Consider the following 72,089-nt stretch of genomic DNA (forward strand, 5'->3'; position numbering starts at 1 on the left):
GAAATCAGCACCTGAAATAGGTTGAGCAATGTTGGTTAATTTGTAAGTCCACTTGCAGTTCTCAAAGAGGCAATTAGCCTCAAACGTATTGTGACCATATGCACATATGACGGACTTGCTAACTGCCATTAAATTGGCCTTAGTGTGACAGTGTGCTGATCTCTGATCCAATTTGATTAATAACACTAGCCCTGAATAGTGGTTGGTAATGAACAGCCTTTGTAATGTAGTGCCTTGTAGTCATTCGGTAGTCAGCAGCTTTGGAGGCACGCCGATAGAAGCGTTAGTCTGAGCAGTCCTATACTGTCTTTTGACGCAGGGTACTAACTGTTCTAAAACAGTAGGTGCTGTAAATGGGTGTCAAACTGTTGCACCTGAGCCAAATCATCTCTCGGCATTGAGGTGCAAACATAATTTCTTGCACTTCATTGCCAGTTGACCAAAATGTCTGTGGAACAGTAAACATTTGTCTGAGTGGTCTCATGGCTATGAAACCACTGTGGGCATGTGCAAGGGGCTCGTTTGTGCTCAGCTGTCATGATCAATAGTTGCAACATTTACGACTGCTTAGTTAGCCGCTTGACAGTGGCATGGGGAGTTCACAGGTCCTCGAGAACACTCTGTGACTTTCAGGCAGATTTGGCATCGTAGCGAGGCAGCAGCATGTTGGGCTGGTCACTCTTCCTTCATAGTGAATGGAAATTATCACAGTGGCCACTGTGACATATGTTTTGGGCAAGGTGTGTGCTTTATTGGCAACTAATACAATGGTTGCCCTTCCTGAGCAATTAAAATTAACCTCATTTTGGTAGCAATTGTTGTCGACAAATGTGTAACAGTAAAGCATCCAAACTGATAATCATTCCATGCAGATGTCTCCAGAATTGAGACAGAATCATGTCATAATGCCTCTCATGGTACAGGACTTGTGTGAGCCTTTGACCCATCGATTTTGTGCAATGTGAAATAAGCACCATCATGAGGGCATTGTAGGCTTGGTGCAGGGAGCATCATAATATAATGTCCAACACTACTGAAGTAACACGTTGATCAAGATTACTGGTCACCAAAGTGAACTATTTAAAAGAGTCACTAATTTGCTGTTACTTGAAAATGCTCTCCATTTACTGCAACTAAGTTTTCAATCGATTAGTTGCAAACAGTGGGGCCTGAATTTGCAAATACAGTGTGGGAGGACTGGAAAAGCTGACAAGTGGATATTTCTGTTGATCTCACATGTGGTACCAGTGAACGTGAAATGACTGGAAATATGTTCACTCTGAATTTGATGTCTTACGACAGTGCTGTAATTATGTGTGAAGCAATGTTATGTGATTATATCACTGTGTCCAATTTCATGACCAATGTGTTTGAAACCATGATGTTCCAAAGTGGATCGGTGTGTGGCACGGAGTCTAGTGGTTGAAATACAGGAGGCGGGCAATGTAGAATCTGTATCTCATTTTTAATGACCTGGACGGTACCACTGATGGAATGTAGAAGGTTACGTGTGGTATGCCTGACGGTACTTATCTATGCCAACTGCAGCAGATAACCTATCCATGAGAGCAGAATTGCTTCTTTGGGTTCACAAATTATGGAAGAACACTATCTCCTACAAATAAAATACATTCATGGACTAACAGTGTAATACACTGAGGTGTCAAAAGTTATGGGTTGCCTCCTGATATCATGTTGGACGTGCTTTTACCCAGAGTAGTGTAGCAACATGACGTGGCATGGACTCAATACATTGTTGGAAGACCCCTGCAGAAATATCGTCCCATGCTGTCTCTGTAAGTGTGAATGTTCCTGGTACACGAGATTGTGCATGAACTGACTTCTCAATTATGTCCCATAAATGTTTGAAAGGATTCACGTTGGGTGATCCTGGTGCCTAAATCATACACTTGAATCGTTCAGAAAGTAATTCAAACCGAGTGCGAACAATTGTGGCCCGGTGACCAGGTACACTGTCATCTATAAAAATTCCACCATTGTTTCAAACATGAATAGCTGCAAATGGTCTCCAAGTAGCTGAACATAAACATTTCCATTTAATGATTGGTCCAGTTGGACCAGAGGAGCAAGTCCATTCTATGTAAACACAGCCCACACAATTATGGAGCGACCAATAGCTTGCACTGTGCTTGAAATTTGCTACTATCGAAACACTCTTCACACTGCGGATCTCAGAATACTGAATTCCCTAATGATTTTTGAAGTGGAAAGTCCCGCACATCTAGCAGCAACTACCATTCCATGTTCAAAGTCTGTTAATTCGCCTCATATGGCTGTAATCAGGTTGGAAACATTTCACATGAATCACTCAAATACAAATGACTGGTCTGCTAATGCATTGTCCTTTTATACACTGTAAACATGATATTACCCCCATGTGCACATTGCTGTTCTATGACTGTTTTTCACCTCAGTGTAAACCACACTTTATTGTGCACAGATACATAAGACACATGTGTACACATTAGCAAACAAACCAGAACAGGAAGCATCAAAGAACATGAGAAATTAGAGAGAAACTGCACTTGTCACATATCAATTAGTTGATTACATCACTCCCACAACCGCATTTTGTCAATTCCCAATGTAAAAGTAGTTATCAAAATTATTCACGGAACCATTGACTGCATGTGAATGATTTGGTGTAGATAAAAATAAATGAATACCTTATCCCCATTCAGTATTTCAATTTTGTGGGCAAATAATGTAGAATAAGTGATAAAGTCTGCTCTGATATGACACTTGTGGCAAAATTACTACATGGACTAGAGAATGTTTACAAGACTTGGCAATGTCAACACAGCACTAGGACTACTACCTACAAAGTTCTGTGACTATAATGAAATGGAATTAGATTACATTAGATTTAGTTTTTGTGCCAGAGACCCAAAAATGAGATGATTCTCACGGGTGTGAAACAAGTCAGAAAGTGTAACATAAAAAAAACATAAAACATCTGAATATAATAATCGCTACCCTGATCAATTATCAGCAGACTGTCAAAATAGGTAAATGCATTTCAGCAAACTAGACCACCTAATATTTACAGAATTAATACTCTGTCAGGATGAAACACAGCTATGCACTTTTAATAAATTTATCATTCATAAAATACCTAATCTTGTCAGTTGTGACCTATTGGTGCAAACTAAAATTTCTCCTTAAGATGGTCTAACAGTCGCTGTTAAGATATTTATTTGTAGAGTAGAAGGAGTTGCCTACCAGAAAGTCTTTCAAACTCTGTTTAAACTGTGCTTTATCTGAAGCCAAGTTTTTAATGGTTGCTGGTGATTTATTGAAAATGTGTGTTCCTGGATATTGGACCCCTTTCTGATCCAAGGTAAGTGATTTTAGGTTTTTATGTAGATTGTTCTTATTTCTAGTACTGATACTATGTATTGAGCAATTGGGTGGAAATGGAGATATATTACTTGCAACAAATTACATTAAGAATAAATATACTGAGAAGCAATGGTTAGGATACAAAGTTCCTTGAACAGGTTTCTACATGATTTTCTTGAATTTACACAACAAATGAGTCTTGTTAAATGCTTTTTCTTGCTAAAAACTTTTGCTCGGCTTCGTCAGTTACTCCAGAATATGATCCCATATGACATTACAGAAAGAAAATAAGAAAAGTATGCAAGTTCTTATTATATATACTACACGTGACATCATTCTGACTGCAAATCCCATCCCAACTGAATTTATTATCGAGTTATAATCCCAGAAATTTAACACTGTCAACCTCTTTGATCTGCATGTCTTCATGTGCTATATACATGCTAGAAGGAAATCTCTTACAGGTTCTGATGTGTCTTTACAAAGTTTAATGTCAGTGAATTAGTTTTAAATCATTTATTAATGTCAGTGAAAACTTGATTAGCAGCCATTTCTAAATCTGTACTTGACTTCCTACTTATTGTAATGTCTGTACCATCTGCAACAAAACAAACTTAGCATCTGGCAATGTAATGGGCAAGAAGTCATTAATGCACACAAGAAAAAGCAACAGACCCAAGATGGAACCTCCAGGAACACTACACGTAATTAATTCCCAGTCAGATGAAGACTGACTGCTTAATGCTCGGGTATTTCACAATGACACCCTTTGTTTCCTGTTAGTTAAATAAGACTCAAACCATTTTGCAGCACTACTGTTGACACCATAATATTCTAATTTACTTAAGAGAATGCTGTGATTCACACAGTAAAAGGCTTTTGAGAGGTCACAGAAAATGTGACTAACCTCTAATTTGTTATCTAGTTCATTAAGTACATTCTCACTATGCATGTAAATAGCTTTCTCTCTATCAAAAAGTTTTTAGAAACCCAAACTATGACTAGGACAATATATTATTTGCAGTCATATACTTAAGGAGACACTTGAATACAACCTTTTCAAATATTTTTGAAAAAGTTGGCGAAAGTGAAATTAGGTGATAGTTTGATGGAATCTCTTTATCCCCCTTCTTGTAAAGAGGCTCAACTTCGGCATATTTTAGCCAGTCTGCAAATGTTCTGCTGATAAGAGATTGATTACACAAATAGCTTCAGACAGAATTCACCTTGCATGAGCACTCTTTGATTAACTTTGTTGATATAATTTACCATATCCACTAGAATACTTAGATGTTAAGGATTTTATAATGAATGCTACTTCTTTGGGAGATGTGTCATTCCATTTTACTGCAGTTATTTGTAAAGACTGGTCTCAGATACTCCACTGCACTGTTTACTGAACTTGAAAAGCCCAAGCAGTCAGTAATAGAAACAAAGTACTTGTTTAAGAGGTTTGCAACATTACATGCATTTGTCACCAAAGTCTCATATATTTTTAGAGCTATCTGTTCCTCTTCCTTTTTGGCCCTACCTGTCCCTGTCTGCACAAACAAGGCAAAAAACACAAGATTATTGTTTCGCATGTATAACTTGCTCTACTCTGTATCTGCTCCACAGGATGATTTGCCCTGCAAAAAGTTTTAAGTTTGTTTATTTACCTGGCAGCTGCAGTTAAATGTTTTGCAGTACCATAGTGAATTCACAAGTAAGATATCTTCTTTGATACAACAAATATGTACACAACTAAACATATCTGTAACTGTAGGCCCACTTCCCACTCTCTTCACTTGCATGTATCAGCCTGAATGCCTTACACCTCGTATATATGGCGTGTGACGAAGGCCTCCCGTCGGGGAGACTGCTCGCCTGGTGCAAGTCTTTTGATTTGACCGCCACTTTGGCGACTTGCGCGTCGATGGGGGAAATGGTGATGACTAGGACTACACAACACCCAATCCCTGAGCGGAGAAAATCTTCGACCCAGCCGGGAATTGAACCCGGGCCCGTAGGATTGACAGTCCGTCACGCTGACCACTCAGCTACTGGTGGCCAACACATGCATGTAATCAACCTTAATGTATCGACATCTACACATAAACAAGTCATTACAAGCAAGAGGCACACAGAATTGTCGTTATCCTGAACAAGTGACTTAAAACATGTTGTACAATTATTTATCATTTCTTTGAGGTCACATGAAGACTTGAATTCAGACACTCAGTTTGAATACCTATGGTTTAATATACAGCACTTTTAAACTGCGCATATGCTAGACATTGTCTACAATCTAAACCCATAGGATGTACTCCCCCAGATGATGAGAGAGAGAGAGAGAGAGAGAGAATTTTAATTCTCTACTAGTAAAGTTAATAACAATGTTACTTTCGGGGTAATCAGTGCATGCTTCAGCAAGTGGAAGGCAAGGTTGGTCATAACATTAGCAGATCAACAGTAAGCTCAATTATAAATTAGAAATTCAACTTTTATTCAGATGAGGGCAGTCTAAGGGATCACTGTAATTTTTGCCAGATTTACTACTAGTCATACTTTGAATTCTTTCTCTATCATGTCAGAAAATGCAGCTGAGACAAAATACATTACAAAGAGGTTATAAATCATGTTCTAAATACATACTCGTACTGGACTATGTGGTAATCTGTATGACTGTGAACTTTACCCAAAAATATTATTATTCCATTACTAGAAATTTAAAGCCCCATAATGAAATTTAATTCACAATTTCTATTGACTGTTTTGATGAGATGAAATTTTCTTTCTAGATTAGATTAAGTTTTTGTTCCACAGACCCAAAAATGACATGACTCTCATGGGCATGGAACATGTCAGAAAGTATAACATAAAAAATATAGAACACATGAATACAACACTCACTTCCCCAATCATTTGGCAGGAGATTGTCACAATATGTGAACATATTACAATAAATTGGAACTGCTAATATTTACAGAATTAATACACTATCAGAATGAAACCTAGTTATAAGTATTTGATAAATTTATCATCATACCTAATCTTAACTGTTGAGACCAAGTGCTGTCAAAACAGAAATTTTTACATTAGCTGGTCTAACTGTCCCTGTTAGGATATTCGTCTGAAGAGTAGATGAGTTTCCTACCAAAAAGTCTTTCAGACTCTGTTTAAGCTGTAATTTATCTGACGCCAAGTTTTTAATGGTTGCTGGCAGTTAACTGAATCTGTGTGTTCCTGAATATTGGGCGCCTTTTTGGACCAAGGTACGTGATGTTAGGTTTTTATATAGATTGTTCTTATCACTAGTATCGATACTATATATTGAGCTATTGGTTGTAAATAGGCACATTATTTTCAACAAATTTTATTGAGGACTAAATATACTGACAAGCAGTGGTTAGAATATCCTATTCCTTGTGTCCACTACTACAATAACTTTGTCTAGACTTCGAAGCTGAACACGCTATCCTTTCGTACTGACAAGCCTTTTGGCGCTATTACACTGACAGATAATAGCACGAATTGGCACAAGCGCGGAGGGTGTGCAAGTTATCCATTTAAACTGTTATATTTTGCTGTTATAAGAATAGCGATAACCAAGAAAAATTTTATTCAATAGAAACGGTTAAGCTCAGAAGTATTTGCATTTTGGTTGAAGAGATTTGGGAAGCTCCAACATTCCTGCTTGTTACACTCGTTGAAATTGTGTGGGTTAATCAATATTATTATTATCATCGTCGTCATTACGGCTAAGGTATTAAGCTCTACAGGATCTCTCCAACTATTTTATGTCGATTCTTTTATGGCTTCTGCGCTTCGCCAACCCTCCTCCTTTCTCCAGGCTTGGGACTGGCAACAGCAACTGCAGAGCTACTTGATTCGCTCCAACAGTAACTGCAGGCGGAGTTAAAGTGGTTTCCCACACCAACATTTCAATTTCTACGTTCACACTACAAACAAATTTATGATAGGTGCTACTGCTTTTGACTCTGCTGGACTTCAATTTTCTCTATCAATTGCAGCATTTTTTTTTTTTTTTTTTTTTTTTCTTTATTTTTTTTTTTTTTTTTTTTTTTTTTCTTTATTGTATTTCAATTCCCCATCGGGGCGGGGTGGCAGCAGCATATGCGCTGCTCTTCAGCCAAAAGACATAGAACAAAACAATAGAAGACATTTAAAAACAGCAAAGGAGAGAAGAAGGCGAACATAGATATAAAAAAGGGAGAACATCATGGAAGGCAATATACAAAAAAACGGGGTGACTGTAAAATGGAGATAAAAAACTGTTTAAAAGTAGCACACACAAAAAGCCACACACTGCGACGATTAAAAGAACACAAGGCACAGTATGACTGGAGCTTAAAGGTGTTGACGGGTGGCAGAGCACACAACGTAACACTGATGGTGAACCTCAAGGCAGTACACAATTAAAATCACACCTCTTGACGCACACGAGAAACAGCACGAAACACAACACTGACGCGGCACACTGATGATGATCAATACAGAGGATCTGCCAGGTTCAAGGAGATGAGGGAGACCTGAAGAAGGGAGGGAGGGGAAGAGATGGGGAAGGGGAATGGGGGGCGCTCAGAAGAGGGCCAGGTAGGGAGGGATGTGGGAAGGAGAGAGGCAAGTAGGGGGTGCAGGGTCTCAGGGGAGGGGGGGATGGAGCAAAATCCGCTCTGGGAGAAGGAGGAAAGAGGAGAAGGGGGCCCTGGGGAAGGGGGGGGGGGAACAAGGCCGGGTTATAGTTGGAAGGAAGGGTATATGTCACGGCGAAGTTTGTGGAGAGGAACTGATGCCACCACCGAAGGGCAGCAGGAGTGCGGCTATGGATGTTGAGGTCGGCGGCAATCACATAGGTGGAGAAGGTGTGGTCAATGTGTGAGATGAAGTCATAAGGAAGAGGAGCAGTGGAGCGGACATAGATGGTGGCACAGGTAATGGTGAGGGAGGGGAAGAAGACGCTAAGGATAAGGTGTTCAGTGGGGTCATTGAGGAGACGTTGTGGCTGGACGGGGATATGCTTAAGGTGGCCAATCGCGACTCCACCCTGCGCACGAGGACCAGGAGCATCAGTGCGGTGGAGGATATAGGGGGAGGTGCGGATAGAATGGTGGGGTTGGAGAAAGGTTTCGTTCAAGAGGAAGGTGTCGACCTGGTGGTGGGAGAGGGTGTGCATGAGGAGGTATTTGTTGGAGCGGAAGGAGCGAATGTTCTGGAAGAGGATGCGAGACTCGTGCCGCGCCATGACGGGAAGGAGGGGGGGAAGAGAGGGAAGGGAAGAGACTTAAACTAGGGTGTCAAGGCGGGTGAATGTGAAGTGGGCTTGGTTGTGAGAGTAAGTGGCGAAGGTGTTCAGGTGGAAAACAGAGCGAGCAGCAAGGGATATTTGTTGGAAGGTGTGCGGGCGCTGAAAAGGGTGAATGTTTTGGAGTACAACGTTAATGAACCGGATTATGTCCTCGGCCGTGGGGGGCGGACGGAGGGAATTGTTATGATGGACAGGAGGATCGACGGGACGAAGTGGGACTGTAAGTTCAGGGGTGGCTGGAGGGGGTTTAGCTTTACACTTGTGGGAGTATGTGGGATGGGGGCCATTGCAGGTATTACAGGAAGGAGGAGCAGCGAGGTTGGGGCAGTTGTTGAGAAAGTGGGAGGCCTTGCAATGGGGACAGGTGGGGGGGGTTTTTGCAGTTGGGAGTCAGGTGGTCATTGTACATCAGGCACCATTGGCAAAGGTAGGATTGGGGAGGGGATTTGGAGGATTCAACAGGGTGGCGACGGTGGTATATCACGGCACCCTGGGTGAGGAGATGGTCTATGGACCGGGCGGACTCTGAGAATACCCGCATGAGGTAGGTGGGACCAGAGGCATTGTGGATACAGCGGGCAGAGCGGATTTCCAAGTCCGGGTGGGAGTTCAGTTCCACCAACACTTCATCCTCTGTGATCACCGGGCTGAGCTTGGTGATCACAGCGGTGTAGGTGGGGGGGCGACGGGGAGGCTGGGGCTGACGAGGAGTGGAAGCGGAAAGGAAGGTGTCAGAGAGGCGTAGGGGCCAAACATAACTCGTGGGAGTTTTCGCAGGAGGTCTGTGTGAAATGATGGGGACGGGGACTTGATAAGGACTGAGTCCCTGCGGGGAATGAGTTGGGAGATGGGAGCACCAGGTAAGTGCTTTCGTATTTCCTTGGTGAGGGTACGAGATTCGAGGAACTTAGGATTGGGAGTTGACAGGACAAAGGTGTGGAGGGTGGGGGCCAAGGTAGGGGTGGCAGGAGGAGGGGTGGTGTCCATGGTGACGGCAGGGGGAGGGGGAGGTGGCGTTGATTTTTTGTGGGAAGTGGTGGGAGCAGAGTCGGTAAGGACGCGCTTTTGGGGTTTTTTGGAGACTGGAGGCTGGGAGGAGGGGAGAGGGATGTGGAGGAGAGGGAGGTGGCGGGTGGCAGATCCCTGTGGCGTAGTGGAGGCACCGGGAGAAGCAGCTGGTTCAGTGGTGGCGATGGTGGCTCGGCGCAACATGATGCGTGCGGGAGATGCAGAAGACGACGCGACGGGGTCGGTGAGAGAGGGGAAGATAACCACCTGAGGGGCGGCAGCAGAGGCGGCAACAGAGGCGTACGTGAGGGCGGGGGTAGTAGTGGGAGCTGTTGAGGGTGTGGAGGCTGGAGGAAGGGTGTAGAGGTGTGCGTATACAGCAGGGGAGGAGATAGGGGGGTGGGTATGTGGAGGAAGGGAAGGGGAGGTGGAAGGAGGGAGGCCAGAGGCGGCACTCCAGGAAGTGACTGTGGGAGAGGGGGAGGGGGAGGTGTAGATGACGGTTGAGGTGGGAGTACTCATTGCAGACGAACGGCGACGGACAGACGGACGTGCAGCAGGCGGCGTCGGCGTCGGCGATGGGCTGCGGCGAACAGCAGGCGGCGTCGGCGGCAAACAGACAGACGAACAGCAGGCGGCGGCGGCGGCGGCGGTTGCGACGACGGCGATGGACAGCCAGCAGGCGGACGGACGGACGGACGAACGAACGAATAGCGACAGCAGCGGGCGGGCAGATAGACAGACAGACACACACAATCTTCGAAGACGGAGATTCCACCCTGAGAGTAGCCCAGGCTTTGCAATCTGACGCTTTCGAAGGAGGGGATCCAACCCTCTAGAAGCAATCGCAGCACCGAAGATTCGCTATTTATAGGCTACAAGATTGACGCCCACAACTATCGATAGTTAACGAGTGTCAAACCATTGCAAAGAAATTTATTACACTTGTATTTCCATGGACCTAGCTTTCATTGAATTAGTCAATTTACTTTGTTTTGCAATACTTGTAAATATGTAATAAAGCGATACAAGTACAGTGTTTGGCGGTGAATCACACAAGACTTAATAACAGCGAAACAAGGGGAAGTGATATAGTTCTCAGAAGTTGCCACTTCCCATTTGGAGGCGTTGTGAGTATTAACTTTGAAAACGAAATTTTTGGCGAGCGGGAAGATCTGTATTTGTTATTGTTTTGGTCAAGATAGTAGGTGCTTCGTGGAACTGTAGTGGTAACTCAGCCATAGGCTTCTTGCTCTTCCGATTTATAAGAAACGGAAAGCAGAACGCAAAATGTGTTGCAAAATTGATGGAGAGAGAATAGGAAACGTAATTTACATTGACATTCTGGGAGGCAAGTGAGTTGATCAGTTAAAATGATTGTGGTTAGCATATCGTATTTTCCCGTAGAATATAAATGTAGAGGATTTATCTAATACTGTGTCGTATGTGCTCAAGCTGCAAGTACAGCGTTGTACTGAGAACGTTATAAACTGCAGATTTAGTTTCATAGTTGTAAGTGTATATTAAAGAGTACAAAGGTATGTAGTATGCAACTTAGTACTGTTTATATGGTTGATGGAAGGCTTCTTGAAAGTTAACTCTCATTTAAACATTTTGAGTTGTTAAGTAGTAAAGTTCTTGAACTTTATTTTCAGTAACTGAAGTGTTTAACGATGAAACTTGCTAAAAGCAGAAGGTGACATGCAGCTAAACAGTAGAGAGTGTGAGAAATTTTTTCATTTGCAAATCAAGATACTGAGTAGCAGGTAAGGGTTTATGCGGCTTACATTCACAAAATCAGCATCTTCAAAATTCGCTGTTTATTATTAATCTTAAGTACCAGTGGGGAGTAAATGGTTTAGGGTGTAAGTATATGAATTTCAGTGTTAGAATAGACAATTTTTAAATCTTAGCTGCGCTGATTAAAAAGAATATGCTATAGTACAGATTGAATAAAATTGTGCTGTCAGTCTTGTTTGTGGGCCAGTACAGTGAGAAAGATTTCTAAGTGCAAAGCAGGCAGTGCTGACGTTTTTTGGGTTGTACCAAAAAGATGCACACACTGAACAAATGTTCCAACAGTAATTAAGCTTCTTTCTAGATAATTTAGTCCTGTTTCCTTGCCAATTGGCAGTCATTGCCTTATCAATATTTGTGAGGTGGAAAGCAAAAAGGGACCTCTTGTCGAAAATTTTGGAATTTGAGTTTTTGTAGTTTTTACATTCAGCATTGCATTCTGAACAACTTGTAAAAAAAATTTATTTCTATCTCTAAATTTGAGGAAGTTATGGCAGGTTGAATATTTATGACCTAAAAGAGGTGTTTTGAGATATGGGCTTTTAAAGTTTCACTTTATTATCATTGCTTGACTTTACATATTTAAGAAACAAATTCTGCAAATATAATACACTTAAAATGTCCTTTGTCAAGTGGTTTGGAGTTTTTTAAATTAACACTTCACAATAAGTGGATTACTCCCTGAGACCTATATCACATCAGAGTGTAAATACATGTGAAACCAAATAAATTGGCCCCTTGTTGAGAAATATATAACAAGCCCCGTGCTTATTTTTTTGGCATAATATTTATATTTTTACACTATGTTATGGCATCTTTTGGATCAAATTTTGATCCTGGAGCAATTAAAGGCACTAGAACCACAAGAAATTGGAAGTCACAAATCCTCCAAAATAGATTACTGAGATCCCATATTTTGTAGTTGCCAAACGACTTGATTTTCTGTTCATAAAAAAAAGTCTGAATGGGGTTAAAGGCACTTTAACAAGAGCGTTTTCACCTCTTCTTTTTTTTTACTGGAATATTTGTTTGTTCAGGTTCTTCATCAGGATCTTTACTGTCGCTGACTTGAGTTTCTGGTTCACATTCTGAGCCTACTTCAAGACACATAATGTCTTTGTAGTTCTCTTTGCAATAGGTCCTGATGTTTTTAAAAGGGTACTGTTTTCATTGTCTTGTCATGCCTGGAGGAATTACTGCAGCAGGAAACCCAATGGGTTCATTGTCATTGGGGAAGATGCAATACACAAATTCATTTCCATCAATGTACTCTACCTTTGGAGCTAACGTTGAACTCAAAGTGGTTGTATTTAGTTATGTGAGGTACTTTGTTAGCATTACTATCCTTCAAGAAATTTAGCCAGTCCTATGTATTCACAGCAACTTCACCTATTTCATTTCCAACAGCAACAGTTGAGTTAACATGTGTTGTAGATGTAGATTTCTCAATGCAGTCGGCGAACTCTTGTATGGAAGAGATATAGGTGACCCTAAATCTTTTCTTTAAAAGTCCAGATGCACAGTCACATGCAAATTTTGTGTGACCTACTGGCATGAATGACAAAACAGTTCTCTTATTTTTGTTATTACTGATTCTCCGAGCAAGATATCATAATAAGATGTTGTTCTTGTTCTGACCTACACAATTGTCAGCATGAATGAACATTGTCTTCTCCATGACTGTAGTTTTACCGAGTAGTTGTGGAAAATACTGGCAACAACATTGGATCCCTTTGTTGTTCCTACACTTTCTGGGTGTAGATAGTTTACTTGTTTGTTCACAGTCTCACACACAACCCCAAATATTCCTATTCTGAATGTAACCAAGAACTAAATAGGTCCAGGCTGCAACGTGTTACTGGGTATGTAAACCCGCTGGGCCATGTCAAAACCGTAGTGTACACAACTTCTATCACCATCTTCAAAATTTTCCTTAGTCTTTTTGATAGTTCCCTTATAAAACTCTCTTTCTTTTGCAACAAGTTGTAGATGGGACCTCATTTTTTCAATAGTTTCCATTTTAGTTTCTTCAGGCACTGATGCCATTGCAGTTCCTGGAGTGAAATGCCATTGGCAAAATGCACAAAGATCTGATTTGGGCTTCATGACAACTATTTTTGGGCATATCTCTTTCCAAATATTACAGAACACTTTACTTGATACTGGTTTTACGGGCATATCATTTGTAAAGGAAGCCATGTAAGTTTCAAAAATTTTGGCTTTATTAGCACTTGAAGGTAGAAGTTTGAAATTTGCATTAAATTGAGTGCTACTTCTGCCTGGTAAAATTATGGCATGTTGTTCTGCGTAGTTGTGTAAAAACTTTACAACAAACTCTGAATCAGAAAAAGAAGTCACATTCTTAGGAAGTTTTCTTGCATTACCATGAGCTTTGACAGTCAATCCTGTATCATTTTACATTTTTGTTAGAGCGCTTTAGTCTTTTAATTTTAATGTTGTTGGAAAACATGTAAGTGTTTTTACAAACATGCCGACCTTTTACTTAGTATTTACTTCTGGTTGTTTCCTCTCAGTTTGTACTTTATGTTTACGAGCTGTCAAAGAAGAATCTGAAGTTACACACCGCAATTGGCCTAAAATTACTTGATCTAATGTGTTGACATTGTTCTCATACTGATCAATCTCAGCACATTCATGACGTATTTCCAAATAGTCATCAACTGAACAGTAATTGCAACATTCTTCTTTGCACCCGCAACCTGCTTTTAAAAACTCTGAAACGAGAGCATGATCTCTGTCAGCATCAAAAGAGTCAATTAAATTTCTGCAGCCATCAGGTCAAAGTGTTCAGCACCATCGTTCTCATCTACAACTTGATCACTATTAACTTTTCATTCTATTTCAATAATAACATTATCAGTAACATTATCGTTGTTACCTAAGGCTTCATTAAACTTCGGAATGTCTTGTAATAAAGAAATACCAGATAGGTTTTTGCTTGTACTGAAAATTTTACTCTTCCGACAAGAGGTCCCTTTTTGCTTTCCGCTTCACATTTACTATCTGAGGCTACTGTCATGTTATTTGCTCAAGGTCAGGTGCTGATACTACACCCATCTGCTTAGACCTGTGACGTACCTGTGATGTGGTGTTAATGTCATTGTGAGATTTGATGTTTCTGAGTCTGTCTGTGTTTGTATATGGTGTGTTGTAGTATTTGGGGGCGCTCTCTTGTGCTAGATGTATGTTAGTGAGTTGTTTGACATGAATTGAATGTTTCAGGTTGCTATTGGAAGAATTTCTGCTGGTTTTCTGCTGAGATAGTTTGAATTTTCACATTGTACCTGATGGATTCATTTTTATGTTCGGAAATATTAGTGGCATGTGTTTCTTATGGTCAGAGATTTAATATTAATTTTTTCTTTCTTCTTCAGTTATGAATAAGATAGAGATATTTATAAGTAGGTCATTACTTGTTGCAGTGGGAGATATTTTTGTTTTTATTATATGTTTTATGATGGCGATGAATGAGTCGTCGCCAGTGTTGGCTGGTGACCAGTGCTAAATAGAAACATATAAATCACAGCAGGTTTGTCAGTAATGTCAATAAGGTGCTGGCTGCATGGTCTGGATCTGCAATGACTAGAAGTCATTGGATAATATTACATATATTTAACTGGTTGTTCAGGATTCTTCTTGGCTTCATACATATAATTATAAACAGACAGCTATTGAGGCCTCACTTAGGCCATACGTTACTAAGCGCCTTGTTAGAGGTTGCTTCCTATCAGCTGAAGGTTATGCTACTTTACTACTTGATGTTCCGAGCAAGAGTGGACGAGAGCTCGCTAGAAACTTGATACAAACTGCAGAGCAGCGCTGGTTATGACTCATGGGTACAATGATACTAATACGGACAGCAATCGATAACTTCAACCCCTGACAATTGTGGTATCATACGTTGATACCACATTCCTCCCTCGCAAATCTGCGAATGGCCGTTGAATGTGGTTTATGGCCGCCACGTGGGGGACGCCATGCTGATGTAGTCGAGGAGGTGGGGAGCCTGACTGCAAGCGGGGCATGCCCACCCACACCCTGCCATTCTGACCAATGGGAGACAGGAAATGCCTGGAAATCTACTCCAGGGTGCACGTCAACATGAGGCATATGCGCTTCTACAACTATGGGAGCAACCGAAGGGTCGACCTCCATCGGGTCGGGGCACCTGACCGGCATCAAAGACTGGAAATCAGGAAGTGCAGACTGTTCTGTGGCGTTGGATGGCGTTGTAACCTGAATTTCACTGTGCCCTATCACAGTTGAAGGCACCTGGTCCATCTGGTCACCGCAGCGTTGCTGGCACTGCGGACGACTCCCCTGTGAGACATGGTATGCATGCTGGCACGTCATCGCGCGGCAAAGGCAAAGCTACAGGTGCTGGCACCCAGGGGTGAGGAGAGCAAGAAAGAGGGCCCTTCGGGGGCACCCCCGACGGCGCCGACACTGGAAACATAGGGCAAGTGGCAGAGACACCACGGCTAAAGAGACGCATCTGCTTCTAATACCTGGACACCTCACCAGAGGGACCTGATATGACAAACATAGCACGACCAAGATAGCGAAGGGTGCACCCTTTCAACCATCGGCGATTGCCGTGGGAATGATGAAAATAGACAATATCATCAGGCAAGATTTTGTGGGTCTGCCATGGCAAAGAAACGCGGTGTGGGGGATGCAACAGATGCAGAGTTCTGTGAGGATGACCTTGCAGTGATTCACCTGCAAAGCACTGTCGCATGGCTGCGATCGGTACAAAGACAAAAACAACAAAAGAGCATCCTAACAAGAATGAGAGTCAATCAATTTAGACATTTGCGACTTAAATGTCCGAACGAATCTTTCAACGGCTCCGTTCGATTGAGGGGAGAATGGTGCTGAAGTTAAATGCTGAATACCATTAGCTTCATAAAAGGTTTTGAACCCTGCAGACACAAATTGAGGTCCACTGTCAGTGACAATGACTTGTGGCAGTCCTTCTATGCTAAATATAGAAGACAACTATTTGATGGCAGGAAACGATGTTTATGACATGTGAACAACAGATGGAAAACTGCTGAAAGAATTAACCATCATGCATCCCAAACAGGACAAGCGAAATCTAAATGTAAGCTATTCTGTGGCAAAGTTGCCTGAGGCCAAGAGAAAATTTTCTGCGGTGGTGCGGATTGGTTTTCTGCACACACAGAACAAGAACAACAAATCTTGGGTATGTCAGCAACAATACAAAACCAGGTACGGTGACGGCGAGCTAACTGTTTTGTCTGTACGATACTCTAATGACCTCGGTGAAGAAGTCGTAGCACAGGTGACTGCAAAGAACAAGGAACAATAACACGAGACTGATCGATCTCCGTGCAGAGCAATATGACACCATGTTGGACAAAAAGTCATCTGCACAAAAAAAAAAGACGAGCCAATGGATCTTCGATCCAAATTTTATAAAAAGTAACATAACACAAAACAACACTTAATACTAGGATGTTAGCTGTTGCTGTGGTTATACAACAAAAGTCAGCAGAAAAACTTTCTACTACATCATCGTTTTGCACACCAGTGAACATACAAGCCTGTTCAGAAGAGTCGAACAGCAAGTCTTCAGCTATTGGCTATCTGGGTAATGTGTTGGCGTGGGTTTTCGTAACTCCAAAAATCAAAGCAAGAGCTTCCTTCTCGATCTGCGAGTAGTTACGCTGCGCAGAGGAGAGTAGCTTTGATGCAAATGCAATCAGGCAATCGCGCAAACCAATTTTGTGTGCAAGAACAGCTCCGATCCCAAAATCGGAAGGGTCAACCATGAGGCCAAGAGGTTATGTACTAGATAACAACGCAGATTTAAGCTGCTGAAAGGCACATTCGCATTCAGGCAGCCAATTGAACGAAACGTTCTTTCAACATAGTCGATGTGACGCTGCTGCAAGAGATGATACGTGAGGCAAAAACTTGTAATAATAATTGAGCTTTCCAAGGATGGATTGTAATTATTTAACTGTCTTGCATGCTGGTAGCTCTGATATTGCTCTTATATGATCCGGACTTAGGTGGATGCCTTGAGAGTTTATTACGTGTCCTAAGTAGGATAACTGTTCAGAAAAAAATGTACACCTGTCCTTATTGAGTTTGTCCATTCTCATGTAACACTTCAAATAACTGTCTCAAATTATGCAAATGTTCATGCTGTGTAGAACCAGAAGCTACAATGTCATCTAGGTAATTAGACACTGAAGAAATCGATGCACAAAGAGTCTGTAAGTACTGCTGAAATAGTGCAGGTGCAGAGGCTCATCCAAACAGAAGCCTCTTAAATTTGTAGAGACCTAAATGTGTTTTCACGATGAGAATCTTGTGGGATTCGTCATCCACAGGAATTTGAAGATATGCATCTTGCAAATCTAACTTGGAAAAATATTTACCTTGACACAATTTGTCAAACAAGTCTTCTGGACGTGGCGTAGGAAATGTTGCAACAACAAGTTGAGGATTGATGGCGGCTTTAAAATCCATGCACAGTTGCAATTTGCCTGATGGTTTTGTTAAGATAACCGACAGTGAAGCCCATAGTGATGCTGTCACTGGTTCAATCACTCCTTGTTCCTTAAGTGCATGTAGTGTTTTAGCAACTTAATCTAGAAAGCGCATGAGGCTGTGCATTGTCCTTCAATTCAGTATGCGTCTGAAAATTTGTCTTGCACCCTAAACCTGGCGAAAAAATGTCAGCAAACTCTTGACATAGTTCGGAAACACTGTTGGTGGGAACACGTTTAGTGATGGCTAGAATGTTATCGTGCATAATTATGGAGAATACATCAAATAAATCAAGATCAGGAATGTTTACAGCTGAGGGTGAACACAGTACATGAAAAGAAATCACTTGAGTTTGCCCACGGTATGTCGCTGGCAGACTGCCCAGTCCTAAAACCTGATACTTTGACCACTGTAGGCAGCTAACGTAACATTTGTGTTACTCAGTGGAGGTGAACCAAGCAATTCGTAAGTTTTATGATTCATGAGTGTAACAGAAGCTCCAGTGTCCAACTGAAAAGGGATCATATGATTCTGAATGTTCAAGTCTACAAAAAGTTTGTTCTGCCATCAGCAAAAAAGGGCATTGAGAAACAGTGTGCACTGGCTTATGTTGACAGGCAGATCGTGTGTGACGGGTCTCCTTACGTCGGCTTGCACTGGCATCACAAAAAAAATTCACACACTCAGGCAATGTCACAGGTACTGGAGGCGAATGTACAACATTTATTTCCATTGCTTACGGCTCATTTTGGAAACCCTTCCGGTGGAAGCCACTTTGTCTGGAAATGTAATATGGAGCATTAGATTTTTGTCTTTTGAGACACACTGCCTGGACATGTCCCTTCTTGTTGCAAAAATGGCACATGGCCTTGTGCGATGGGCAGTTCTGGTGTGAGCGCTTTGAAGTACATTGCGGACATGAGCGCAAAGCATGCGGCTTCTGTCGGTGCATAACAGGTGTCTTTTTCCTGGAAGTGAATTGGGCAGGCATGCACCGAGCCGGTACAGCATCATGTATGTGTGATGCGCGTGCAGCCAGCTTGCTAACCTGACAGACAGCAGGAGGCGATTCAAAAGAATTTGCAGCAAAATCCGAAGTGTCCTGCCTGTCCAAAATGTCCAACACTTGTTCTAAAGTGCGGTTGGATAATTTAAGAATTTGCTTTCTAATGCGTGTGTCTGACACGTATTGCACAATAGTGTCCTGTACCATGATGTCAGAATATGATATGCCACAAAAACATGAAAAGCCACAGTTGCGAGTGAGGCCTTGCAAAGTGGCTACCCACTCACGGTAATTCTGCTGAGGTGCAAGTTTTGTGTGGAAAAATTTGTACTGCTGAGTGACAACATTCACACTTTCCTTTTAATAATCAGTTAATTCCTGAACAAGTTCTTCAAAACTGTGCTGATCTGGAGAACTTCTCGGGAAGAGTTTGAGGAGAATGTGGTACGATGCCACGCCAACACAAGATAAAAGCACATGCAGCCGCGTTTTACTTTGGATGTCATATGCAGCAAGGTGGTGTGAAAACTGTACGTGTCACTCCTGCCAGCTTTCCACGCAGAAGTCAAATGCGCGAAACGGCGGGGCTGTGACCTGCTGTACAGCCAGCTCCTGTGCAGCTGGTACTTGTGGCACAGCTTGTTGTTGTCCCTGGACGAGTAGTCCCAATGGGTGTAGTAGTGCGTTGGGCTGCTGATTCTGTAATCGTAACAGTTCTGCCTCTGGATTTGCCATCACAACGAAAGCAAATAATCACGAACGGGAGTAGGAAAAAATGTCATGCACTCACAATCACACCATGCGGAGAGGATGGTTGGGACAGCCGGGTATATAGTCTGTAAACATGTATAAACAGGCTGCTGTCACTGTTCCACTTTCCAAAAAATCTGTACCTTTAACCTTGTCGCCAATTGTTATGACGACGACGAACGAGTCGTCGCCAGTGTTGACTGGTGGCCAATGCTAAATAGAAACATATAAATCACAGCAGGTTTGTCAGTAACGTCGATAACGTGCTGGCTGAATGGTCTGGATCTGCAACGACTAAAATAATTAAAAATTGTTGGTAAAAAAATAATATATATTGTACTTAACTGGTTGTACAGGATTCTTCTTGGCTGCATACATATAATTATAAACAGATAGCTATTGAGGCCTCGTTTGGGCCATATGTTACTAAGTGCCTTGTTAGAGGTTGCTTCCTATCAGCTGAAGGCTTTACTACTTGACGTCCCGAGCAAGAGTGGATGAGAGCTCGCTAGAAACTTGATACAAGCCACGGAGCGGCGCTGGTCGCAACTCGCGGGTCCAACGATACTAATATGGACTGTGGTTGATAACTTCAACCCCTAACAAGTGTGGTATCGAACATTGATACCACACTATGTATGGTATGAGTTTGTTGACTATAGTTTCTTTGTGTATATTGAAATTGGTGATGACCAACTTTTCATAAATTTTGGGATTTTTCTTGTCAGTGTGTGGTAATTGTGTTGGACTGTGATTGGTTGATATCATGGTTAATGGTGTACCATTAGAATATGTTTCTGATATTAGTCATGTGGGCATGGTTTGGTTTGTTGTACTGTGGTCTTTGCATTAGGTAGAGTAAGTGAAAGTGTGGAAAATAGATTTTAGCATTTGAGTGTGTTTCTTTTTGTACAGTGGGCTTTGTTTTTTGGTGCTATATAGGTCAATTTGTGTCATCGGGTTTTGGAGTTGGGTGCAAGTTCACGATATCAAGACCTTTGCTTGAGGATTATGGGTGAAGTGAAATTTGCAACACCATGTTTTAGAGTTGTATGTTGGTTCCTGGTGTCGAGGGCTTTGTTGGAGCTATGTAGGTGAAAATTGTGGTGTTGAGTTTTTTAGTTGCGTATGGGTACTGGTATTGTAGTCCTCATTTGAGGTATCGAAATTTACAACACCGATAGATTTTGTTTTTGTAATTTTTTTGTGTTAAATTTTGAGGATTTCATGTGCTTGATTTTTGGGCAACTATTTGTTTTGCTGTAATGTCATTATTCTTACTGTCGTATATTTGTCCGCGACCGAAACCACCTCCGTCATTGAGTTCTCCTGTCAGTTTCATTCTGAAGTTGGAGTTAAATACTTCAACGTTATTTATGTTTGTTTGCAGTTGTAATAAGCGATGTCATGGTCACCGTATTGTATGTGCTTGAAATAGTTAAAACGATGTTGATGACATTACTGTTCAAACCAGGTGGGTGGAGTCATGATTTTGTTTTGCCAATCTACCTTTTATAATAGTTAGAGCAGTAGATCCCTTTATATAGACTGATTTTGTTCTTCAGATATAGTTTGTGTGTCTAACTAGAAATAATGCTGTGTTCCAAGGATCATTGGTCTGTTTGTACCAAAATGGTGTAGGTTACATTGGTTTTACACTCTGTGTCTTCTGTGTCTACATTCTAGCTACTTACAGATTAGCAGCTAGCTCACTGGCTGAAAAGTAATAATAATGAACATATAGGTCTCTGTCACTGCTCATGTTACTGTGAAGGAATATTGACATTTAGTTCTAAATAGCCCAAGCAATCTTAGTCTTATGCCACAAGGTTTTTGTTAAATACCTCTCTTCAGGCAGATGTTGCCAGAAGACGCAATTTCAGTTCAGGTTTAAAAATGTGTAAAGGTATCCAGCAGCCAGGCACCTTTGATTTTATTCTTCAGTTTCTATTTACCATGACCGGTTTTGAATTCACAAGCAATTTATTATCAGATGGGACATATTTATTGCATATTTCCAGCATTGTTGTGGCTCATGTAGCTATGGTCAGAGAACAAAACATGTACACACTGAATGTAGTGAGAAGTATGTACAGTTCACGCCTGGCCACAGCTGCACCACTCCAGCAGTGCTGCAAACATGCACCGTCTGATGATAAGGCAACAGTTGGCTCTCCCCATCCTGTGCATCATACTGCACCTGAGAATGCTGTCTGGTGGGTAAAAAAAAAAAAAAATCAGTCATTATAGTGGGCATATAGGTGTCAAGAAAGAACTGTAGTGTGGCTGTGAAAAATCAGTTCAAGCTGAACTGTGATCTGCACCATCAATACAAGACAGAGATCTAACTTAGGAATTATATCCTATGGTGTGAAGATATTTGAGAAGCTCCCATCTAACATACAGCAAGTAATTGGTTATCTCAGCCAATTAAAAACATTCCTGGTGATGTCTCCTTCCACTGCTTATCTTAGTGCAAGGGTTTGATTCCTCCTTTAGATGGATGGCAAGTAGTATGTTGTAAACTATCCTGTGTAATAACAGATTTAGGTTACTATTTTCTTTGAAAAATACTTTATTAATTAAGTAAATATTAAGTTCCTGTTAAGACAGTCTGCAGCTACCTAACGTAACTGAAGTCACAGCAGCTTTCTTTCTAATTCATTAGAACACTTTTAACGGGCAGAGACAGAACTATTATTAAGCAATATTGTGATAGTTTCTTGTTAATATAATGTAGGGCTTAAGCAATATTTGGTTGTTTACTTGTTCCATAGCCCTGTAAGTTCACCTTCTTGGTGGGATGTAAAGAACATGGTGGATGAGTAGAAGGAATCACTATTCTTTCGAAATTGTGATGGTTTATTTATGTCAAACCATGTTAGTAAATGTATATCTTGTGAAGGAGCTGTTAGAATGTGTGACGTTTGCCTGCTTTATTTCTTTCTTGATAGTCCTCTGTGTCGGCGTGCTGCATTGTTATACTAGCTGAAAAATAGTGGGTGGAAGCTCAACACTGACTACTGTAAATGATGTAGCCAACAGTTGCACAATTGCAATTCACAGTTCTTTACTTTCACTGTTCACAACCTGCCCAATATTACACAATTATATGGCGGATTAACTATGGGTTAATGTTGAGAAGCCTCATTAATAGGTTGCAGGCAACATCAGCATATTGCTGCAGTAGTTTGCCATTGAATATCTATGAGCAGTAAAAACCTAACTAGGTAGTTCTTGCAGAATAATACAATGTGTGTGACACTATTTCTCAAATAAATTGAACAGACATTGTCATTAATTGTTCTAACACATGGCTTATTTGTGTTACACTTATTCCACTGATAAGTTGATGGATTGTTGTTAATTTAACGAATACATAATTCCTGTCTGAAAATCGGCTGTGGACTGACTGTCTCAGCACCAAAAATCAGTTCTTTGTATATCCCCACAATAATAGACACTGAAGCTTTACATTTTCACTGTTTAAGTTACAGAAATTACAATTAAAATCTAACTCATAACTCATTATTTTTAGTAGTTCCTTCTACCACAAAGATTAGGCCGAATCATTTGTTTAAATAATTAAATTAATATAGTTACACAAACAATACTTTTGACAAACCTGGTAATTATTTTGGAATTAATTAAGGGCTGACTTTGCTAATATGTTTTTGAATAGAGCCAAATAGATACTTTAAGAATCTGAGTAGTTTTTCTTCCAAATGTTTATATTTACTACAGAATTTATATTTGTTTATCAGTCAACAATAGAATCTGTCACAAAACAATTACTGATTTCACCCTATAACAAAAATTTAACTAGGAATGGTCAAAATAGATTAGGAAATTAATTACATATACAAAAGTAGGCACAAAATTAGACCTCGTGCTATATTCCTTAAGATGGAGGGCCAGCATTTCTCTTTTATGGAAAAGCAGATTATATTCATACATGTAAAGGTAACTATGCAAAAATTAAAATAAAAATAATTTAAGGAGGCAGGTGGAAAAATAAGAGACAAAGTAAAGAGATCGCAGCTTGCTTCGTCACAAATGCCTAAGTCCTTGAAGATGCACCTATAAAATGACTCTTGGTAAACATTAGCATCACTGTCCGCATTTGCCCATTTACATTGTGAATGCAACATGTTACCAGATTAGCTGAGTACATGCTTCACCATTTGACAGCTTAACATTTGCTCAAATGCAGCAGTTTTCACTCCTAGGTGCTTCATTGGCAATGGAGTGGTGTACTCTACACACAAAATTCATGTTACTAATCAGTACATACTTAATTCTTTTCTAATTTGACATACAGTGATGTTATTCTACTTATGTTTGTTCTTTTCACTCATTCAGTATATCTTTGGCTTTTTTCAGAAACATACCGCAAATTCAGTAGTACCACAACAGAACGACTACAGGAGCGAAATGTACACCTCGCCACTCTGAATTGGGGCCCAGCTCCAAATGCTCCACAAAAAACTGAGGCTTCATCATCATGAAAGATTCCCCATCAGCTCTTGGACATACAAGGTACCATGGCGAATAAGTTCCGCTGCCATCCTTAGCCGGATGTTCCTTCCATGGTGTGGCCAAGAAGGGGAACGATTTGGCGTCGCACTTCTGTGCATTGAATTGAACTTGTGATCGCTTAGAGACTGCTAGTGTTTCACCACCACCAGCAAGATATGATGGACTATGCTTCATCGCGTGTCATTCGCCCTGATGCCACCCACTCAGACCAAGGGCACTACCCACAGGTGCCACTTAGCAACAGCAAAGGCCACCTGGGAGGACGGCCATTGCCGGACGTCCCGATGCCCCAGGGGGATGGGTATCTACCCCTTGGCATACGTGGGGATTTAATGGCGCAGGCATGAGCAGAGCGAGCCCTGTGTGGTCAGGGGGCTACAACCAACACGGTACATGGCGGCCCCACCACAACAGACTGGCTACCGTGCTGGATATCAGGTGCAAAGAAATCCATGGTCATCGTCGACACAGAAAGCGACACTGCACAATGCATAGTGGAAAACACATCCAGGAAGGTGTCCTCGCCCAATAGGTGGGGAATGAGTGGGACTGAGATGCGACAATGAGGAAGTGGGCTAAAGATTTCAATGCACGATGGACATTATGCACCGTGTAAGGCTCCCTTCCCCAATTGGCTTGATCTTTGGGAAAATTTTGAAGAATGGAGTTCAAAACCCTACAGGGGACAGTCACATAAAGGCCGAAACGTGGGAAACTCCTTTTAATCACCTCTTATGACAGGCAGGAATACCTAGGGCCTATTCTTACCCCCGGACGTGCAGGGGGAGAACCATCAGTGATTTCACCATACAGGCAAAGCAAAGATGACTGATGTGAATCTTCTACTTACTATCTAAACATTTTGGGGATGACTGGAAGAGCATAGGAGATTTGATTTCTGTGCAAACTTCATTGGTGCAGTTCCTATTGTAACTGGCAGTGAGGAAGGGGTTTGTACATCAGCTTGTAGTTGCTTGAAAGGAGCATGAGGGCCTTACCAAATATTAAGAGAAACCAAAAGAATGGCCATTCTCAAGATTCTATAAATCAAAATATTTACCAGAAAGACATGCTGAGTAGGATATGAAATGATTGTGACCATATTTATTGTGTAATAAAAATGTTTTCAAAGACGAATGGCACCAAAAAGGACATCATTAACACTATTATTCTACAATAGTAACAAAAATAAATACTTAGTTATGTATTTGCCTCATTATTTTTATATTTGTATTTAGTCATGGCGTATTAAGACTGACACATTTTCCTTAAATATGAAGAACAGAATTGCAAAATTTATTTCACTTTTTCATGTTTCTAGAACAACATTTCAAACATAACAACTTCACATTTTAAAATTTGTGAAAAATTTCCCAGGTTACAGGTAATGAGTTTTTTTGTCATTATGCAATTCGAAATGATGCTCCCCAGTTACACATAGTGGACAATTTCATAAGACAATGAATTCACAGGCAATGAACATAAGTACATTCTCTCAAAGAATGCATTTTGGACGTTCGGCATTAGTATCTAACTGCATAGGTAGTAAATTGAGCCAGATATAGCTTACTGTTGATGCTATTTTTAATGTTGCTGGAAAATATTACAGTGTTACTGACAGATAATTACAGGTAAGTTCTTAAATATGCATGGCAGTGTTGTTCCAATTTGATGGGCATTTGGATGCCAATTTGAATTTCATTCGTCTCCTGCAACATCAACCTCAATGACATGCAGAGAATGCATCTACATCATAATTATCTAATAAGATGTTTCATGAGACTTTTAGGGGTGCCACTGATTGGGATGAGGGCTTGTGGGAAGTAATCATCACGAATAGTTAAGTAAAATTTCCACAGGCATGATGAATTAACCCCATGCTAATATACAAATGGAGTAACCAATTTCGAATGAGATGTTTACCCTGTTTTTATTTTTCAAGGTAACTGCCACAAGACGTACATTCTTCCCAGACTACTCACCGTGCCATTTCTTCCTGTGTGGACCTCAAGGGCAAAGACCATATTCCTTGATTTCTAACAACCGAATTGAGAAAGTGCACCACCACAGTTAATGAAAATATTAGACTATATCTGCTAGAAAGAACTCGATTCTCGTTACAGAGATAATGTTAGGGTAACGTATTTCTTTGTTTATTTTAGATGACAATATGGCCTTCCACAACTTCCAGTTTCTTTTCACCTTATACACTGAAGTGAGAGGAGTCGTGGGCTACCCCCTAATATATTGTCAGACCACCTTCTGCCTGACGTAGTGCAGCAACTTTATGTGGCATGGATTCAGAAAGTCATTAGAAGTTCCCTGCAGAAATATTGAGCCATGCTGCCCCTACAGCCACCCATGATTCTGAAAGTGTTGCTGGTGCAAGATTTTGTGCACAAACTGACATCTTAATTTTGTACCATATGTGCTTGATGGGATTCATGTCAAGTGATCCAGGTGGCCAAATCATGTAGAATATTCTTCAAACTAATCATGAACAGTTGTGGTGTGGTGATATGGTCAATTGTCATCCACTGAAATGAAGTCCATAAATGGTTGCAAATGGCCTGCAAGTAGCTGAACATAACCATTTCGTCAACCATTGGTTCAGCTGGACCAGAGGATCCAGTCCAGTCTGTGTAAACTCAGTCCACACCATTATGGAGTCACAAACTGCTTGCACAGTGCCTTGTTGATAACTTGGGTCCATGGCTTCATGGGGTCTGCACCACACTAGAATCCTACCTTCAGCTCTTACCAACTGAAACAGGGACTCATCTGACCTGGCTACAGTTTTCCAGTCATCTAGGGTCCAATCAATGTGGTCATGAGCCTAGGAGAGGCACTGCAGTCTATATCGTGCTATTAGCAAAGGCACTCCTGTCGGTTGTCTTCTGCCAAATTTCACCATGCAGTCCTAACTCATACATTAATCATGTCCCACAACAGTTTCTGCAGTTATTTCATGCAGTGCTGTTTGTCTGTAAGCACTGACAACTCTATGCCGCATTTGTCAAGAATGTATACAGAGTTCCTTTAATACTTTGTTCTTATCTTCCTCCCTCATTCTTTCTTCCTCTTGTTTACTAACATCTTATCTTATTAAGAAAGAAAATGTATGCACTGAGACACTGGAATCTCCATTAATATGATGACTGCCATGAGGTCATAGCAGAGCCTCACCCCTAACACTGTGTGCCTGGTTTGGCCTGGTGGTGAAACATCCGTCACTATGCATGTGGCAGTCAACATGTTAGTCACACACACTATTAAGACTTTTTTTCATTTCTTCCCCTCCTCTCCCCTCTCCACCTCTAAGGAACTATACATCTCTTAGCAGAAGTTCCTTAACATTTTTCCTCATACTTGCCACTTATCCTAATTTTCTTACTAACATGTATGGCAGTGAAATTGATGATCTTGAAACCTCCACCACCAATAAAAATTTATTCACAGTGCTAGAAAAGAAATAAAATAAGTTTAAAATGCTTGCACTTCAAGATGACAATCACTTGAAATGATGTCATGTAGCTGACAACACATTTCATGTCTTAAAGAAGTTAGACTTCACATCTTGCAAGACTGGCACTGAGCTTCAATTAATTTCCTCCTGAATTTGATCCTTCATTTCCTGGATGGTGTTTGGTGGGTCCACTGGAAGATATGAGATTTCAAATGACCCCAAAGGAACAAATCACATACTGGAAGGTCAGGGAATCTTGGAGGCCAGGAAATGTCCCCACTGTTGGAGATCAGATGACCAGGAAAGATGTTCTGTAGCATGTTAATGGAATGCTGCAAGGTATGGTCTTGCTGAGAGAATGTCTCTAAAGTTACAGGAAGATCAGGATGTTGTCACATTAGGGTGTGTTTCACTATGTGAACATAATGTTTTGTATTCATGGTACTGGCATTAGCAGTTGTCTTAGAAAAAATGGCACCCAACAATTCCAAACATTAATATACTGCACCACACCACCACTTTATGACTGAAGTTGTGTTTCATGAAGAATTTCAGGATTTTCACATGATCAGTCGCTAAAGTTTTGCTTGTCAGCAAAGCCTGACACCTCATCATTCATGGTCAGATTGTTGCACAGACGTGGGTGGTGGTTCTTGAACCCCAAAAATTTCTGGTGAAAGAATAGTATTTTCAGGAGCTCGTTTGCATCAGTTTTTTGCACTATCTGAATTTTGTATGGGTAGTTTTGCAGTTCTTTGTGCTATATTCACCACACACTGCAATCTGTTGCGTCAAGTTTCAGCACTTGCTTTTGTGCAGAATGCCTGGAATTTTGGCTGAAGGCTTCTTCCATTCTTGCAACATTCTCTAGTGTACACACCCATTTTGCACTTCCATCCCTCTTTTGCACCTCATCACCCATTTCCTCAAAGTTCTGTACCTGTACTTTGATAGCATGTGCTGATGGGACAGGGGCATGACTTGCGAGATTGTAATGAGTACAAAAAACACACTGCATAGCTGCTTAGTTGTCATTTTTGGAAATCACCTTCGTGGCAACAACACATTGTTCACTGGCCCATGATGGCATCTCCACTGAACATAAATATCAGGGTCAGTGCCATCAGTCCCATTTTGTGATTCCTACTTCCAGTGTTGCCAAATCTCTCATTTCACTGCCGCACCTGTTGTTTATTTTACCTTTCCTATCCAAAGCTAAAGAACCAATGCATGTGTATATGACATTGATAAGTGCATCAAGTGATCTTCAGTGGTTTCAGTTGTAGTTTTCATGTTCATGTTTCATTAATATTCCTGATGCACACTTAATTTTGAGATCATAATGCAATGGACAATATGGAGATACTACTATACCTGAAAAATAAACTTACTTCCTTACTACTTTATTTTCCAAGAGGCTAAATTACTGCCTCAGATTAATTTTACAAGTAGTTAGCAAAGTTTGTGTCAAATGTTATCAAACAGTGTTTTTTCCAAAGATTGTAGCCAATGGATTATACTCTCAGCCAATATTGCAACTTATTTTTACTCTCTGCATAGGACATTACATTACTATGAAATAAACACAAGTGACCATGCTCAACTTACAATATTACTCTTCCTTCTTCTCTGACTTTTGAACTATGAAAATGAAATGTGCATATGGCATATTTTGCCAGGGGTACCCTTTCAGGGAGTTTGTCAGCTGCAAGTCGTTTTAGTTGATTTCATTTTGATGACTTACATGCCGGTATTGATGAGGACAAAACAATACCCAGTCCCCAAGGAGAGGAAATTGCTGACTCTGCTGGTAATCAAATCCAGGCCCCTTAAATGGCATTCAGCCACACTGACCACTAAACTATGAAGGTGGGAGTGAACTATGAAATGCAGTTAAAAAAGTTCATAATTGAAGTATCAAAAATTTCAGTTATATGCTTAAAATAATTAGACATCACTTTTGATTATAGATCTTCACAGTTATTAATTTACAAGGTATGTCCACAAAGCAAGTTCCATTTGGTTATATAAAACAAACATGCACAGACAAAGAAAAGATATTTATTGTAAAAAATCTACAACTGTTAAACTACTTTTTTACATAGCTTCTAAAATTTTGTAGGCCTTCTTCATATAAGGTTGCCACCTTTGTATTCAACTATGTGGTAACATGTTCTTTTAGCTTGTCATTATCATTGAAGTGTTGACCACCAAGGACAGATTTTAGGTGTAAGAAGAGAGCTAGGAGCAAGGTCTGGGCTGTACAGACGATGATCAAATGCATCCCAGTGAAATTCCCATAAGAGCTGTGAGGTGGGGAAAAAACAACACCTTTTGACAGTATTCCTTGGCATTTGTTCTGTATTGCACGGCACAATTTCGTGATGGTCTCTCCGTAACCATATGCATTGATTTCTTACCATGAAGCCAATCAATCAATCAGCAAAATGCCTTTTCTGTCCCAAAAAATGGTGCACATGACTTTTAGAGGTGTCAAGATTTGCTTAGGCTTAACCTTTTTGGGGATGAAGTGTGTCTCCATTCCATTGATTGCTGTTTTGTTTCAGGGGTGTCTTACATTACCCAAGTTTCATCCCCCATGAATAAAAAAGAAAACCATCGATTTCTTCACTCTAGTGTGTCAAAAACTGAAGTGCACTGCCCATCCATTGTTTTTTGTGTTGTTCAGTAAGAAATTCGGGTACCCAACATGAGCAAAGTTTCCGAAATTTCAGTTTTTCAGTAACAATTTCATGAATTAGTGATAGTGAGATCTGCAGAACTTTCATAGCAAGGGCACTAAGTGTAAACTTATGGTTGTGCTTAATCTTCTCTTCAATTGTGTGAACCAGTTCATCAGTAACCACAGACGGGCGTTCACTCCATTCTTCATCGTGAACTTGATCACGTCCTTCATTGAACAGTCTGACCCATCTTCTAACCATTGAATCACTCATAGCATTCTGTCCATAAACCTCACAGATTTGCCAATAAATTTCCTTTGGTTTAACTTTCTTTGCATTTAGAAAATGAATCGCAGATCTGATTTCACACGCGATGGCATTTTCAATTATGGCTGACATTATAAAGAAGCACTACAAAGCACATGTCGGCAGCGGCAATTTGAAAATGGCTTACATGCCTTCTCATTGAGGCAGAGTAACTGCCGTGCATGCTCGGAACTGCGATTGTAGCGCTGCTGCAGATAGAAACGGAACTTACTTTGTGGACTACCCTCGTATTATTCAGTGTGGTCATTTAAAGATACAGAAGGGATGAAATTATCATGACTGGGCTTTTGAAAATATATTTCTGACTTATCTGAAACAACTCTGTATCTTTATAGTAATTCTACTTTTTTAATAAAAATAAGGAAATGTTATTCTTGGGTTATCTTAGAACAGAATAATTTACAATAAGCACTGTAACTACACACACTTCAAGTGGAGGGTCATTACCACAGTAGCACCAGCAATGCCTGAATGATAAATTCTGATTTAGACACTGTAGTTAGGTCACTATTCCCATTTAATTCCGTTCTTTGATGTGGCCAGTATTCATGAAGAACATATTTCTGTCAGTCTAATGTGATATTTTATAGTTATAAATGAATGAAATGGTAGTTACATCCCAAAAATAACATTGTGGTGTACATACAGAAGGAAAGAAGCAGGGTTAATAGCACTGGGGGAGATTAAAATATTGCTTTGGATACAGCTCATACAAAATAATACCAGTTTTTAAATTTTTCATAAAACAGTTTTTAAACTAAATATAGCATCACCTGGTTCCTTTAGAGGCTGTGAGGAAGTACATGAACAATGAATATTATACAACTTTTTTTAACAATGGTACAGTTTTAAGAAAATCTGCACATGAAAGAAATATTTTATGTACATCATGTTCCTAGCCAAGCATGTTACTCATATTCACTATCCATCAGAACTGCTAAAAACAGTTAAAGTTCAGCGCACAGATTATTCCTCGCTGATAAACTTGGCAATATTTACAGTTAACAGTGACTAAAATAGCTTTTTATGGATTTAAAATTTTTATTCAGTCATAGTCAGAGGAACAATACAATTCGTTTCTACATCTTATGTTCGCAAAGTCTCTCACTATTTACTGACAAAAGAAGTAAATTTATGCATCTTTCCACAGTATAGTTAACACCATAGTCTTGAATTATGATGGAAATAAATTTTTTTCAAGTCTCTGTTCCTTTTTACCTACATTTTAGCCCAAGAAATATTTTATACTTAAGCTAAAGCCAATGACTGTTGTAGAAATATCTAGTAGGTGTTACACAAAATATATAACAGGAAAAACAAAAAGAGTCGTTAAGATGAAAAGTTCTTCTCATGCAGATCTTCTCAGAGTAGGTCTGCCTATCACATTTATGATGGATTTACTAATAACCTCATTTGTTTTACTTTTAGCCATCTGAGGGCCTATTAGTATTAAATTTTTAAAAATGAAAAACTGATTTTTGATGAACAATCAATATTAGTCTGCAGAGAAAGTAATATTTCAATAATTTACTTGAATTTGCAAGAAGAGCACCAAACTTCTGCCTGATACATAATACCCACAGTTAACAAATGTCACAGTACAGATTATAAACCAATACATAATAATAATAATCTTTCACACAAATAAGAAGATATAAGTAATGTCATTATGTTGAGTCATAATTAGAAAAATATGGCGTAAGAGCAAAAAATAAAAGAATTAGAAACTATCAAAGCAAGTTCATCCCCCCCTTCCCCTTTCAATAGGCAATTACATTTTAAAATCAAAGGTTTACTGTCAGTCATGAATCACAGCAGTTTGACAGCCTCCAGATTATCATGGCTTTCCAAAGTTGCTAAGGCTGCATATGATATGTGTTATTTCTTCATTAGTTTTCATTTTATTGACAATGAATCATTCTTTGATGTCAAATGTGATTGTCTATATGACACACCTGGAAAACACACACACACTTAGTAGGGAGCATGTCCACTGTTTTCACATGGATAACAGCAGTGAGGTGACACATAATGGCATGTAAGCAGTGAGGTCTTGGTAGGTCACTGTATGGAGCTGGCAATACACCTGTACACCCAAGGCACTCTATTTCCATAAATTCCAGGGAGGGGGGCGATGAGCTCTGATGCCACGTTCAATCGCATCGCAACTGTGTTCAATCAGGTTCAGATCTGGCTAATTGAGGTGGCCAGCACATCAATTGGAACTCACCACTGTGTTCCTTGAACCACTCTGTCACACTCATGGTCCTGTGATATATCACATTTTAGGGTCATTCCATGTCAAGTCACCCAGGCCTTGACACCAACCATGTCAGATTTTGATGAAACTTGGTACAATTACTTCTTTTATCATCCTGAAAGCACTTTTTGCTCTCTCTCTTATAGTTTTTTTTATAAATTTTTAAAGTTTTTAGATTTGGCTTTGTTTCAGCAGTCAGAAATTGTAACTTAAACGTGTCCTCACTACTAAAAAAAATTGTATATTAATGAATACTCAAGATATCAGTATGAAATTTTGGAATAAGTTTGTGTATTATATCTAAATGTTAAAAAAAAATTACCATAAAGATATATTAAATTCTTCCAAATGAAAAAAATTTACAAGTTTTTTATTTTTATTTTTAGCTAACAGATGTCTAGTTTTACAAAAACTGCAATATCTAGAGTCTCATACCTGATAGAAAGCTCAAATTTGTTTTAAAATACTCTTAATTGTATAGGCTATTAGAAAAAAGAAAAATTATGTTGGCTTTTTAACCTGTTTAATAGTTATCTAATTTTTAAAATAATATTAATTATATTTTAAAAATAAAAAATGCCAAGTGACTTAGACACCGAAAATAAGTTTTTGTCTTCTTGGAGTAACAATGTACACTTGGATTTTGTATTGTTACTCCTGTGTTTTGAAGTAAAAAATTATTACAGTGTTAAATAGTGCTTGGATAGTATTTTATTAAGTTTATTCGAACTCTCAGTAAGTACTGTTGCTTAGTTTACAGAGATTCTTTTCCAATATCCTATAAAAGTAACCAGAACAGTAATCAGACCAAAAGTGAAATCAGTATGTCAGATATTCACACCTGTAGTGTAGGGTTATTTAAAAAATCTGACTGTTTCCAAACAACCTACACATCTTCAAAAAAGTTACAACCGGTATCAGAATTGAGTGAGGAAGAAAAAGATTTGATCCACTTACGATCTGGAATTAATCTGTGTGAATTTAAGAATATATGTTCACACCACAGCTACTACTTTTTAAATGTTTTTGAAAAGTATCAAACAACATGTGTAGACCCACTAAAACACAAAAAGCCCATCAAAAAATCGTTGAGAAGTGTAGGCTTGGATCTTTCTAAACAATTACTGACAAAAAATATTAGCATAAAACCTCGACAAAAGCTTTGCTCAACATGCCGTAACTTTTGTGAGGAAAAATTAAGAGTTGAAGTCAATGAAAGTGAAACAGATGGTGAAGTCATTGTTGAATTAGAATAATTGGAATCCAGAAATGAATACCTCGTACAAACAAACATTGCTCTTGATTATTTAGGTTTAACACCGATAAAGCTTCATGGCTTGTCAGAACAAAGTAAAGGGTCTTATTTTAAAAGGAAGGTTAGCAGTATTGAAAAGACTGCAAAAAAGGTGGTTTCAAAAGCATTAAAATATGATGCACCAAGTTCTGATGATGACGAAGAAGATAAAAGTGTGGTTGAGAAAGCAAAGGATTTTGATGTAATTATTTCTCTTATGAAAGAGAAGATTTCATCTGTTGGGAGGTCTAGAAAAATCCAGATTCTGACCTTGGCTCCAGATTCTTGGACTCGAAATAAAGTGAAGAATTTAATGTAAGTGAGTACATGGTGCGACAAGCTAGAAAGCTAAAATCTGAAAAGGGTATTTTGGAAACTCCTGGTCCAAAAAAAGGTAAAACTCTTTCTGAAAATACAGTAAGACTTGTAACAGATTTTTATGAAAAGGATGAAAGTTCCAGAGTGCTACCTGGAACAAAAGACAAAGTAAGTGTTCAAAAAAATGTGTACATGCAAAAAGACTCATTTTGTGTAACTTGAGAGAACTCTATTATTCTTTCAAATGGGAGAATCCCGAGGTAGAAGTAGGATTTTCAAAATTTTGTTTCTTGAGACCTAAATGGTGTATCCTTGCTGGTGCTGCAGGCACACACACTGTATGTGTATGCAGTATCCACCAGAATGTTAAACTATTACTGGATGCTGTGAAAATTGAAAAATCTTAAAGACCTAATTAAGATGCTTGTGTGCAACACAGGAAACCAGAACTGCATGCTACATCATTGCAACAGCTGTCCTGCAAATACTGCACTAACAGAGTGCTTAACTGAAAAACTAAGTGAAGATTATGATTTAGAAGAAGAAATTGTAATCAGTCAGTGGGTTAACACAGACAGGGCAGAAATGATCAAACAGTCTATCATTGTTGAAGACTACATTTCTTTATTGGTTAGGTCATTGGAAAAGCTCACCCCACACTCGTTTATAGCAAAATCCCAATCAGCAGCCTTTAAAAGATTGAAAGAAGACCCACCACCCAAAACAGCAATTATTGTGATGGATTTCAGTGAAAATTATTCCTTTGTTATACAAAATGAGATCCAAAGTTACCACTGGAATAGAGGTGGTTGTACTCTACACCCAGTTGGAGTTTTTCTAAGAAATGAGGAAAACAATGTTTTTGTTTCCAACCACTGTTTTATTAGTGATGACCAAGAACATGACACTGGTTTTGTTAACTTTGTACAAAAAGAAATTACAAAGTGGCTGTCATTACGTCATACTGACATTGACTCAGTTCACTACTTTACAGATGGTTGTGCTGGGCAGTACAAAAATAGAAACAGTTTTAAAAATTTGACTGAACACTTGAGAGACTTTAATTTGAAGGCCCAACACTCTTTTTTTGCAACAAGTCATGGGAAGTCAATTTGTGATGGCCTAGGAGGAACTATTAAAATAATTTTAAGGAAAGCCAGTCTACAGCTTTCAGACAAAGAACAAATAATGACAGCAATCGATGTGCATAAGTTTTGTGAAAAAAATATTGAAAACATTCATTTTCACTTTATTGACAAAAAAGAAGCTGATTTGCTACGGTTAAAACTAGAAAAACGTTTTTCAGCAACCCGAACCATTCCTGGAACTAGAAGTTTTCATAACTTCAAACCACTTCCAAGAAACAACCTTGAAATTAGAAGGACTACAGATAGTGTAAAACCCTCCTTAGTCTTTTCTTTCCATTCTTCTTCTGATTGGGTTCGTGTTGAACCATCCATAAATTGCTATGTGGCTGCAAATTATGATGGTAACTGGTACTTTGGACTGGTAAAAACAATATTCAATGATGAAGAAGATGCAGAAATTCTATTTCTACATCCTTCAGGACCCACTGCATCATTTTATTGGCCTGAAAGAGAAGATTCCTGCATAGTGCCTTTGGAGCACATAGTCTGTGTAGTAGACGCACCTCAATCAAGCGGCACTGGGAGAATGTATTACTTCAAAAAAGACTGTATCAAAAGAACTGAAAGCTCTTGGACGAAGTGGAAAAATAGTTTGAATCAGCATTAATGTTTATTAAAAAGACAAAATTACTCAAAAAATTCAATGTTTCAAGCATTCAGTTGGGTTATACATAAGTGTCGTAAGTAAACTATCTTTGTACATCATTCTAATGTAATCTACTATAATTAATAAACATGTTAAAAAGCCATCATTATTTTTATTTTATCAAGTAGCCTATATGTTTAAGAGTAAATTAAAACAAATTTGAGCATTCTATCAGGTCTGAGACTCGAGATATTGCAATTCTTATAAAACAAAACATCCGTTAAAAAAAAAAAAAAGGAAAGAAATACATATATATATTTTTTTTCATAGAAAATATTAATATATTTTAATAGCATCATTTTTATCTTCAAATATGTATAATAAATAAACTTGCTGCAAAAATTCATGATGTTATCGAAAAGAGTTTTTAAGATAAGCAAATTTAAAGTTTTGAATACAAATTAAACTGACCATTTCTGAAGGTTCAGAAAACGCAAAACATAAAAACTTTAAAAATTTAAAAAAAAAAAAAAGCTGTGTGAGATACAGCAAAAAAAAAATTTCAGGTGTTGTCAGGATGGTATTAGAACCATTTGAGCCAAATTTCATGAAAATCTAAGGAGGTGGGTGTAAAATTTATTTTTTATTGGGTGATTTGATATGGAATGACCCATTATCTTGATGAAAAATGCAACTGCTGTCGGTAAACATGATTGTCATGAAGGGGTACATGTGGTCTGTAACCAATGTATGATACTCCTTATCCATCATGGCCTAGCGTATGCTCCACTGGTCCCGTGAGTGTCTACTTGAATGTTGCCCAAAGCATAAGGGAGCCACTGCCAGCTTGTCTCCATTCCAAGTGAAGGTGTGAAGGAGATCTTCCACTGGAAGATGACAGATTTGCACTCACACATTGGCATGATGATGATGGCATCGAGATTCAATGCTCTGCCACTGCACCAATGTACAGTGCCAATGGTCACTTGCTCTTTTCAATTGTAGTTGTTGATGTTGTGGTGTTAACATTGGCATATGCGTGGGTCATTGGGTGCAGAGGCCCATCACTATGAGTGTTCAGTGCACAGTGTGTTCAGACATACTTGTACTCTGCCTAGTATTGAAGACTGAGGATTGTTTTGCTGCAGTTTACTGCCTGTTCTATTTTACCAGTCTGCTCAGCCTACAATGTCCGACATCTGTTGTGAGTGGCGGTCCCTCAACCCCATGACGTTTGGATGTGGTATCACCATGTGTTGAAGGCAATCACCACAGCACTTCTCAAATACCCGACAAGTTGTGGAGTTTCCGATAGGCTCATGCTGAGCCTCGGGCCATTACCATCTGCCCTCAGTCAAACTCAGACTGCGCACCTTCCCCATTCTACACACACACACACACACACACACGTGTGTGTGTAGCAGTCATTCCTCACAAGGTGACACTGCTATTGGACAGGTTTATATTGATAGTAGGTTGGTGACCATAATGTTCTGTGCACGTCAACCAATAACTTGCAATATCTCTGTAACACATGGTCAAATTACATTATCATGGCAAGTCCCAACTATTTAAAAAAAAAATTATATTATTTCTGACAAAAATCACTGACACAGAACAGACAGAAAGAAAGAAGTTAACTTGATTTCTTTATCATCACAGTAATTTCTTTTGTATGGTTGATATGGATATTGTGAAAATTTTAGCTAGTGTTTAAAAAAATGAGACCATACTAACTGATACCCATATGAAATGAAGCAGAAAATCCACTTTTAAATATCCTTATCAGGGTAAAACTACTTATTTACCTTTTAACATGAAATGCCTGTCTGAATGGAAATCTCTAAATAATAACAAAGACTTGCTGGAGGCCCATTATGCACACAGTAACTAGTACAAAATTGATACTAAAAACCAGTCATATCTGTAAATCACTTACAAATAGCAGATCTGATATTCATTTACATGGCAGTACTGGCCAGAAACCAAATTCTTATAACAGCCTCCAGACACCTACTTATATTTGTACTGTTCATTTACAGACAAACCACATTATGATTACAACAAAGTAATTTGGCACTCATAAGTGGCTGAAAGTAACTTGTCACTAAAAAAAGAAAAAGAAAAAAAAAGCAGTCCTGCCTGAGTACAGGAGATACAACTTTACATTTAAGAGCCCTGGAGTAAATTATAATAGATACCCAGTTGGCAGACACTGAGGAATGACTGCAAATGGAAAAACAAAATCATCCTGAAATTAATCATACAAGTTTTACCTAAGTGTTAATGAGGAACAGATGATGAAGAAGCAGTATAAGAGGAAGAAGGTGGCGAGATAAACAGAATACCAAAGATACGGTTGAAATTTTTCTTTCATATTAGAGCAAAAGTGAGAATACAGAGAAACAATAAATGTCCTTGAAAGAAAAATTACTTATGTATTTCAGTTTCTTCATGGTTACTGATCTGTCAGATGACAACATTTTATTTCTCTGTCTCCTGAACCTTATTTTTCTTGAAATAATTTTAACAGAAAGGAATAATAGTCTAGTAGTGCCATGACATTTAAATAAACCATCATTGTGGAGAATTAAGAGAGATTAAAACACTGCTCCACATAGTATATACACATTCTTTGACTTTTAGAACAAAGTTTTGATTTCACAGATAGGAGGAAAAATGACAGTTGTGTTACAAGTAAACAAAGTTGTCATGACAACATCTGTTTTTACATCTGCAAATATTTGTTGTTGACAATGAATTAGGACATTATACAGATCCACACACACACACACACACACACACACACGAAACACGACTACCTTCCCTCCCCCTCCCCCCCCCCCCCCCCCCCCACACACACACATGAGAGCCAAACATTAATCACATATTTCAACAAAAGCCATATGCACACAAATTGCAAATATTTTAAATAATTATAAAAGGTATTTTATATATAACATTTTTGATGAACAAAAAAACTGTAAGCAGATAGATTAACATTATAACGAAATATTAAGAATGAAATGAATATTAGAGTGAAGGAATAAAGGAATTTACATTTATAGGATGCTGATGACTGTTTAACATTAAATACATATCTCATTACAATTTTTACGTTTATTACTTCAGAACCTAGATCTCCAGAAGGAAATCTATGTAACCTTGTAGTAGGGCACATTTCTGTTTTTCTGATGAACTAGTGTCTCACAAGTTTAAACTTTCTTTAGCATTGGTAGGTTCAACACCTCTGGTACTTCTATATCTTCAAGCTTGATTTTTGATGGATTAAAAGAAAATCTTACTGGGAACATGAAATTTGTGTCCATCAGCAATGTGGCCTGCAAGAGCAACAAGGTTATGCAAATAGTGATGAATAAAATACACAACATGAACCAGTGTACTTCCATAGCAAAACACAGATGATGTGACTTACCGAACGAAAGTGCTGGCAGGTCGATAGACACACAAACAAACACAAACATACACATGAAATTCAAGCTTTTGCAACAAACTGTTGCCTCATCAGGAAAGAGGGAAGGAGAGGGAAAGACAAAAGGATGTGGGTTTTAAGGGAGAGGGTAAGGAGTCATTCCAATCCCGGGAGCGGAAAGACTTACCTTAGGGGGAAAGAAGGGGCACACACACACACACACACACACACACACACACACACACACACACACACACACACACACAATGTGTACGTGCGGAGGGATGTGTGTGTGTGTGTGTGTGTGTGTGTGTGTGTGTGTGTGTGTGTGTGTGTGTGTGTGTGTGTGCGCGCGCGCGAGTGTATACCCCTTCTTTCCCCCTAAGGTAAGTCTTTCCGCTCCCGGGATTGGAATGACTCCTTACCATCTCCCTTAAAACCCACATCCTTTTGTCTTTCCCTCTCCTTTCCTCTTTCCTGATGAGGCAACAGTTTGTTGCGAGAGCTTGAATTTCATGTGTATGTTTGTGTGTCTATCAACCTGCCAGCACTTTCGTTCGGTAAGTCACATCATCTGTGTTTTTAGATATATTTTCCCACGTGGAATGTTTCCCTCTATTATATATATAAACTTCTGGAGGGGAGATGGTGTATTCCTTTACCACAATGAGCAGTTATGGGTACCAGGAAATGCCCACAGCATGCAGCACCATATTGCACAACATCAGTTCACAGCTAACATGTGGGTGGGTTAGGTCAGTGAGTGCTTCATTGAGCAGTACCTTTTACCATCCCACTTATTATCAGACTTTTCTGGAACAGGTTCTTCCCAGTTTGCTTGAAAATGCTACAGTAAATGTGACGCACAGCATGTGGTTCCAGCATAATGGGGTGCATGCTCATTTTGGATTGGCTATTCATAGGTGTTTGAATAAGTCATTATTGCATTAAGTGATTGGGCATGGTGGACCAGGTCACTGGATTTATTGAGTCTTGGTTTCTTTCTGTGAGAGCCATGAAATCTCTCATGTATTGTAAGCTTGTGTAGTCTGAAATGGATCTCGTCACAAGAATTTTCATTGCAGGTGTTGCAATCAAAGAAACTCCTGGTGTGTTTGACCATGTCTGGCAATCAATGCATACTTTGATTTCATCATTGTTGAATGCTAAAATTATACTTTTATACTTGATGCTTGCCAATCAAATGAAATAATGTGGAAATGAACTCATCAGTTGGCATGTTAATGATTTCATGAATGTATTCAAAAAGAGTATTGCCTAGGGGTCCTGAATAAACACAAAACATCTATGGCTTTTTGTAGTACAAATATGTTACAATCACTAAATAGCACTTAACAGGAAACACTGTACATTAACTCCTCACATTGGTGAAGAGCCTTCACACTTTTTTTTATGTATTTGTTAAATCTTCTCAAAACATACCCAGCTGAGTTCAACTGCTTGAGTTTTAGTACTCCTATAGCTACATGTCAACTTTTGCAGCCCGTCCTTAACATATGATAATCACAATTTGTTTGCCCTGTATTTTTTACTCATTTGTTAAAATACTATGATAGTACAAACTCACCGTTAAATTATCATATCTGTGCTTGTTTGTAATGTACCACTCCACACATCACTTCTGTAGCTTGGTAAGACAGTTTATATTTCTTATGAACTACTAGTGAATGCAACTCCCACTAACATTTGTATTTATTAGGGCCATGTGGAAGGTCCAGGCAAAGCTTTGGCCTAGTTGTACACCATGGAGGTGTACGTGAGTAGTCCTCAAGTATAGGTGGTAAAGGCAAGGACTCCACTTCAGGCAGAAGAGATCGGATGCAAACTGCACTTGTAAGCCCTGACCTGGGCTTCCAATGTGGGAATGAACCCCTGTGCATGCCTAACCTTCAATGGAGGGACTCCGGCCTCCACCAGGAAGCTGGTCACTGGACTCATGCTAAAAGCTCCTGTTGCTAGTTGAATGCCACGATGGTGTACTGGGTCAAGTAAATGCAATGCTGAGGGCACCGGTGTACCATAAATGAGACTCCCATATTGAGCAAGGTCTCTGTAGAGCTGCAGCAGCATAGATCAATCTGCATCCCAGTTGGTGTTCCTCAGGCAGCAGAAGGCATTCAGGTGCTGCCAGCACTTCCATTTCAGCTGATGAAGTTGAGGAAGCCACGACAGTTGGGCATCAAAAACCAGTCTTAAGAATCTATATGTATCCTCTACAGTGAGTGGATCATCATTAAGATATAAGATCTGGATGAATGGTACGACACTGACAGAAGTGCAAGACGCACGACCTCACGGCTGAAAACTGGAAACACTGGGCTACAGCCCATGACTGCAACTTGTGGATGGCTCCCTGTAGGTGCCGCTTGTAACAACAGTACTGGAGGAGGTCGTCTGCATACAGAGAAGGTGAGACCAACATCCGGCAGCTGCTGCTAAGACAGTTAATAGCCACTAAAAATAGAGATACACTCAATACAGAGCCCTGCGAGATTGTGCCGTATCCTGGCGTCCACACTAACACCACGGAATGGCGGGACTGTTCCAGAGGATAGATAGACTCCTGAATGGACGCTACCAGAGGGTGGCAAGGGTAGCACTGGTCGATAGCTTGTAAGCTGCTCAATGAGTCAGTTCACAGGAGAAATGACTCGCCACGGCATGAGTGGATGTACTCAAGAGCACGAGATATGGCCATCAGCTCTGAAGTGAAAACACTGCAGTCAACTGGCAAGGAGTGCTGCTCAGCATGTCCTCCATGAACATATCCGAAGCCTACATGACCATCAGCCATTGAGCCATCTGTGTAAACCACTTCAGAACCCCGGGACACGTCAAGAATCGAGAGGAAAGTGACAGTGGAGAGCGGCAAGGTTAACGGAGTCCTTAGGGCCATGCAAAAGGTCCAGACGAAGCTGCAGCCAAGGTGTACACCATGGAGGCGTACGTGAACAGGCCGTAACTAGAGCTGGTAAAGGGAAGGACTCCAGTTTGGAGAGAAGGGACCGCACGCAATCAACAATCATTAGCCCTGATCTGGGCCGCCGATGCGGGAGATGGACTGCCGCAGGCAGGAAAAGGAGATGGTAATTCGGATGCTCAGGGTAACTATGAGCAGTTGCGCACGTCCGATGTACAGTGGAGGGCAACAGCCTCCACCAGGACACTGGTCACTGGACTCGTACTAAAAGCTCGTGTCGCTAATAAAATCCCACAGTGGTGCACAGGGTGAGTAAATGCAATGTTGAAGGCACTGCTTAACCATAAACCACACTCCCATAGTCAATTCAGGTTTGGACAAGGGCTCTGTAGAGCTGCAGCAGTGTAGAGCGATCTGCACCCAAATTGATGTTGCTCAGGCAACGGAGGGCATTGAGATGCTGCCAGCACTTCTGCTTAAAGCTGACAAAGGAGAGGGAGCCAAGTCAATCGAGCGTCGAAAAAAGTCCTAGGAATTGATGTGTGTCTACTACAGTGAGTGGATCATCATTAAGGTAAAGTGCGGGTTCCGGACGAACAGTACGACGCCGACAGAAGTGCATGACACACGACTTTGTGGCTGAAAACTGGAAGCCATGGGCTAGAGCCCATGACTGCGCCTTGTGGATGGCTCCCTGTATGCGCCGCTCGGCAACAACAGTACTTTTGCAGCAGTACGAAATGCAGAAGTCGTCTGCAAACAGTGAAGGTGAGACAGAGGGCTCGACAGCTGCTGCTACACCGTAAATCGCCACTAAAAATAGAGAGACACTCAATACAGAGCCCTGAGGGACTCCATTCTCCTGGATATGGATGGAACTATTGAGAGGCACCAACTTGGACATGGAAAGTATGGAGCGACAGGAAGTTTTGGATAAAAATCAGGAGTGGTCCATGGAGACCCCACTCATACAATGTGGCAAGGATATGATATCGATAAGTCGTGTCTTATGCTTTATGTAAGTCAAAAAAAGACGGCAATCAGGTGTTGCTGTCTAGAAAAGGCCGTTCAGATGGCAGAATCTATGGACACAAGATTATCAGTGGTAGAGCGACCCTGGCGAAAGCCGCCCTGACATGGAGCCAGCAAGCCATGTGACTCGAGGACCCAGCCCAAACGCCGACATACCAGACATGCCAGCAGCTTACAAACAACGTTGGTGAGGCTGATGGGCCGATAGCTATCCACATCAAGCGGGTTTTTACCGGTTTTGAGTACCGGAATGATGGTGCTCTTCCGCCATTGCAATGGAAAGATGCCATAGCACCAGAGCTGGTTGAAGATAACGAGAAGATGTCACTTTTAGTCAGGTCAGAGATGTTTAATTATCTGGCTGTGGATGTGATCAGGCCCAGGAGCTGTGTCAGGGCAATGCGCAAGGGCACTGAGGCGCTCCCACTCTGTAAATGGGGCATTATAGGATTCACTGCAGCATGTAGTGAATGAGAGGACATTCTCTTCCAGCCGCTTTTTAAGTGTGCGAAAGGCTGCAGGGTAATTCTCCGATGCAAAGCGCAGGGCAAAGTGCAGGGCAAAGCGCTCAGCAACTGCCTTTGCGTCGGTACATAACTCACCATTTATGGTAACACCAGGGACAGCTGTTGGGGCCTGGTACCTGAAAAGACGTTTGATCTTTGCCCAGACTTGCGAAGGTGCCATGTGGCACCCAGTGGTGGAGACTTATCTCTCCCAACACTCCTTCTTCCGTTGTTTGATAAGGTAGTGAACACGGGCACGGAGCCGTTTAAAAGGTATGAGGTGCTCCAGGGAAGGGTGCCGCTTATGCTGCTGTAGAACTCGCTGACGCTCCTAAATTGCTTCAGCGACTTCCGGTGACCACCAAGCGACTGCCTTATGCCTCAGGCTGCCTGAAGAGCGAGGGATCGCGTTTTCTGCCGCAGAAACAATTGTGCTAGTCACCTGCTCAACCATCACATCGATGTTACCATGTGGGGGAGCTTCAGTGGTGACGGCAGAGCTGAAAGTTCCCCAGTCCACCTTTTTCAAAGCCCATCTGGGCAGGTGTCCTTGTGCCTGACGCTGGGGCAGTGACAGGAAGATGGGGAAGTGGTCACTATCACACAGGTAGTCATGTGCTATTCAGTGGATAGATAGGAGAAGTCCTGTGGTGCAAATTGATAAATCAATGGCTGAGTAACTACCATGAGCCACACTGAAATGTGTGGCGGCCCCATTATTTAAGAGGCAGATGTCGAATTGCGACAGTAAAGTTTCGACATCTCTGCCTCAGCCAGTAAGCATGGTACCACCCCGCAAGGGGTTATGGACATTAAAATCTCCCAGAAGTAGGAAAGGTTTAGGGAGTTGATCAATTAGTGCAGCTAATACATTCAGGGGCACTGCACCATCCAGAGGAAGATATACATTGCAGACAGTTATTTCCTGCGTCGTCGTCATTCTGACAACCACAGCTTCAAGAGGGGTTTGAAGGGGCACATGTTCACCACAGACTGAGTTTAGGACATAAACACAAACTCCACCTGACACAGTATTATCGTAGTTATGGTTCCTGTAATATCCCTTATAGCCGCAGAGGGCTGGGGTTCGCATTGCTGGGAACCAGGTTTCGTTAAGGGTAATGCAGATAGCAGGTGTAAAGCTTAACAGTTGCCGTAGCTCAGCCAGGCAGTGGAAAAACAAGCCGTTGTTCGACTTGAGGATGACATCGTGAGACTGGGAAGACATGGAACATTCAATGAGGCAGTTTACGCCTCAGAGTCACCTGCTGCCTCCGATTTATTGCCTGAGCAGTCTATATCCATTGTGTCTGAGGGTCTGGTGAGATCTAGGTCCTCAGCAGACGCCAGAATCTCCACCTCATTGTCAGACGCAGAGCTTGTAGGTAGCAGTGGTGTGGGTGCACTGCAATTTCCTTCATCTAAGGGGTTTTCTTTTTGGATTCCTCTCGCTGCTCCTTGGGTTTCCTGGCTGGGAGGACTTAACTGGCTCAGTCTCCGGGACTAATGATGAGCGTGAAGCCCTACGACCAGCTGCTTTTGGGGTCTTCAGCCACTGGCGGGCATCATCTTTCCCACTAGAAGAAACATGGGAAGGGAGTGACCCAAGGGACCCCTTCCTAGCCAGAGAAGCTGAAGAAGACTTATGCTTCTCTGGCTTAGAAGTGGGGACGGATGTTCCCGATGGTTGGAGGAGTGTTGCTCCCAAAGTAGGTGGTGCAGGAGCAACAGGGAGGGAAATGCCCCCACCACCAAGAGGGCAGGTGTAGTCTTCTGGCTCTGAGAGGCGACTGGGGTTGGAGGAGCTGATGGTGCCAGAACTGTTGTAGCGGTGGTGTAAGACGATTTCATACACGCAGCATGCAAGCGTTCAAATTTTCCCTTAGCCTCAGTGTAGGTCAGTCTGTCCAGGGTCTTGTACTCCATGATTTTCTTTTTTTTCTGGAGAATCCTGCAGTCAGGCGAGCAAGGCGAATGGTGCTCTCCACAGTTGACACAGATGGGAGATGGGGCACATGGAGTATTGGGATGTAATGGGCGTCTGCAGTCTCAGCACGTGACGCTGGAAATACAGCGGGAAGACATATGGCCGAACGTCCAGCACCTAAAGCACCACATCAGGGAAGTGATATAGGGCTTTACATCACACCATTAGACCATCACCTTGACCTTCTTGGGCAACGTATCACCGTCAAAGGCCAAGATGAGGCACCGGTGGCAACCTGATTATCCTTCGGACCCCAGTGGACACGCCGGACGAAATTTACACCTCGCCACTCTAAATTGGCGCGCAGCTCATCGTCAGACTGCACAAGAAGGTCTCTGTGATATATGATACCCTGGACCATATGTAAGCTCTTGTGGGGCATGATGGTTGCAGAAACATCCCCCAGCTTGTCACAAGCAAGTAACTCCCGTGACTGGGCAGAGGATGTGGTTTTGATCAAGGCTGACCCAGATCCCATTTTGGACAAGCCCTCCACCTCCACGAACTTGTCCTCTAAATGCTCAACAAAAAACTGAGGATTCATCGCCATGAAAGATTCCCCATCAGCTCTCGAACATACAAGGTACTGGGGTGAATAAGATCCGTCGTCATCCTTAGCCTGACGTTCCTCCCATGGTGTGGCCAGGGAGGATAACGATTTTTATTCATAATTCTGTGTGTTGAATTGAGCTTGTGATCGTTTAGAGACTGCTGGTGTTTCACCACCAGCAAGAGATGATGGACTACGCTTCATTGCTTGTCATTCACCCTGATGCCACCAACTCCAACCAGGAGCCCTCCCCACGGGCACCACCCAGCTGCAGTAAAGGCCACCTGGCAGGATGGCCATTGCTGGGAGACCCGATGCCCCAGGAGGATGGGCATCTACCACTTGGCATACATGGGGAGTTAATGGCACAGGCATCAACAGAGCGGTCCCTGTGTGGTCAGGAGCTACAACCAAAACAGGGTACATGCCAGCCCCACCATAACGGACTGGCTACCGTGCTGGATATCAGGTGCCAAGAAGTCAATGCAGACATTGACACTGCATAGTGCATGGTGGAACACGCACCCAGGAAGGTGTCCTCACCCAAGAGATGGAGAATGGGCAGGACTGCAATGCGACGACAAGAAAGTGGGCTAAAGATCTCAATGCATGATGGACACGATGTACCTTGTAAGACACCCTTCACCAGTTGGCTCGCTCTTTGGGAAAATTTTTGAGAATGGAGGTCAAACCGTACAGGGGACCATCACATAAAGGCCGAAATGTGTGAAACTCTTTTTAGTCACTTCGTATGCCAGGCAGGAATACCACAGACCTATTCTAACCCCCATACCTGCAGGGGGGGGGGGGGGTATACATGTTTGTTATCTTGATATGGGTCTTATATTTTGGGAAATACCATTTTGACTATCTGCATAATTTGAAAATGTATCCCAAGCCAAAACTTGTCAATAAGTAAATGAAAGTGAAATTTTCAACCTTGTCTGTTTTTCCATTGTATTGAATATTTGCTTCATTGTTCTGTCCCAGCTCATATTTATGTACATATTGACCTTGCATATTCTGTTGGCATAATCCACTACGGCTTGTCAATGCCTCCTTGTAACAGTACTTAATCATTCCTGAAAGAACATTGCACAGCTCTGCTTCTTGTACTTCTTGAGAAGCCCCTAGTTTATCTGCTCAAACATTTATGATTTCTTAGTGCCTCTGTATATCCCACAGTAGTTTTTAGTTCTTCCACTTGATGTAATTTTGACACCAACAACAACTGAACATTGGACTAATCACCAATACCTGCTGACATCATTGGGTCCTCAACAAATACCACCACGTCCTCAGATGACCTTCCAGGAAAAGGGGGGGGGGGGGGCATGCAGCAGCTGACCTATTACTTGGTCTGGTGCCTGGAGCAATGCCATTTCCTCATCCCTAACTGCAGTTTGCCCCAATTACTGTTTTATCTGCTGACAACTGTACCAACTTTTCTTTCAAAAAATGAACTGCCTCAAGCTCCAAACTGCACCATGCGTGACTGCCATTGCAACACCTTTACTCCTCACCCACACACAATACACAAAGGCAAAGTATAAATATGCAACAGTTCACAACCTGAAAAAATAAATAAATTACAAACTACACCTTATCATTAACACTACACTCCATATACAGCCTTGCAACATGGCCATATTGTAGGACGTAAAGCAAGTTACATATACTCACTCAGCCCACACTGCAGAATTCCCGAGCAGATTACATTGTGAATATCTAACATGCTCCATACACTGAGCCTTACCATTGTCCTGAAACTCAGACACATTATCCAGTTGCTCTGACCTAAAACAAATAACTTCAAGTTATGGTGATAGTTACTGCTAGATCCCATGTCTGTCACACACAACAAAGATAACCAATAGTTCTCTCATTCCCCCTACTGTGCTGACACTGTAGGCAGTGGTCCAGGCATCGTGCTGCTTGGACAATGCACTATCTGGTGCCTACTGGAGACGCCACCAATTCTGGTGCCAATTATAGCCAAGCCTGAGATGGAGGGGCTACTACAATGTAAGGATGGCAGACAGCAAATGGTTGAGGCAAGGTAGCAGGCTGGTGAAGGTTCAGAAAGAGGTGGCTGCCAAAATTAATATTTTATTTCGCACTATTACGTTAGCACTGCATCAGTGCAAGGAGGCGACCATGCCCTCACTTCATGGGAAGAGGGCAGGTGGTCAGCAGGATGACAACAAGCAATTGGCCAGCTGGCTGCAACCCACTCACACACAGCTATGCTGACACCTGCAGTTGGTGCTTGACATATGACTGTCACAAGAGCCACAAACAACAGGTGTCAGTGGTGAATGAAGGCGAACAGGAATCTTGCAGAGGTAGCCAATGAGTGACCATGCCCAAGTGGCTGCTGCTTGCAGGGACCAATTGCTCCCGGGACAAGAGTCCAGCTGCTGCCCATTGTACAACAATCTGTGCAACTACAGTGACATTATTTTTCTGCCGTGGAATATGCCTCTCCAGTGTGAAAGAGCAATGGATACAGGGCACAATGAAACCTTTAGGCTGCCTCAATGCAATAAATTTTATTACCCAGCTGGAATAGTGCCATCCTTTCTACACAAAAAGGGGTAAAGGGGTGGGGTAGATGGGGGTAGGGCGAGAGAAAGGGGGTGGGGGAGGGGGAGGGCGAGGGCGAGAGAAAGGGGGAGGGTGAGGGCGAGAGAAAGGGGGAAGGGGAGAGGGAGGGGCAGGGGGAGAGGGAGAGGGAGAGTTGGGCAGATCATGTAACCATTGTGGGGGCATACCCCTTCTACTCAATAGCTGAAGTACAGGACTAGTTTCCTATGATCTTCCAAAATTCCTGCTGCAACACCTGTGAAGGCAACTTTTTAACTATAGAAGGAGAAACCACTCCGGACCACAGGAGGGCTGCCACTGAAGAGGAGACAGACTTCAAGAATACAGTCTTCAGTGTTACCCAGCAGCAGTTTTTGGTTACACGGATATGCATTTTCAGACTGCTTTTATTTTGCTGATTGCTTTGTTTCATGGTAAATATTTTTTCTTCCCGAAGGCTTATTCTTCCCCTCCCTGCTCCTGTAGAATTCTTACCCATACATATCTATAGGTACTAAGGTGCTGCAAAACTTCTTTTTGTCTTTTGGTAACGATAAACTAGCACTGCAATTTAACAGCTATGGTACTGCAGAGACTGTTAGACACCATATCATTCTTTCTAAATCTTGAATATTTATTAGGTACTTACCATCTGCAAAGGATAAACAGTTAGATGGGATTGAATATGGATATATGGCATTCACAACTAAGTATATTATAAACAAAAAATAGTCTAAACCCATGTAGCTAACAAAATTTCAGCTGTCATCCTTAGGGAATTGATTGGATGTCGTATCATTCAACCATCTTGCTGATCAGTGATATCATGCACAAAATACTAGATAGTGAGCAATAGTATAGGTCAGGGAGAAACTATGGGAAATGTCACTGTCAAAGCTATCGAGGTGGTCAGTCAGGAAATGGAACACTACTCTCAAAGAGCTCTCCAGGACTAATTAATTTTTCATTGGACTACAAAAACATTATACTGCTGAGAGGAATTAAAATGAAGAAGGCTAATTGTGGTACCTTTGTCAGTGTAGAAAATGCAACACATTACATGGTTTATAGACGTCTAACAATTTCTCTAAAAGGTTCAGTAGTTATGAAACATTGCAAGAGCAGCAATTTGCTCTCATTTCTCCATACCTGTTTCTGGGGTTCACTTCTTTCCAGGAGCTTGGCCTGTATTCTACGAATAAAGCTGACAGGAACACATTCATCAGATTCATCAATGGTTGTATACAGATTGAGTATTTTGATTATCTGAAAAACATGTGTAGCAGTTAGAGCCATAGAAAATAAAATGCAGTAATAACTACAGCAGAAATATTCATTCAATTAATAGCTATACTACTACTACTACTAGTACTACTGCTGCTGCTGCTGCTGCAACATTACATTTGTAAGGATGTCAACTTTCTCCTAACTTCAGTATCTGATAAAATGGAGACAGACAAAGCTATTTCTCAAAGAAGAATTTCAGAAGGAAGAACTAATTGTACATATAAATAGTACATAATTCAGAGACAACGGCTGATACTCATTAAGACTTCAAGCACGTAAAATTCTGATGATATTCTGTCTGGAAGTATCATGTCACCATATCTGACATAACAAATGCCAACACATTTGTGTTCTGACACTGACAATGGCAGATATCATTAGCCATGAAAGCCCCATGCCTTTGTTGCAGGAGGAGACAATTCCATTTACTAATATAGATGGATGCCTGCAGTGCTGTGTATGCTATGAAGTATTTAATTTTGCCAATATGTATACTATACAACATGACTGTACGAAGACATCCTGAAAAGCAATGCCTCTGAATTTTCTACATGAAAACTCTAAGATTCTTAAATAAACAAATATTCTTAGCAGTCTGTATCTCTATTCTCAGTATAGTCATCCTGGTAATACATTTCTCCCCGAGACGACAATTTCTTGGTACAGTCATTGCAGAATATTTGACCTGGTTGATGGACTCAGAACCTCACCTCGACTTGTACCTCTTTTTCATTGTCAAAGTAACATATTTGAAGGTGTTCTTTAAGTTTTGGAAAAATGAAAACTTGATTGTGCCAAGTTGGAATTGTATGGAGGATGATCGATGACAGTGAACCAAAGGTGGACGATTGTTGCAGATGTCACAATGCTAATGTGTGATGTACCTTTGTCATACTAAAGGAGCAGCATGTGTGGACAAACTCTTCTAACCCAGAATCTGATTTTAGCACGCTGTTTCTAATCCACTGACATAATTACATTACTCACCACCATGTTACATGCTACAATTCAGAGACCTCTCATGGCAGAGGGCTGCAAATGTATAGAAATGAAGAATAAATATGTAGAATGTTAATAACATGTGCTTTATTTAAAATGCATTAAGAATTTATGTATAAAAAACTTGGAGGCATAACTTTTCAGCACACCCTTGTATATGCTCCCACACAGGGAATTAGGAGCAGATAGAGGGCAAAATACTCAGAGATCTAACAGACTTAAAAGCAAAATATTAAGAGGGTTACATCTGAAAAAAAAGTTTATTGTAGCAATAAGTCTGGTAGCAGATGCATAATATTTGTCTCCAAAGGAGTTGCAGAGAATTTTAGGAGTTTCCCTTCCCAACAAATTGCAACTCGCTGGAACTTGGACATGGCAACCATGGCAGGAGAAAGATATGGATGCAAAGTATGAGGACATACCTAACCACACCACAGTTAGCTTGATTGGTAACTTCTTGTTAATTACTTTCACATTTGTGAGCAAGCTTTTCCTTTTGCCAAAGTGATAGGGAAAGAAGTGTAATATCTGAAAGATTTAAAATGATTATCAGAGCTAGCATTCCTGGCAGACATGAAAATACATCTGGACAATTTAAAATGTTACTGCAGTGGATGGAAAATTAAATGGTTGACGTGCAAAACAAAATCTGAGTGTTCTTGGAAAACCTATGTTTGAGACACAAATGAGAAACTGCAATTTAACATTTTTGGGTCACCTGGCTTCTTTAAGATTACTAGTTTTACTGATTACCAAGTCAAGATAAACCAGTTAAGCATGTCTTTAAAAAGGGACTGCAGGAGCTCAATATTTTGGAAATGGAAATTAAATTATTCAACAATCCTTTCCTCGTTTCATTCCATGGTCTGCCACCATTACCAAAGTTAAAATATGTGAATCTAGTATTTCTAACTTCAATGAAAGAAAGATACCACAGCACACTGACTTTGTCCTAGTGGGATGTTTCATTACAGCAAAAATGTTTCACAACCTATACAAAAATATGGTCATGATCATGTGCATGTTTGGGTATATATATACTAATGTGATCACTTTTTTTGTCCATAGCAAGAGTAAAAAGCAAAGAAGGGAGTTTTCTTTATGATGTTACAATGAATCTTCCACAGTAACACTGCAAACACTTTGACTCTCAATATTTCCTCTTAATATGGAAAAACCTCAACTTCAGAAGCCTAATGAACATATTACATACTATAAATAGAGTTCCTTATTATTTATTTCCTTTGCTTCCTGCATTTTTTAGTTAATGTAACATTCCAAATTTGTTGTTGGCAATAACATAATGTGCACCATTTATAGTTGTCAGATTACAAGGTGCTGCCGTGTAGGCTAATTCAATCCCTCACTGACACCAACACTGGTTGGAGCAATCCACAAATTATTACAAGCACATAAGTTGGAACAACCTGTTGTAGCTGCAGAGAATTAAATCATCAGTTGCTGTATAATATACATATGAAGCACCAAGAAACACTAATTACTTTAATGAAAAAACAACTGTAGCTCACAAGTCTTTATAAATATGTTTCTTCCTAACCCATATGGTATATAAACCAGTCTTTAACATGAGTGGATGCATTACTATGTAAAAACCATCACAATGAGCAATCTAATCATGTGCAAAATTTAATAAATTAGTTATAACTGACACCAATTTGAAACAATGATACAGTTAATTTTGAATACATACCTGCAACATTGAAAGTTTATCACACATATTGCATACATGCTGAACATCTTCATCCAGCTTACGAGCCTGTAGCAAGTGGGCAGCCTGAATTATGGGCTGTAATGTGGTTGGCACATCAGTACACTGGAACAAATGTGATAATTTACCATTTAAAACACTGAATTTTGCTGCATTTAAAATTATTAAGAGAACACCAAGTACTATGTTTTGGTCTGTATTGAACAGCAGAATTGAATAGACATCCACAAAAGAAATCTGAATTCTTCAGTTTACCAAATGTGGGCACTGATATAATCAAGTTGTGTGTCATAAGTGGTCTTCTGCTGGTGATCATCTGAAGTACCATTTTATGTAAAAACTAATGGAATACTGGTAAAAAAGATCTATGTAGATTCCCATTTACTTTCAAATTTTAATGCTCTGTTGATAGTACAGCCAGGAAAGGGAGGAACACTTGTGATAATGTGAAAGGGTCAAAAAAGAAATCAGTGGTGAGGAGTAGAAAATTTAGGACTGGTCCTGTATGAAATTCCATGAACAAACACAGATGAATGATTTTAGTGTCACATGGACATTTGTGCTTGCATCAGTGTTGTACTCTGTTGTTGGATCTTTCTTAATCTGTGTTACAGAGCAGACAAACTTTCAGTCTCCATGTCCTTTGGTGGGGTGCAGACGCCCAACAATGTCACCTACTCATACTTTCACTGCCCTTCAACCACTTTCCATGGATACTGAGAACAGTAGCACACAAAGAGCTAACCAACTTAGGTTTCAAGTCATAATAACTGCCATTTGTAGTAGTAGTATTAGTAGTAGTAGTAGAAGTAGTAGTAGTAGTAGTAGCAGCAGCAGCAGCAGCAGCAGCAGATTTATTCATCCGTAGATCTCTTATTACAAGGATATTGGACATGTAAAAGTATTTACAAGTTTAGAACAATTTAAAATAAGCTAATTAGTAGATACACACATTTCCAGACTTCTAGTTAGAGACAACCATTAGATTTACTCCAGGTATAGAATACTTTCTTTTACAAATAATTTGTTAAATAATGTAATGCCACACTGTTCAGTCACATCTCACTATCAGTCACTGCACATGGGCCATTTTCTGTACCGCAACTTCCCATTTGCTATCCTGAAAAACTGAATTAGCATTCCTCCATAAAGAGCGAGAAATTGAGCTCAGAAAGAGGAAGAGACGTTACTATTGTGCCATGCATAGCTTGGGGATAAGTATTTCTAGAAAGGAAAAGAGAAGAAAAAAACTAAGTGAAGGTGTTATGTGGAATGTGGAATGTTGTATGGTGTATGTTTTATCATCATCATCATCATCATCATCATCATCATCTATTTATTTATTTATTAATTTATTTATTTGTATAACTTTTTTTATCAAACCCCTACTCTATTTTAGCTAAGTAATCCTTCAATGTATAAAATATATTGTATAACAGGCACTTTTTAGCTGTCTTTTTAAAGAAGTGTATTTCTGCAATTTCTTTAATCTCTTTTGGTAATTTATTGTACAGTTTTATTCCTTGGTAGAAAGTGCTGTTTTGAGTTTTATGTTTCTTTTCTTGGTAAATGTAAGTTGAGTCTCTCTCTTGTTGCATGGCCATGGACAGAGCTGTTTGTGCAGTAATTACCAATGTTATTTTTGATGTGTACAATTGACTGGTAAATGAATTCACAAGGAGCAGTTAAAATCCCCAGTATTCTGAACAGAACTTTACAAGTGTGAAAATTGTGTTCATATTTTGTGCATTTCCTCCCCAAAAAAGAATGCCATAGCTAATCATTGAGTGTACATATGAATAATATGTAACTAAATGACACTGCATGTTACACACTGATGATAGGATTCTAAGGGCTGATGACATTCTGTTTGCAAGTACCTTTGTGTGTTCACACCACTTCAACTGAGAATCAATAGTCATTCCTAAAAATTTTGCATTTATTACACAGCCTATACAGGTAAAATCTACATTTAAAATGGTCATTTTTCCTCTTCAAACTGAAATTCATGGCATTAGTTTTCTTCACGTTAAATGTCACTTTATTGCTTATTGACCAATCATAAACTTCCTTGAGAGTTTCATTTGCTTTCTTGGCAAGGAGTTCTCTTGTTTTCTCCACGACTATAATATTGCTGTCATCAGCGAGGACAATTTTTTCACCACGAGTAACACAAGTGGGAAAGTCATTGATGTGCTACCTTGTGGAACCACTATATTAATGTATTTTGGTTCTGATAAGAGTTTTACTAAATGTTTAGTTCTATTTGAAGTATGTGTTCTCTATTCTTTGTGCCCTACCTGCTTCATATGATGGAAACCAGTCATTAGCTACTCCTCTTATTCCTAATGCTTCTAATTTATTTAATAAAATCTTGTGGTTGACTGTATCAAACGCATTAGAAAGATCCAAAAATATGCCTGTGACATACTCATCTTTATCAAGAGCATCAAGTACAACTTTTGTGAATTCTTCTATCGCTGACTTCGTATTTTTGCCACTTTGTAAACCAAACTGTGATTCACTTAAAAGATTGTATTTATTCAGGTAATTCATTAATCTGTCTTTCATAATTGCTTCTATTATTTTTGAGAATGCTGACAGCAGGGAAATGGGCTGGTAACTTTCTGTGTCTTCTGCATTACATTTCTTAAGCAAAGGTACAACTCTTGCCTGCTTTAACTGCTCTGGAAATGTCCCTGATGTGAAGGATTCATTTATTATATTTGTTAAGGGGCCTTGTATAATCCCTATGCATTGTTTCAGTACAAACACTGGTACATTATTTAAGCCTGCTGACAATTTATTTTTTAGTTACTGAACAGTTTTATTAACTTCATTCTCTGTGGTTGGAAGTAACATCATTGTATTTAGTGCAACATTATTTGCAGGTGTTATATTTTTGTTTTGGGGAATTTTTGCTGTAACTTGTTGGCAATACTTGTAAAATGCTCATTTATATAGTTTGCTAAGTGTTGTGGATCATTTATTACCTTATCCCGCTCCCTTCGCAGTATGTTATTCTGCATTTGTTTGCCTCACTCCATTTCCTTTTTTTATAACATCCAAGACTGTTTTGCTTTTATTCTCTGCATTATATATTATTTTATCATTAAATGACTTTTCTGCAGAAATCAGCACATTCTTGTAGGATCTTTTTGTATCTATGATAGAAATTTAAGAATTCTGGATCATTGCAAATCTTTTTGTTGGAACTGAGTTGTTTAAGTGTTTGGGAGGACTTCTTAATACCTGCTGTTATCCATCTGTTTTTGTGAGATGTTCATACAGACATGCATACTTTTGGAAATGCCTTTTCAAAGTTAAATTCAAACAATGTGGAGAATTTAGAGAATTTCATATTCACATTGGTTTCCTTCTGATAGATGTCATTTGTAGACTTGGAGTTTAGGGAATGATTTGATGCCTGATTTTATTACTGTTATTTGACAGAGATTGTCTGATAGTTTGAGATCTTTTACAGCTAAATCACATTTTTCCCTGTCCATATTTGTGGCCACATGGTCAATTACTGATGCAGTCATTGTAGTAACCCTTGTTGCACTATTGACCAATAGGGACATGCCAAAACTCTAAAGGATGTTTATGAAGGTGCTGCTGGATTCATCTATGATATTAGTGTTGATGTTAATGTCCCCACACAGAATTACGTTGACCTTTGCACTTCAGACTACTTCTAGAACTTCTGTTAATTTATTGAAAAAAATGTCCACACTACTACTGGGATATCTATACTCACACAAAAGGATTAATTTCTTGGTGATATCAAGCCCTGTTAATTCAGTAGCTGATATTTCAAAGTGTTTGTCTTCACTTACTGTACTGAGGTCATGTCTTCATTTGAACTGTATTCCTTTTCTAATATAAATGCATGATCCTCCACCCCTTGAAGTAGTTGCCATTTCATACAATGGTAATACTACATATTCGATTTCTGTGTCTCTACACCAGTGCTCAGTAATACAAACTACTGTGCAGTTCAAAGATTGGAGCTCAACTTCTAATAGTTGTATTTTAATTTTTATTGATTGCATGTTTTGATGGAGGATTGTTAAGTCTGTGAAATGCCCCATGTTACTCTTTCCAATGGTTTATTTTTCTTTGCGACATCTGGTACGTGTGAAATTTGAAGTGTTAAAATATGTCTTGTGAGTGATTGTTTCAGTATGTTTTAAACTGCTCGAGATAATCTCTATGAGGGGAACCTGGTGTCTGGATTTATCCTAAAAAAGACATACTTTTCCTACCTATGACAACAGTTATTTGACCATGTGTGGCCCTAGATCCACTCCCTATACTTTCATGAATCAGCTGTATCAATCTTCCCTTCCCAGTCCTGTTTAGGTGCAGGCCATGCCTAGTGAAACCCCATCTGTTGATAATCCCGATGGGCAGCAGAGAAACATGAGCAAAGTTTGTTGTCCTCAGAGCCATCCTTAACCCCACATTGATTCACCTCACAGCTCCATCAAGGTGTGGTTGATCATGAAGCAGGAACAGCTCAACAAAGTGTACGTTGGTGCCATGAGTCAGGGAAGCTATCTTGTCCATGTCACCACCTATGTCATATGCCCCAGCCCTGTCCAAACTGTTTCCCATCCCACCCACTATCACTACATGGTCCTCTTCTGTGAAGTCCTTACATAAAGACCCTAGGTCCTCTATCAAATGACTTAGCCCTGCATTTGGATTGAAGATACTGGTGGCCTGGTACGCTGCCCCGAAACTTTCCTTTAGCTGAGGACCTACACCTCAACCATGGCTGCTACCTAGCAGCAGCACTTTCTTCTTCCTAACACTTTATACATTCCTAGGCTTCTTGGCCATGGTTGAAGTGTGCTGCATATTTCCTGCTCCTCATTCTACCTGAGGCTCTTCTCCATGTAACTCTGGTAGTGGTAGTGCCTGTTTTTGCTGTTGATGATAAAACTGTCAGATCATGTTCTCTTTCTTCCTATCCTCCTACCAGCTGCCACTTCCCATCCACCCTCATCCCCCTATCTCCCTTGATCCTTATGAATTCCTTCCTTGCTCCCTCCGACTGTGTCTGAAGGGCATAGATTTTCCTTTCCTGTTCCCCAATCAAAATGTTCCTACTGCATACTCTGCAGTTCCAGGAGAGAGCCTCTTCTGTTCTCCCAAAATTCTCCCCATTTCTATGTTTGCTGTTTACTTGTACATGAATAAACAAACATTGTTCTTTGGGCCACACTATTGTTTATGTCTAACATTATGACACAATTGGTGTTGAGTGTGGTGTTCACTTCATCATGCTCAGTGTATTTGGTTTTTCTGTCAGTTCTCATGTCCATGCAAGCAGTGCTGAAATCTCTCCTTTAGGAAAAGGAGGCCCTTTCAGTTGCTACCGCAAATTTGTCAGCCACACTGACTGTGTAGGTAGGCTTCTATGTTGTCAGCATAACCACTACCCTTTCCCCATTATGGTGTTGGGTCTGAAGACAATTGGCTTATGAGAAGTGGCTTAGGTAACACCACTTTGTTTTTGGTGTCACCAGTGCAATCATGCTTAAGGCTTTGTTCACTTCTTGGATTTCCCCTCAAATTTACCAGTTGTTGTTCCATCTTGTCCCAATCCAGGAACCATCATCACTTTCATTTGATGAAACGTGTAAGTGTGTAATTTCTCCAGTTATCACCAAAATGCATGTAATTGCAGCACACGCTGAGTTCTATTGTTGACATAAATAGCCCCATCAGTCCTACGGCCTCAGTTGCAAATATCAGTTTGTTACTGATGCTTGTCAGGATTCACATGCTGAGTCTACGGTCTGTGTTGCCACCATTCGATTGGCTCCAGAAAGGAGGGGCATCAACACAGACTACAGTCTGATAATCTATTTTTGGCTGAAGTGTTGAATATTAGTCAATCTTTTGAGGCATCTCATGCTGTTGGTGATTAGACTGAGGCTTGGTATGATGTCACCACAGCAACTTCTGTTCCTGGTTGTTTGACATCAGTTAGTTCTTGGGGGAAGAAGGAGGGGAGGGTGGAGTATACCAGTCAGATTCCTTTCAGAGTATGCAGGCACAATAGCGCTTTTCTTAGCAATTGTATACAACCATTCACTTGATGAAAGGTCTGTTCCTAAAGACTGGAAATAAGCACAGGTCACACCAATATTCAAGAAAGGAAATAGGAGTAACCCACTGAACTACAGACCCATATCATTGACCTCAATTTGCAGTAGGATTTTGGAGCATATACTGTACTCTAACATTATGAATCACCTTTAAGAAAATGACTTATTGATACATAACCAACACAGATTCAGAAAATATCTTTTTTGTGCAATGCAGCTAGCTCTTTATTCCCATGAAGTAATGAGGGCTGTTGACAAGGGATCTCAGATCGATTCCATATTCCTAGATTTCCACAAGGCTTTTGATACTGTTCCTCACAAGTGACTATTAATCAAATTGCGTGCATATGGAGTATTGTCTCAGTGGTGTGACTGGATTCATGATTTCCTCTCAAAAAGGTCACAGTTCATACTGATAGATGGTAAATCATCAAGTGGAACAGAAGTTATATCTGGTGTTCCACAAGGTATTGTCATAGGCCCTCTGCTGTCCCTGATGTACATAAATTATCTAGGTGATAATCTGAGCAGCCCCCTTAGATTGTTTGCAGATGATGCTGTAATTTACTGTCTATTAAAATCATCAGACGATTAATTCCAATTACAAAATGATCTAGAGAGAATTTCTGTATGGTGGAAAAAGTGGCAATTGGCACTAAACAAAGAAAAGTGTGAGGTCATCCACATGGGTACTAAAAGAAATCCGATAAACTTTGGGTATATGATAAATCGCACAAATCTAAAGGCTGTCAATTCAACTAAATACCTAGGAATTACAAGTATGAGTAACTTAAATTGGAAAGACCACATAGATAATATTTTTGGGGAAGGCGAAACAAAGAGTGCGCTTTGTTGGCAGAATACTTAGAAGATGCGACAAACCAACTAAAGAGACATCCTACATTACACTTGTTCATCCTCTGCTGGAATATTGCTGTGCAGTGTGGGATCCTTACCACGTGGCATTGACGGAGGACATCGAAAAAGTGCAGAAAAGGGCAGCTTGTTTCGTGTTATTGCATAATAGGGGTGAAAAAGTCACCTGACATGATACATGAGTTGGGGTGGCAGTCACTGAAACAAAGGCAGTTTTCTTTATGGCAAGATCTATTTATGAAATTTCAATCACCAACTTTCTCTTCTGAATGCGAAAATATTTTGTTGACAACCACATGTGTAGAGAGGAATGATCATCATAATAAAATAAGAGAAATCAGAGCTCGAACGGAAAGATTTAGGTGTTCCTGTTTCCGATGCACCATTTGAGAGTGGAATGGTAGAAAAGTAGTATGAAAATGGTTCGATGAACCCTCTGCCAGGCACTTAAGTGTGAATTGCATAGTAACCATGTAGATGCAGATGTCAAGTTGCCCAGTGCCTAGGGCACATAGCCTTGACATGCTACATGAAACAGTGTGGGAAAGATGGGTGAGGTGGTTGGTTGTCATTTGTCACTGTCGATGAGGGTGCAGAAGCTGCATGCACTATATATAATATTTTGCATGCGTCATTCCAAGCCCTCTTCTGCAGGTGTTAATTGTGTATCTCCAATGCTTATGACTTTTAACAAACTGTTTATTGAAGTGTGAGTAATAGACAAAGAGTTCAGGCAACAAGTGGACGCACATATGCAGCTCTGACATTGCTGAACTCGTGAACCTATGTCAATTTGGTATGTTTGACATTGTGTCTGTGTACTTAACATCTGGCGAGTTACAACTGAACAACGTATTCTAGCTTTGGGGCAATTTACAGCTTGCACTGTGTATAAATCTGTGGTTCATTCCTTAACTCTTCTGGTAATGGATGATGCTGGTGTCAACAATTTATTTGGTCTGGATGCTTTCCATGTTTCTGGTTTTTTATTGCAGGTGCAGTGCACCTTGCTTCTGATGAGGTCCCTTTAGCAGCAGTCAGAATCGCAGATTCTGAGTTCACATTTTTTTATGTTTTAGGTTGTGCCACTAATTTTGCAGCCCACATTACCTTGAAACCTACTGTGCAGCCACATTTTTACATGCGTGCCCTATTCCTGTAGCTTCGAACAAACAAATGAAATCAGAATTGTATAGGCTGATGATTTTGGGGTCTTACAGCCTATTACAACAAATATGTGGCCTACCCTAACTGTCTGCTAAAAAATCAAATGGTGAGTAGCGCCTCTGCAGTGACTATAAAGTTTCCGATAACACTCACACTATTATTGACACTCACCCTTTGCCCCATCAGGATGAGTTGTTGGCCAGACTTATAGGAGGCTAGTTATTTGCTAAAACTGAATTATCTGAAACCTATTTACAGGTTTCATTGGATGAGGATCCAAAAAGGCTCCTTGTGACAGGGACGCCCTTTGGGATATACCAAAATCAGTGCCTCCCATTTGGTGTGGCTGGCACACCTGTGATTTTTCAGCATTTTTGGAACAATTGATGATGTCTGTTCTGGCATGCATCAACTATCCTGATGATATTGTCATGATGGGTGCATCCAAGGAAGAGCATTCATGCAACTTATGCTACTTGGTCATGGCCTTAAATACTGCAGCCATCAATTGTGTATTTGGGGTTTGAGTTCTTTCAGGATAACATAAAGCAGGGTTGATCAAGATTTTAGCTCCCAGGCCATGCCCAGAGACAAGGGCCAAAGTGCTCAGCCTCCCTTCATGTTTCCCCTATTGCCATGATACACTGTCTCAGTGCAAGGTGGGAGAAGAGGGGAAAACGGAACACACCTCATTTAAATGGCAGTGCAAGCACACTGCATACTACGTGGTTTTATATTTCACATTTACCAACAACATAGCTAACAAAAAAACAAAATTTCGGTATTATTTAATTATTTTTGGCTCATTGAAGACATAATTTTTATCTGGTAGCAACTGTTGGTATATGGACAGATGCAGACAATTTCACAGTTTTGCACTCAAGTTGCCTCATAATTGTGACTTATTTAGTTTCATAGTAAAAAAAATGTTTTTCACACAAATATGATGATTGAAACCTTGTAGCACTTTTGTAATCTCATTATGATGACTTTGAAACTCTACCTGGTGAAATATAGACATTCTGGACAGTTTTAATGCAGAAAGATTTGTAATGAAAACTAGAATTACAAGGCAGTTCAATCAATTGCATCTGTATAAGATTAGGGGCACTTTCAACTGAAACAAAGGGTCTAAGAAATAGATGTACAATTGACAGTGTCCTCAAAATCTTTATAAAACTATCCTTGTAATTCTTGCAAGGCCACAATGGTTTCCTCAAACCTTGTATATTCTTCAATGCTAGTCAGCTTATGGAACTGGACTGTCTTTGCCAGAATGAATCCCTTCTACGTGATTTTCTTTTCAAATGCATCCACATAAAATCAGAAAGAAGTGTGGATAGTGTGCAGTCGAGTCCACTTCAAATGCAAAGTCTGTACTCCATTGTGGATGTTCAAATTTTCATTCCTGCTCTCCTTTTTCCTTCATATATTCAACAATAGTGACTTTTAAGTCAAGAAATCATTCCAGGCATGCCCCTTGACTTAATGAATGTACTTTCAGCAATATATGAAATCTCTGCACCCTTTGTTCAGTTGTATTGAAATCTATTGCAACTGACAATGGAATAATGTGTGTGACTTCAGAAATTTTACTGGTCATACCAGCAATTTCTTTAGGCACTCCCAGCCTGAAAATGTATCATAACATGCTATTTGACTTACAGAACAATGAATCCCATCTGTATCATCACAGTTTTTTGCTCTTTCATTGTCAACTAAACCTTCAAATTCTTGTTGCATAGTATTGTAATTTCATTTCATAGCAAATATACAGTACCTATCACTTATGCGAACTGAGAATTCTCATCCCTCTCTTCTGTCATTCCTATTCACTTTAAAGGATTGCAGTGATAGATTGCTAGACTGCCTCTTTTTGTAAAACAACCAATGGACCTTTGAACATCCTTCCATACCATCAACAAACAGCAAAGGTTAAACAGCACTGACAGTGCAATTCTGCCAAACTCAGAAAGTTGTGCCAACTGAAAAATGCTGCACCACACTAGTAAATGAAATGTCACAACATTCCCTGTATGTCCAAGGAGGACTGAGCAAAGCCAAGTGACAGGCTGGGCCTTGTCCTGCCCGCGGTCCACACCTGTTGCATGCGTGAAGTTTGGCACAATGTGGCTGGCCCTGTTGTAAAGCCTTCATGTCATCATGTTGCTGTCACAGCTCTTTGCCTCACCCTTCCAATGTCAAAGAACACCCAACTGCTTTTAGCGAAAATTGCTTACTACCATAAATTCATTCTGGCTGTGCCCACAGCGGACCATCCCCTCCACAAATTTCACCACAAGGACTTTTCTTTTCACTGAACATCGGCCTGGCAGCATGCATTAATGCTTCTGAAATGTATGCTGCATTCTTCTCCTGGCATCCTGGCCACCAAATGGTCTTGGCTACAGGCTCCTCTAAGTATGGCCTGATGGTCATGAGGATGGTTCTTAATGTCTGATAGTTGACATGTCAAAAATGCTCAATTCCACTCAGCAGCACTACTGCCTAGTTGAGGAGGAGGCATTGCTATCATCTATACCCTCAAAAAGTTTGATGTATTCTTGTATGGATCTAAGTTCCACCTCATTACTTACCACAAGCCCATGTTTCTGTTGTTTAGTCTTTCTGCTTTGTACTTTGAAAAAGCAGCAGATTGCCTCCAGTGCGGGGCCTTGTTTCTGTCTCACTACAACTACGAAATACATTTTTGGCCTACTGCACAGCATGTCAATGTCAATGCACTGTCCCTGATTCTGACAGGGCCATACCCTACTTTTGATCAGGAAGAGTGCCTTTGTTTTTATTTAGATGTTGAGGCATAATGTATAGTGGAAGGGTTTCCTATTGCAGGCTTCTGGATTGCAGCTGCTGTTGCTGTCAACCTGACTTTGCACCAAGTTGTTCAACTTGGTTGGCCAGACAGGTCTTTGGGCAGGACTTCTGATTTTTTATGTAGCTATTCTGTCCTTTGTCACCACCTTCCAGTGTGTAATGGTGGTTTTCTCTTAGCAAATGATGGGCTGTCATCCAGGGTTGTGATTCCAATGGCTGTAGAGTATGGTGTGCTTCAGTTCCTACAGCTGGGAAAGTGGAGGGCTCTATTATACCAAGTCACTGACCCATCGACACATCTTCTGGCCTGTCATTGACGAAGACATTGTGTGTCTTGTGACGGCCTGCTCTCAGTGTGCAACCCATCAGGTGGTAAAGCTCTCTTCCTGGCCTAGGTGGTTAGTGACTTCAGCATTGGTGCAGTTCTGCTACTCTGAGGACCCAGATGTCTAGATGCTACCAACACCATTCTCACCGGCCCTCACTTATGGCACTTTGCAAGAGGTGGCCACTGCACATGTCAGGGGCCATGTCACTTCCACCTTTACTCATCAGTTCCAGGCCAGAATCTCCTCCCACATCCACCAGCATCTCCGATGCCCACCACATAGGTCATGGTTGTGTCATCATTTGCCCCAATTCCGTCATCAGACGAGTGCCCTTTTGGTAAGGGGGAGGGGTGCTATAATCCTGTACATATGGATATGATCCATGTTACCAGGTTACCAGTGCACTACACTCATACTCTACCAATGGCAACTGTGCGAGATGGCCACCAGAGGCTGCCCGTAATTTGGGCACATGGTATGGCACATGGTGCATCTGCTGGAGATCTCCTCCATATAAGGACAGCACAGCAGGTGCTCATCCTCAGATTACATTCTACTGTTTATTGTACCATTTGTGTGTTTGCTGTTTACTTGTATGTGGATAAACTAACTTTGTTCTTTGTGGCAGCACAACAGACAGGTAACAGCCAATCATCACAACTGTAGATAGAATGATATGGCATCTACACAATATTATTGAAACACATATGAAGATATATAAAATGATCAGACAGAGTGTCATTGTATGGTAACTGTTATATTTGACAAAAAATAATGATGAAATTGATTTTAATGTTCTAATCTAACATCTGCATAAATGAACCTTAATTTGAAATGAGAATGAAAACTGTTTTGTCATTCAAAACTAAGGTGGTATTCTATATCATACGTTTACTGACGTAAACTATCCATTTACCTTTTTTCTTAAAGTCGTGCAAAATGTTGCAGCACACATCTTAATGCATTATTTTCTTTTAAGAGATGTTGTGCAAGGTTGAACCCATCTTCCATAGTGTCCATCTTCTCTGGTGTTCTGACAACCTAACTGCCACAGATCTGCTTGACTGACCACTTATACTTTTCCAATGTGTTTGCAGTTGATTTTGTACACACTGATCTGCTCTTAATATTTCATTGTGTCTTTAATTTAAAATAATGATTAAGTTATGGATATTGTTTGAAAATCAGATTTGGATAATGGAATCAGTGAGAGGTGACACACCAAAGGAACTGAAAGCTGCTTACTTGTGACTGGATGGTACCATCCTGCACAGGTCACAGTAGAAGTAGCTGTTTTTCTGTAAGTGATAAATAGACCTTTAATTGTGTTAATGGGAGATCCTTCTATGAAACATTTGCCAGATCACAATTAAAAAGTGCTGCTGCCAATAGTGATGCTATTTTGTGTGGTAAAATTAATACAATTATCAAGAACAAGAGGAAACTTGTGTCCAGGGATGTTATCACTAACAAAGTCAAAAAATAAAAATGCATAAATAATTGTAAATTTCACAATCTGTATGAAGATCCAACTGCAGCTTCTAACAACCAAGAGGAACAAAACACTATAAAATCATGTGAAAATTTCGGGTCAGAAACCAGCAGCTGGACACTTGTAAATATGACTCCAATGGCTCCTAGATGTTTTGGTTTACCTATGTTACATACATATGACAGCCAGTAGTGTCCAGTTTCTCTGTTTCTTGTTGATTACTATGGAAGAAACTAGATTACATTACAACAAGAAAACAAAACTTAAACTAATATTTGGCATCAGAAATTCCTCAGCTCTTGTAGCTAAAATTCAAACAATATTGGCTTTAACTACACTGCCTGACAAAAAGTCACTTAATAGCCATGGTCAGATATCAATTTACTTTGATATACATATGCACAATTGTTGAGTATGTAATGATTAGAGTTGCAGGTAGTCCATTACTGTTGTTTGAGTTAATTGTTGTTACCAAGCCTGGTAGGATATATAAGGAGCCATGGACAGTGTAAGATGTTGAATGATCACTGTGAAGAACGTGGAGGTGCCACATACTCTTTTTAGACAGTGTTATCAGCACGTGACAGAGTTTGAAAGGGGCCTCATTGTGGGTCTTCAATTGGCTGCCTCATCAGATTGTGCAATATCCAGATCTGATGGCATTTGTATGTGGCAGTGACTATGTTTGACTGTATGGGAGTGTGAGGGCTCATATACTTATTGTTAATGTTTCGGTGAACTGCACCTAACCACCGCATAGAGGGACTGTCATAGTTTGCACTAACAACACTGTAACCCCTTCTGACTTACATCTGCCTTCCGAGAACAAATAATGAACTCTTGCTACATTCTGTGTCATTCCATACCATTGGTCAGAAACCAGCAGCAGTTTCACCAGAGAATTACCATCCCATGAGGTGGTCATTAAAACCACAATACAGACTTTTTTTTTTTTTTTTTTTTTTTGGAGTCATGGTACGGCCAAGAAGAATACATTGCTAATTAATTATGTCACATTGTCTTTGTTGATGAACTGAAGTTTGTACTACCCTGGATAACCATCATTGGGGAGTACAATGCCAGTCTGGGAGAGGTCCCATTCTTTCATGGTTTTGTAGTGGCACAAGGTGTTACTCCTGGCATTACAGAGTGTAAAGCCATTGGGTGTAACTCCAGGTAACAGGTTATACTGACACAGAAAACTCTGAAAGACAATGGTACATCACAGGAATTCTGTGTGTTACCTCTCATGCAAGAAGATTATGGTACCATTTTTCAACAGGATAATGGTCATTCACACATGATGTGTATCTATGAACTGTCTGCATGATGTTGAGGTTTGCCGGTGGCCAACAAAATCCCCAGAACTGCCCCTGATGGAATATGTGTGGAATCAGCTTGGATCTCAACTAACATCCCATGCTGGCATGCAGTATATTAAGGACTAGTTACAACAGTTGTGGGCCAACTTGTCTCAGGAGAGGTCACAAACTCCTTATGACACCTTTTTCAACCAAAGAAGTGCATACATCAATCTCAGAGGGGTGCAACATCATAATGATAAGTGGACTCCTACTATTAAGCTCTTTGTAAATTTGATTCAGTTTTGTAACCACTGCTGTAACATCAAGCAACTTCTCAAACTGTGAAGTTTATTTTTTTCCCCTTCTTGCTGGTTCACTTTCTTTGTCAGGTAGGGTAGTTTCATTTAACATCACTAGCTTGTATACAAATACTCCCACTGATGAGTGTAAAAACAAATCGAGATACCTTTTACATATACCTAAGCTGAATTCCATAGTGCTACACATCAACAATTACCACTGAAACATATGCAAAACAGAATTATTTTCTGTTTGAGAACACTTACTACAGACCATCTAATGACATAGCTATGGATTTCTTTTATTAGTCCTAACTACATGGTGTTTTACAAACAAATTGAACAAGTGCTCTTCCTGTGAAAGCAACAATGAGCTGAAAAATTAAATACTGGATCAGGTATGTTGGCGATGTGAAGTGTTTATGGAATGGTATCACTAGATAAATGCTTTCCTACATCATTTAAAGTCACAATACAAGGTGTACAACTTTGCTTCCACTGTTTGCCAATAGGTAGCGACAATAGTAACTAGCAGTCGAAACAAACAGATCGCAGACATCAGGCAGTTAGCTTGGACCTTAGTCAACATAAACTCAGTCAAACATTAGTCAATTTTTGTCTGCATCATGAAGTTGTACTTGATTGAAAATGTCATTTTATGAGCCTAATTCTCATGATTTGTGGGAGGGGTTACTGTTTTGTTTCAATGTGAAGAAAACAGTGATTGAGTCTCATTGAATGCTCTCAAGTATGAATGGTAAGGATGCTATTAGTGAAAGAATGTGTCTTGAGTGGTTTCAATGCATCAAGAACAGTGATTTTAATGTCGTTGACTGGCATAGTGGTGGAAGAGAGAATGTTTTTGAAGATGCAGAATTGGAGACATTGCTGAGTAAAGACTCGTGTCAAACTCAAGAAGAATTGGCACAATTAGTGGGAGTGACACATCTAGCAATTTAAAAACTTCTCAAGGCTATGGGCATGATTCAGAAAGAAGGAAGTTGGGTCCCATGTGAGCTGAAACCAAGAGACGTTTAATGGTGTTTGTGGGTTTGTGAACGGTTGCTTTAAAGGCAAAAACAGAAGGGATTTCTGCATCAAATTGTGACCAGGAACGAAAAATGGGTTCATTATGATAACCCTAAATCCAAAAAATCATGAGGATATCCTGGCCATGCTTCCACATTGATGGCCAAACTGAATATTCATGGCTTCAAGATAATGCTTTGCATTTGGTGGGACCAGCTTGGCATCGTGTACTATGAGGTGTTAAAACCAAGTGAAACAATCACAGATGCTTGCTATCAAATGCAATTAGGTGCATTTGAGCGGAGCATTAGAAGACAAACGGCCGCAATACAGTGAGATTCACAATAAAATGATTTTGCAGCACGACAATGCTCAACCCCACATTGCAAGAGAGGTCAAAACATTCGTGGAAACATTAAAATGGGAAGTCCTATCCCACCTGCTGTACTCTCCAGACATTGTTCCCTCTGACTATCACCTGTTTAGATCAATGGCACGTGGCCTGGCTGACCAACACTTATGATCTCATGAAGAAGCCACAAACTGGATCGATTCATGGATTGCTTCAAAAGATGAACAATTTTTTTGATGCAGGATTCATACACTGCCTGAAAGATGGGAGAACGTAGTGGCCAGCAATGGAAAATACTTTGAATGAAACAAGTGTAACCATTTGTTTCATGAAAGCCGCAAATGTTGGGGAAAAATGGCGGAAGCAAAGTTGTACACCTTGTACAATAGAATCCAGTTCACTATGGAGATGGGAGGTTCTTCTGTAAATTATTTCAATACAGATCTACTGCTCCATACAATGAAACATCAGTCATGAAGTTAGTTTAATGTAAGTGTATCTGTCATGTTTTTAGAGTAGAAGGTATCCTATGCACCTGTACTGAGATACCTCACAATATTATCCCATATGACATCAAGCAATTATATACAATTCAAAGTAAAGTAGTCAAAGCATACCACAGGTGCTGACTGTAGATATTGGTATTATTATTGTAAAGCATGTTATCTACATTCACCATTTGCAGATGAAATGTATATGCCTTCCACAAGAGTTGCCACACTTGTCTTCAGTCTTAGAAGTCTGACGTACCACACTACACGATTAGGACAGTATTGATGGCTGTAATAACACCAATCGAAAAGGAATTATTCAATAGAAATTACTTGTAGTACATTTTTATTGTAACAGAGTTACACTCTTATACGTGACACATCAACAGATTTCCCTCTGATATGTTATTTGTGGGGCTACATTTTGCGGTTCCAGATGACAGTCTATTCCTTATGTTATCTGCAAGTTACTTTGGAGTCATCTGCTACACTTGATGACAAGTCATTGTTGAGTAACAGGAAAAGAGGGTGTCCCAAGGCAAAACACTGTATAATACCCCAAGTAAGTGACCTAATCAGACCAAATTTAATTTTTAGTTACATAATAGTCTAAAACAACATTATTTTTCCCACAACATAATGAGATTAAAGGGACTGCATTGATTTCCCTAAATCCTTATTGTTGTTGATTTGACAATACAAAAGTGATTCCATAAGCCAAAGCCTATGAATACTCCACGTTTCATTAATGTTGTTCTTTGCAGGGAGGAGGAAAAAAAATAGACTACTGATAACACTACATGTACCTGTAGTCTCATGCCACGACATCACTGTTCGAGATGTGATAGATTATATCTTATCTGCATTCCTTTACTCCAATGAGACAAATCCTTTCGGAGCAGTAGGTTATTCACTGAAATGGCACAGATGAAGTAGAATACCTGCAGAATTAAAACACACAACTTCACTTAAAATGGTAACATTGTCATGGGTATTTTCTTTTATTTCTGGTTTGCAATCTACTAGAGACTTCAGTATTTACAAAATACAGCAGTTCCCTTATAGTCTAGGATCATGTAACTTACTGTTAGAAAATTGGTCATCACACCTGCCGAAATATCTGGACAGTAAGTTCTGGGTCAACACCATGGTTCCCCATAATTTTATAGATATAATTTAGTTCCTGCAAGAGTGCATCCAATGACTTCTGTACACCCAAAAATGGCTCAGAATCCCATGATGACAACACAGCTCTTCCTCTCTTTCCACTAGCTATCTGGCTTGTCAAGCCACTTATTTCTTCATGTTCAAGAATAGCTGGCACCACCAGTGGCTCTATCTTTTCTTGTATATGCCCAGCAAGACTCTGAATAATGGCATGTGAATGATAGACATTATTTTGGGGACAGTTATTATATACCTTGTAGATGAATTCATAAAACTGCTACTTTCATAGATGAAATGAGGCCAAAACAATCTGTTAAGGAAAACTCAAAATAGGACTAAAACATGTTCTTACTTCAATCTTTTAATGCAGATATTCAATCCTCTATATAGCCAACAGAAAAAAATCCCTACTTTATGTCCTCCATGCAATGATTTAAGAATTAATTAATTAATTAACAAAGGAAGCATATAATTGAGTCTGTAATGTTTCTCAGCACTTACATAAGAAAACCAAAGAGAATACAAAGACTATAAACCATGTCTTCAAAACTGAAGAAATTTACAAAATCCACAAAACTTTAAACAGACCTGATCAACTTTGTTTCTTCACCTCTGTGCACCTCTGTTGCATCTCATACTATGGTGTGCATATCATCTCGGGGTATTACATGCTACACCATTTGGACAGTAATCCCAGAATCAGTCTGCACTTTCTTATCATATAGCCGTGTAGTAGTTACACACTATAAGGGTGCAATATTCAGTAGGTGTGATCTAATTTGAGCTAGAACTTGGGTATTATTTTGAATATTTCATAAATACAATAAGTAAATCAAGTGCCTATCACCTTCATGAAAATTTTCGAGTTTTGCCAAATGAACCTAGCTCCAACTACTCAAAAATTTGACACTGAACTGTGCAGTCTGTGCATGGTTCTTGGTAGTGTCACATTTCCATGATAACACTGTATAAAATTAGCTTGTTTCTTCATTCTTTGAGTACAGTATCTACGTCTTATTCAGTATTTAATCTGCATCAATTAGTTGTATTCCAATTCAAAAGCTATCCTATGCAATGACACACTAAGAAGCTGAGGTTAAGGAGGAGACTAAATTTCAGTTCAGACTAATTCTCATGAGTCTTGCAAGGAGCATATGAAGGTTACACTTGAAATGT

This window comes from Schistocerca serialis, chromosome 3 (assembly GCF_023864345.2).
Source record: "Schistocerca serialis cubense isolate TAMUIC-IGC-003099 chromosome 3, iqSchSeri2.2, whole genome shotgun sequence".
NCBI lineage: Eukaryota > Metazoa > Arthropoda > Insecta > Orthoptera > Acrididae > Schistocerca > Schistocerca serialis.